This window comes from Pteropus medius, unplaced genomic scaffold (genome assembly GCF_902729225.1).
Source record: "Pteropus medius unplaced genomic scaffold, Ma_sr-lr_union100, whole genome shotgun sequence".
NCBI classification, from domain to species: Eukaryota; Metazoa; Chordata; class Mammalia; order Chiroptera; family Pteropodidae; genus Pteropus; species Pteropus medius.
In genome coordinates, this window is record NW_024349800.1 from 17,450,590 (window position 1) to 17,522,678 (window position 72,089).

Below are 72,089 nucleotides of genomic sequence, written 5' to 3' on the forward strand. Positions count from 1 at the left end.
AATTACGCTCTTCAGAACCAGAAAACTTTGAAAGGCAAACTACTGCTGAGTGGCAAGCCTTTGCATTTTCTTTAAGAGGGTATTTGTTTGCTTGAATTGACAGTTGAAGGTGTCTTAGAATAGTCTTATTCCTTCTCCCATGCACAGATTCATTCAGCAGATAGCAAAGCATTTCTTGTTTTGCAGTTTCCTACTACAGAAAATAGGAAACTCTGCAAAGCACGTATTTTCATAATGTTTTATTAACATAATATTGTCTTCTTTTCATTTGGTAAGTTTACTTAATACAAAACAAATGCTTAAGATTCTTATTACATACATTGGTCATCATTACATAACACAAATGTATTTGCCTGCAACATTTCATTTGGGACATATTTTTTTAAAAGCAGCCTTTGTAAATCTTTTCATCTGCTCATTCTTGGTTCTCCAATAATGAAATCCGGTCATACTTTTCTATAAAATAACGTGGTTTTTTTTTTTTTTACAAATGCATTTTATTAAAACTTTTATGACATTTCAAGTCAATAACGACAGAAAAAAATCAATTTTGATGGAAGAGATCTATTTTTAAAAATATCTCAATGCTTTTTTTTAAACATTAACAACTGTTTAAAATCACAGCTTTTTAAATGTACTATTCTTTTCTGAACATCAAGTGTTTTGTTTCACAGATTTGCCGGTGAAATTTAAAAGGTTTGGCTAAAGTAGGTTGACTTCAGAAGATATAATCCCAGCTATTAAGAAACTTTGTACATTTGGCATCTGATCTAGTCCCAGGTCACCAAAAAATAAAGAATCTCTGGTCTCTCTGGAGCAGTAGATGGCACACTAAATGTTCCAAATGAACAGAGGCATTTGACCTGGTGGCAGGACAGACTGGTGGATGGTTTTGATAATTATTAACCTCCAAAGAAAAGTCATTTAGATACAACATTACTAAAGAAACGTTTTTAGGCTAAAACAACACTTATAAATCTCCAAACGTCTCTGTCTGTCCCTGAACCTCTAGTTATCTATTTTTGGGGTGCCTGATTATTTTACTAGCTTCCACCACTCTGAAGTGAGGGCTGTGGCTTAAGAGTTTCTGCAGTTACAAAAAAAACTTTGATAAACACAGGCAACTAATATAGAATTCATGTTAGTCAGAGCACCACTTTTCACGAGTTGTCTGAAAGTGAATTGATTCAGAGAAAAAACAAACAACAACAACAAAAAACATCATTCTCATCCTTTCTCCTCTTATCCCCCTTTCTTCAACATCCTCCCCTATATTTTGGTTGAATTGAGTCTCATTGCTGATCCTCTCTACCAGGACTTGGCCCAGTATAGACACAAAAATTCACCCAAATCATAAAACTGCTCTTCTTTCAGTTATGTTTTATTTGTAAGTGTACTGGGACACATCTCCCTGTTGTATTTGGGCGCACAGAAATGGTTCTGATAGAAGTGGGGAAGGGAAAGAAAATAGAGCAAAGATATAACCAAGGAGAAAGCTCAGCAGACATACATGGACAGGTAGATCAACCCATAAGACATTTCAGATTAACACTGGCAGTTTATAACCACTGTGTGAGTGTGTGTATTAAAGAAAATATTTACAATAATCTTCCTTTTTTACTTTTCCTCTAAATACAAGAATATGATAAGAATGTTGTGTTTTCGGTGAAAACAGGCAGTAGACTGTGAATCACACTATCCACAAAACGGTCTATCAGAAAGCTAGCCCAGTTTAGTGCTCAGTTTCAAATGCATAGAATGTTTGCGCTGCAAACAATGATATACCACATAATTAAATAAATAATATCTAACCAGAGTGAAACCTAATTGTGTTTCTTTCTGTACTTTTCAGATCATGCATGATTTCAGTCTTGTTAAATGGCAGGTTTTCTTCTTTTCCCATTTCTTTTGTTTTCAATTTTTTAGTTCTTATTAAAGGATGGTACTAAACCATCTCCATGCACAAGATCAAAAGAGTGTCTTGTGCACCAAGCAAGCATTTTACCTAACCACCTTCAACTGTCTTTCTCATTTTTTAATCCATCAGCAGTTCATAAAGTACCTCGATTATTACTATGAATACTATACATGATTTTCTATTTGGGAGACTGGTAGTGCAAATTAAAGTTTTTGCTACCCAATGTTTATCCCCAGCAATAAATTACTTTTGAATAATAATCATAATTAATAATAATAATAATAATAATAATAATGAAACACAGTTGTTCTGCTTCCCCCCACCCCCACCCAACATGCAGACCCTTTTGAAGCAAATGAAGGACTTTAAACTGCCTTCTTCTCATTTGGGATTTAGTTGATTTTTTTTTTCTCATAGCCAAGTCCTACTGCAACTGAAAGCAGAAACTTCTCAACATTTCAATGCTTTCATCTTCTCCAAGAGAGGAAAGGGGACCTGGAAGATCTAGATGGGTCTTGTTCTGTGGAGAAAAAGGGACAGAGTATCTCCCCTAGTGTCTTCCACCCTGTCAGTCTATTTGAATCAATAGGAAATAAAATTCAGTAGGTAAGTTAAAATAAACCACACTCAGAAAAATAAATTAAATGGTAAGCATGTTCTGTGAATGGGGGGGCGGGGGGGCCGGGAAGGGCGGGGAGCTTTTGGAATAGTCTGTTTCTAGATCTTAGATATAAGAGCAAAAAGAAAATCTTATTAAATTGTTTTATTTTCCTAGAATAACATATCTATTTCGTAGCTCCTAAGTTCTGCTTTTTAGTCAGCTCAGACTCTTTCTCTCTCCCTAAACACCCCTACCCAACTGTGCCCAGGCTTCAGGAGTACAGGCCAGGTCACTGGAAAACTTGGACTCTACCTAAATGGGCAGTCAAGCCTCCCTCCTTCAGCTGTTACCCTACTCACTTTCTGACAATGGAAAGCAGCCATCGGAGTCTCACTGGAAAGCAGAAAATAAATCAAACAGGACAGAATGGGGTGGAGGTGAGACTTCGAAGGAAAAATTAAACACACAGAACTACTAGCTTCGCTACCCAGAACCTCGCCTTCCAAATCGTTTGGTTTTCGGTTTTTGACTCAGTTCGTGTGTGTAGAGTTGGGTCAGTGAAAATCATGGTAGTGCTCTTTTTTTCTCTTCTTTAGGGGGAAATGAAGCTGCAGAATACGACTCCCTGGAGTTAAATTTCTAAAGCATATTCATTTGCCTTTGTTCTGTTTTGTTTTAGTTTGTCTTTATTCGTTTAGTTTTTGGTGGTTGGTAGGTTTGTTTTTGTACATAGATACTTGGTCCCCAGGAGATTTTGATAAGTGTCTCTGGTCCAAAACAGTTCATTTCCCTACCCTTCCCGAGTCTCCCCCCACCCTAACCCCTAGAACCTTCCTGCTCCTCGAAACCTCTTCTCCAGTCTCCGCTTTCCTTACCCCACTCCCCGCTCATCCAAATGCTCCTTCTCCCCGCCATCCTTTCCAGTGTCCACACCCAATACCCCAGTCTAGGCTGGGGGGAAGGTAAGGGCAAGGAGAGCAGAAAGGGGGCGGAAGAGAGCGCCCGAGGAGCGACTCTCCAAATGCAAGCAGGATAACGAACACTCCAAATCCGGGGGGAAGCAGGCCAGGGAAAAGCCCCCACAATGCCCCTTCAGCTCCCCGGTCCGTCCCACCCGGCACCCCCACACCCCTCAGTAAGTGGCGGAGAATTTCATCCTCTTCTGCTTCTGTCTCTGGTTGCAAAACCACACCCGCACCACGTTCTTTTTGAGGTCCAGTTTCTCGGCGATGGCGGCTATCTTCTCGGACGAGGGCCGAGGTTGTACGGCGAAGTAGGCCTCGAGAGAGCGCTTCTCGGGCGCGGCGATGGAAGTCCGCTTGCGCTTCTTCTCGCCGCCGTTGAAGAGCTCAGGTTTGTTCATTTTCTCGCGCTGCGCGCCCTCGGCCTCCTCGAGCCACGCCTGCAGGATGGGCTTGAGCGCGATCATGTTGTTATGCGAGAGCGTGAGCGACTCGAACCTGCAGATGGTGCTCTGGCTGAGCGAGCCCACGCCCGGGATCTTGAGGTTGGCCAGCGCCGAGCCCACGTCGGCCTGCGTCACGCCCAGCTTGATACGCCGCTGCTTGAAGCGCTCCGCGAACGCCTCGAGCTCGCGCGGGTCCGTGTCCGAGTCGCAGATGGACGCCAGGCCCGCGGCGCCCACCACTGCCGCAGCCGCCGACGCCGCCGCCACCTGCCCGGCCGCCGCCGCCGCCGCCGCTGCCGCCGCGCCGTGGTGCGCCGCCGCCGCCACCAGCCCGGGGTGCGGCAGCCCCGACGGCATGTTCATGGCGGCCGCCGCCGCCGGGTGCGACAGGTGGCCCAGGCCATGCATGTGCGGATGCGGGTGCGCGGAGCCGCCCAGCAGCCCGCCGCCCGGGCCTCCGCCGCCGCCCCCCGGGCCGCCGCCGCCGCCGCCGCCCCCGGGGCCGCCACCGCCTGGGCCGCCGCCGCCCCCCGGGCCGCCGCCGCCCCCCGGACCGTCGTGGGCGCCACCACCGCCGCCCGCCGCGCCCGCGCCTCCCGCGCCAGCCATAAGCGCGAGCGAGGGCGACGAGATGTGGTCCAGCAGGTCGCCCGGCTCGAGCGCCTGATGATGATGGTGGTGGTGGTGGTGGTGCGCCAGCGGCACGGTGGACGTGGACGTGCATGGCACGCTGTTCATCGTGTGGTACGTGGCGTCCGGCTTGAACGGGTGGCTCTTGCCCTGGGACACGGCGATGTCCACGGCCGCCAGCGCCTCGGCCCGCGCCAGCAGCGTTTCGTCTAGGCTGGCGAAGAGGTTGCTCTGCAGCTGCAGGCGACACAAACCAAACCAAAAAAACCACAAAACCAAAAAAGCAAAACACAAAACAAAACATAACCACACACAAGCCAGAAAGCACAACAAGCAAAGGACAAACACAAAGCAACCAAAACAGCAGGGTGGGGATAGCGGAGAAGGGGAAAGACGGAATGGGGGACACATTGGGGATGAGAAAGGGGTACAAACAAGAAGGGTCGGGAGTGTGGGGAGGAAGACAGATGTGGAGAGAAGGGAACACAGGAACACATTCCGGGAATGGGTGAGGGAGACGAAAAAAGAGGGGGGAAAGAAGAATTGGAGATGTAACTCGCAGCTGGGAACCCGTGTCGCGCACCCGAACACGCAGAGATCGCCCTTCGAGGCACTGAATTAACAGAGAAAGTGGAGGAAAGTCGAGAGTCACGGCCCCAGCGCTCCCCACTCTGATCGCAGACGCCTGACACGGAGGCAGGGGCTACAGGAACACGACATTAGCGCCGCTGCACAAAACGTGCCAAGCAGCGGGATTCCTCTAAAAATTCCTGCCCTCGAATCCCCGCACCGGGACCTCTCTGCGCACACCAGCACCCAACATGCAGCGTCTCCGATACGGGGAGGGGGCGGGTGCGCGGGCCGGGACCGCGGGCGTGGGGCGCTTACCGGCGGCGTGGGCAGGCAGGCCCGCCGGATGGCCTCGGAGCTGGAGTGCAGCGACGGGTACTTGTGCTCAGGGAGGGTAGGATGCATGGCAAAGTGAGGCTGCTTGCTGTTCATGGACATCATCTTGATGGCTTGGCATATAAATCCACAAACAGTCCGAAAGTCCGCGGGAAAGTGCGCACGCCGGCTATCCTGGCCTCCCTTTGGAGGCTGAGCCGCGGCGGCTGGCGGCGCGGAGGCGGCGGCCGCGTAGGGGACTGCTGCTGCTCCTGCTGCCGCCGCTGCCGCCCCGCGCTCCCTTTGACCGCGCAGAGCGCGGCGCGCCGGCCTCGCGATCCCACTTCTCCAAGAGCTCTAGCCCCGCGCGCGGACGGGATGCACTCCTCTAACACCTGAGCCCCACTTCTCGCGGCCGGCCCGGGGAGCTCTCGCGAGAGCTCGCGGCCCCGCCGCGCTGACAGGCATCAGCTGTCTTCGTCTGTCTGACGCGCGCTCTCCCTCTCAGCGGCGCCGTGCGTCTGCGCGCGCGCGCGCGCGCTTACCAGGCAGGGACCGGCGCGTGGGAGCCGCTCTTATAGTGACCACCAGCAAGGACAGCGCAGGTGATGCACCTGTAGCTGCCCGGGCATGCGCACTGTACGCCTCACCTTTCCCACTGCGGGTCTGGAAAGATCAAAGAGCCAGCTATTGTCTGAGTGTAGGCATCTTTTAAGGAGAGGAAGACAAGCTGTTCGCTTGAAGCTCTGAGGTTTCCCCTCTTCCCAACCCCCGCCCCAGCGCAAGCCCTGAATATATGCGCATTACTTAGGCACACCGCCTCTCCAGGATGTCTAACAAGCTGTTATATAATGTATACAGCTGGGCATTTGTATGTTAAATTATGCCCGCGCATTCTTCTGTATACAGTATAAATAACAACATAGAAATGCAGAAGATGCTGTCTTTTGCTGCAAGAACCTGTTTCTTTCAAGGTTTATAAATAGATTCTTGAAGAATAATCGTGATGACAGACATTTGTTTGAAGCAGTCAGGCGCTATTGATTTCCATATAATTTAATTTCCTCCGCATACCTTGTTGTTGTTGTTGTTTTTGTGATTATAACTGTGTCAGGCACCGACAGTGACAGCCACTTAGGAGCCACAAGGAGCGTGTGCTTTCTACTCGGGAATGGCTGTTGAAATTGTTCATTTCTCTTATTGTTTGTCTCCTTTAACTGTGTACAAACCCACATTTCAAACGAGCTCCGCATGATCTGAGGCTTCTAGTAAACAAAAGGAAAAATAGTTAACAGGCTGTAGTTGGGATCCTTTCCTCTCCTCAATGTGCGCGCACGCACACACACACACACACACACACACACACACACACACACTTTATCTTGGAAACTCTAGGAGAAGGAAATAGCTTCAGAGAAAAGGGAATAAAATGTCCAAAAGAGAACTTCATTTTCCCTTCCATCGTTTTGTCTTCTTCCTCTTTTATCTCTACTTGTATATGTATTTTTCAGTAGGAGACAGATCAAGTAATTTTATAGAAAAAGATGATTAAAATATTAATTCAAACCAATTTAAAGAATGAGGCCCAAGCTCCGGTCCGCCTTGCACAGTATTTATTTTTATTATTGTAAAATCAAAACCTAAGAAGAATAAATCAATTACTCAACCTATTATATGGCCCTTTGGTGGCAAGCAGATTAAGGGCCTCCCCGGGGACCAAGTTCAGGTGCCTGAGTCCCCAGGGACGCAGCTCTTGCCCGGGGTGATAATAACAGCCCAGATGTCATCACATCTGCGGTGAGAGAGCTGGAGAGCGGCAAGGGGCTGCTTATGGGAAGCAGAGATTAGATAAATAATTTTTCTGGTCTCTCCCACAACCAAAGAGATCTATATTTCCACCAAAGAGCAGATCTCATTTCTATAAACCTAAATTTCCGTTCGCGTTGATTTTATCTTTTCTCTGGACAAACGCGCGTGTATTTAGCATACCCACTCACTCACTACTCAAATTCCAAGAGGAGCCCACAGGCGTCCCCATGCGTTTCTCTTTCTTTTCTCTCTACCCCTTTTTAACCCCCCACCCTCGCCCCGCCTTACAGCTCGAGAGCGGAGTAAGAAGGATGTTCATTTGCTGGTGCGAGAAGGAGCCGCGTTTCCATCCATTATGCGGTCCCCTGGGAGTGCTAAATGCAACTTTATCTTTACAAGGAATGGAGGACAGCGCTGGAGGGAGCGAGTGAGTCCTACGTAGTCGTCGCACCGGGTGTCCAGGCTTAACCTAATCCTTCCTGACACCCTTCTAAGCGGTTCCCTGAGCTCTCGTTTAGGGGAAGGAAGGGCTCCGCGGTGGGCGAGCGCCTGGGTACTGCCCGTCCCTCAGGGAAAACCTGGCCTTTAAGGACCCCGAAGGGTGTAAGGGGTGGAGCAGAAACACAAACAGCACTGGTTTGGACCCAGGTGGACCTCTGGAGACCGAGGCAAACCCGAGTCCCCGAAGCTCGTCTCTGTTTCCCCTCCGACGCTGGGAGGGCGCCTGTAAGCCCAGCGGGAGGGCATCCGGCCTGAAGTGAGGAGCTCAACGTCCTGCGGCGACTCCACTCTCGCTTAGACTCTTCTCTTTGCACACCGGGTCTCTTCTCACTTTGGGGTGGGGGCAGACTTTTGACTAGAATATTCCCCTTTTCCTCGAGGCTAGATATTATAAGGGCTGTGAGTACAATTCTCAACTCATCCCCCAACCAATGGAAGTCCATTTGGGGCACATCTGTGTCCACTGTGGCGCTTAGCAAGGTACTCGTCCCAGAATAAAAATGCCCCCATAAAACAATACGTGTGTGTTGGAAGGAAGAGTAGGCTTATGGGGAGGGCCAGGAGCAAAGCCAGAGGGAGTTCAACAAGCCAGAGCTAATGAGGCCAAGAAGGAAAATCACTGGGGCCTCCACTCTCTTTAAAAACGAGATGGAGACTGGACCAGAGGGGTGTGCTGTCCACACACAGAGCTGCAAATCTTGATTCCAGCCTCTTCTATTTCAGAAGTCAATTATTTCATTCCACTCTCATTAACTTTCTACATGGCCTTCCTTCCTCAAATGCTTGCTGAGCACGTCTGGGCCAGGGCAAGACACTAGAGACAAAATGAGGTCTAAAATATGGGTATCTGACCTCCAGGAGGTGGCAGTCTCTGGGAGTGAGGCAGCTACAAGTGAAGAAGTGTTTATGGTACAGGAGTGACAGGTGTGATGAGAGGGAGTTGTAGAGAAATATGGGGTGGGCTGAGGGATGCTCCTTGGAGAATTATCGAGCCACATCTCTGCTGGGCCTTAGCCCCAGGCTAGAGTGGGGCACAGTGGTGGATCTGCAAGCAGTTCCTTGGACTGCATGGAGCCTTCCCCTACTTACTCCAAGGCAGTGAAAGGAAAGGGTGGTGGGCGGAGGCTCAGCCCACCAATATGTCACTGCTTTGTTTTCCCAGTTTGGCAACTGCAGTAACTAGTTGGTCCCTGCCTGTGCTAATGATGCCCACATGGGGGTCTGAGCCTTGGCACAGATTTCTGTGCAGGTTTCTCCTCCACCCGCTTCCCTTCTTCTTGTTTAATGACCAACACAGATTCCCCCTTCCCCTCATCTCATAGCTTTGCATTTTATCAAGAGCAGGATAATGAATGCACAGCTATTGATTTTCAAGGAATTTCCGCCCCCAGGGATAGGGAGTCTATCATCTGGATCAGAAACACATTTCTTTCCCTCATTAATTAATTTTCTCCTCCTCCGTTGGCAGGCCTCACTTCACATTTCCTTTGGCAGCGCCTCTTGCCCAAGCTCAGAGAACAGACATTCGTTGGTTGAAGTGAGGATAGGTTACAGAAGCGCTGTACACGGGCCAGCACCTTTGGGGGATGAACTCTCCTCCCCTTTGACCACCTCCCCACGCCCACCCCCCTCCACACACACCAAGTTCGGGAGAGCGCACCTGACAGCTGCCACACGCTCTGGCTGCCTTTTTCCTTCCAGAGTGGCTCGGCAAAAGTTAGCGCTGGAGTCAGGAGCCGCTACCTGCATGTTCCGACCCCACTCTCACCCCCATTAAATCGAGTTATTTGTTCGTATTCACGCACAGGGTTTTGGCCCTGAGGAATGTCCCCTTTAAATGCGTGGAGGTTGTGTGGGCACAGGGGGAGGACACCCAGCCCCACGTTCTTGCCCGAAACAGGGCATCTTTCCCTACCTGCAGGCCGGGCCGCCTAGGGTTCAGACGGCCCAAGAGTGATTTCTCTTCCTCCCAGACTCGGGGTGCCAAGTTTCCCGCGGGCAGTTGCCCAGTTTGAAACTCGCCTTTGCAGGAGAAGCCCCCCAAAGTCCAGAGACAGTCGGCTTTAGAAGCAGCTGAGATTGTTTTAAGCAGGCAAAGAGGAGGGGCCCACAAGTGTGTGTGGGGTGTGTGTGCGGGGGGCTCGGTTCTCAGAGAGAGGGGCTGCACTAGGGCGGTCTCGGCGCGCTCCTGCTGGGACCCTGTCTGAGAGGTGAGCTACAGGGGGACTGGTGCGGTACTTTCGCTTCGCCTCGGGGCCGCCTTCCCGGGGCCACGTCTGGGCTGCGTTGATCCCCGGTCTCAGCGCTACTCCTCGCGCATTCTGGCCGCGTCCCTCACGTGGTGAAAAGAGTGAGCTCGTCTCCGGCCCTGCCAGGGGCCCTCTGACCTCCCCGCACAGCCTGCAAGGCCCGGGTGCCCACACCATCCCATCCTGGACGGTGCTTCTGCCTTCTGCCACCCCCAGGGCCCAGCTCAGCCCAAGGCGTGCATCCAGAGCCACGCTCTTGCTGGCAGAGGCTCGGAGACTTTCTGGGGCCCACGGTCCTTCTTTTCTACCCCGTCCTGCGGGTACCCGCGGGCACTCGTCTCCCTCGGTCTACAAGGAGGAGCTGGGAGAGTTGTTGGGGCTGGAGATGATCTCCTGTGAGACTCTCAGCCCGGCATTCAGACCAGGTCCCAGCTGGTTCTTGAGTAAGGCGGTGGAAAACCTAGTTTTCTTTCTTCTGGCCGTTTAATTCAAATGCAACTTCTTTGGGGAACACTTTCCTGGATGTGGACCACCCACCCTATCCCAAGATGTCGCTGATGCCCTTGCGCCCCTACAGATGCGCCCAGTGGAGTTCACCGTGGGTCACTATCACTCTTGGCGCTACATGTGTAGAAATCAGTGTATCCACCTCTACCCTAATCTCTCTGTGGACTTAAAACCCACCTACCTTGTGAAAGCCTTACGGGTGATACAAGACAACTCCATGCTAACGGACACGCCTCCCCGCCCGCTAGTTGCCAGAACCAGTTTTGCTGTCCAAGGGAACAACGTTGTACCACTAAATATGGCCTCGGGCCCCTGAGGCTTAGGTCTCAAGAGGAGCAAAGCCCGCCTACCCAGCCAGGCACCTTCAAAGAGCGTGATGGTCAGAGAAGGGGCCTCGAGGTCTCCGGGATAAAAACAGCAACGAACAAAACGACTCTACGACAGACATCCCCATCCATGACCCCAAGCGACGAGATGGAAGTTCTGTCGCCTTCCCACTCCCCAGATAAGTCTGCCCGCGGCTGCGGCAGGAACGCACGCACGTCTTGGTTGGAGGGAGTTCCGCTGGCGCAAATGGACAGCAGGGGACCCCCAGCCCCCCACGAGTGCAGTTCCTCGCACCGAGAGGCGGGCTCCGTCGCCCTCCGCAGGCTCAGCTCTGCCTGCAAGAGCAGGATTCCTCAAAGGCTCCAGAAGCCGCAGAAGAAAGCGCGAAGCTGCGAGTCCAAACGCCAGAGTGTGGAGCTGGGTCCTGTCGCCCGGCTGCAACGCTTGCCGGCGCCACCGCCAGCAGCCCCTCCTCTCCGCCACCCGCACAAATCAAAGCCCCTTGCGAGGGACTGGGAAATAGTTGCCTTGTCATGTAACACATTGCCCTGATTTATTATAAAATTTTAACGAAATCATGCATATTTTAACAGCCTTTAATCACTGCATGAAAATTTAATTCATGGACTGTAGCGCGTTTAAATAAATGAAGTGTTAATTCATTAGGATTAATTAATTTGTTAAAGGATTGTGTGCAAGGTTAAGGTGGAAAGAAAACTCTTTGTTGGTTTCGCGTCTTAATCGCCAGGTTTCGTGAGTGGTAATAAAATGAAACCGCAGAGCTAGCTGTTTCTTGGCGGGGCAGTGGCTCAAGGCGGGGTGGGGGAGGTGGGGGGCTTGGGCGGGACGAAGTGGGAGCGCCCTCAAGAACGCTGGAAACTCCGGCGGGAGAGACACCGGCGGGTCAGTCCTACCGGGAGAGTAAGAGCGCGGGGAGGAGGGACGCGGAAGGAGAGCAGCACTGGCTGCGGGAATCCGGGGAGGCTGGGTTCGCTGGATTCAGAGGGTGGAAAGACAGCACAGAACCGAGGCCAGCGGGCCAGACCTCACTCCTCCATCCTCAACACAAAAATGACCCTATGAGTGAAGCAAGGTCGCGCCTTCTGGCCTTCGGAGCGCCAAGCCTCGGCTTAATGGACAGATGATGGGCCAGCAGGGCCACCTTCTGAGACTTCCAGCGCCCAGGGAGTCACTGTCTCGCCATCAGGCCGCCGGCCCTAGCGGCGAGGGCGAGCGAGCTGGGAGTCTCTCTGGACGCTCAGAGAGAGAAGGCGGGGCAAAGCCAAACTTGCAAGCTAAGCCTGCAATCTGGAAACCTTTTTCAATCGGGAGCCCTGGCATTAGGGGAATGGTTCCTTCTACATCTCTTCTGCTATGATATCTGAATAGGCGCCCCCTCCAGGAACACGTAGAAGAGATGTCCTCTTCCACAATGAATTTAAAAACCCAAAGCAAATAGTGCCTCCGTGAAGCCGCCTGGGTTCCCCTGTTCCATTCTATTCCCAGCACAGGCACTTTTCTACTTATCAATGTTATATGAATTATAACGGACCAGAACTAGGTAAATGCCTGTCAAACGCTTGCCTTTGGGGACTGGATCTTTACACCCCCAAATTATAAGTGTCACGCAAGGCGCACTAGTCTACATATTTGGGTTAATCCAACATTTATTAGAGGGAGCCTGCTCCCTATTAGGACAGCAGACCTAGGAATCCATCTTCTTTTACGAAGTGGAGCTTCAAGAAATTCTAGGCTGCTTCTGTCATATAAAGCTGATCACCCTAGCCTGAGCTCCAGCCGACTTCTTAAAAGAAATCTGCATTTAGTAGATGCTTCCTCCCTCAGAGTGGGATTCCGAGAATTAGGCAATAAATGTTCACTATGCACTCTGAGATCATTGCTTAAAAGGGTTTCTCTCTGCCAAGTATTATTAGAAGGATCGGGTTACATGATAGGCAAAGACTGTGTTGTAGGGCACCCATGAAAGAAATTAAAGACTTTAGGAGGCTTTGGGAAACCCTTCTAATCTAATAGGCCACACTCCATAAAGTTAAACTGTTCCATCTCAGTTTGATGTTTTCTACAACCATCAGTCACAAGTATAAAAGTGAGGAGAAAACAATGCATGTGTTACTTTGAAAAATTGAAAACCATTCAAATATATAGAAACAAGTTCTTAAAACACCTTAGGGTTCAAGACCAAAGTTCTTCCCTTGTTGAGTGGGATCTTTAGTTGTTTCAAACCAATGTAAATAGATTGAGAGACTCTAGGGAAACAAAGCAGATTTGAAATTAAGGGGCTATAAATTTTAAAGTTTACCTTTTCGCTTTTGGTCTCAGTTGATCCATTCAAACAGGAAAAAGACTTGTCATTTTGCATGGTTTGAAGATTTTGAAAATTAAGGTCATGTCAAAAAAAAAATCTAGCATCATGTCACATTCCCTTAGCCATAGCATTTTAGAAAGATGAGCAGTCAACAGATGCTGTTTTGGTAAAGATGAACTGATAAGTGTCTGCTTCCTTTCTCACTACTGCATCTTTTTCTAACATAGTTTTAGTGCTATTCTAAAATTCACCTAAATGTCAGTTAATGTGAATCTTTATAAATACACACACACTCCCATCACTGAGCTTCCACTTAGTAGTAGAGTTAGATCTAGGAACACAGACAGGAATTAAATGCTACTTGGGAAAAAAAACATGCTATTACTTCTAAAATACTACTTTAAAAGGAATCCTTAGACATTTCAAATCCATTCATCCTTTGGCCTACAAATGTAAACTCCCATGCACGGGGGAGGAAGAGTATAAGCTCTGGAGTCAGAAGCCCAGCTCTAAGAGAGAGTTCTATTCCATTCCAGCTGTGTGTGACCACTAATCCTCAATTCACTTATATGTAAACTGGGGATAATAGTTGGCTCACAGAATCTGAAAAGCAGATTAGAGATAGAGCCTAGTGAAGTACTTGGTTTCAATATGTAGAGTTTTTTTAGTGTGTATATAATAGATATATTTAAAAAATATGTGAGACCGCCATATTTGTTAGAACATATCAGATTATGGTAAAGAGGACAAATGAGAATGTGTGATTAAAATCACATCCTGCACAGATTATTCCCTTCAACTGAGGAATGTCACAGGCCTAATTTATGAAATATTGTTTTGAAGAGGATGGAACAGTTTCTGAAGCAGCTGGGAAACACTCTGGTCCAACATAGACACTCTCACCCTGGGAAGGCTTTAGTTAAATCAGGATTTCCATGGCATAGTACCAGTATACATTTGGATTAAAAACTGACACATTCATGATAAAGAAGTTACAGACAGAATAAGAGTGAGGCTTATCCCCAAATTTACTCTATTAGTTCAGAAATTTTTAGATTTCTACATTTAATAAAATTTCATATAACTACATTGTCAAAGATATCTAAACTGCTAAAATCTCGGAAAGTATCCATTAGCTTTAACCATGTCATAAAGATAATGTACAAATACTTACTGGAAAATATATAAGCCAAAACAAAAACTGTTTTATATTAGCTTTTCAAAAATTTTATTTTGGCTCTTATACTTCTAAAGTGGAGGGCATGATTCTCTAAATTATAAAAGTGATTTGTTATACTTTCTTATAGTTTTGTTGAATCCTTAGAATCTGTTATAACAGGGGTCAGCAATTTTTTTCTGTGAAGGGACAACTCGTAAATATTTTAGGCTTTGTGGACAACATGGTCTCTGTCACAACTCTTTAACTCTGCCATTGCAGTGCAAAAGCAGCCAGAGATAATATGTAAACAATGAGTATAGCTGTGTTCTAATAAGACTATTTAGAAACATTTAATTTTGAATTTCATGTATTTTCCTGTGTTATGAACTAGATTTAGGGTTTTTAAAAACCATAAAAACCGTTTCTAGTTCACAGGCCTTTCATAAAAACAGGTGCAGGCCAGATTTGGTCCATGGGCCATAGTCTGTCAACCCCTATTATCATAAGATCGATTAAAAATGATGTTTGTCTGGTCTTTATAGGCTAATTCAATAGCTGAGACAACATCATGGGTTAAGAGTGCTTATGACAGCCTTTATTCAATTCACATAGAAAAGCATGCAGTATTAATGTAAAACAGTACAGTATTAATGTACAATTGTTCAGTGCACATTAGATAAACAAGTCATTGACATACAAACCATTTTTAAAAGCCTACATAGGCCTACCAAACATGTTTAGAATATACATTTTCATAGCCTAAATTAAAAATTGTGCTTAGCTGACCTGATCTCACCCACTTTTCATGAAAAAAAAATTTTGTCCTACATAAAAGGTATTCTATTAGCCAACTGAAACTTCTTTTTCTTAAGAAAAAATAGTGCAAGCAAGAACGCTACCATGCATAGAGTTTTCACAGAGAACAGAACATGCAAAGAGGAACATCATTGCTCCAAAAAGCTTCCCTGGGATGTAAGTGGATCAAGAACTTGTCGGTGAGTGCTTTTGCACCTCTAAGTCTGGAACAATGAAGCTACCATTTTAGGCTCCTCTAAACCCAACTGTTCCATGCCTTTTTTTTCCCCCCCCAAAACAAGCTCAATTTCTGATTTTCAACATGCACACAAAGATGAGCAAATGAAAGTTCTCTGACATAAAACAAATATTTTCAAATAGAAATGTATTCTTTCATACTAGCAAAAAATATTTTTTACAAAAATTGAACAAAACACAGTATTAAAAATGCAAACATACATGTAAAACCTAAAAAAAAAAAGTAAATGAATATTGGTATAGGGTTAGAGTGCTAATTTTCCATCATGGCCTAGGCCACCACTAAACATAAATTAAAGGGAGCAGGCAAAATAACACCCACCCTAGGGAAAGCTTTAAAGAAACTCAAGTGTCTTATGAGCAGTGTGTAGACAAAACTTAAAGTTTTACTTAAGGAATCCAAGTTCTATTAAAGGCTCATTAATAGGCCATTGTAGCTAACAGTTAAATCAAGATTCAAAATATAATATATCAAATCCAGACACATACACTATTCATTAAAAAGAAACCATCTCTTTACCTTTTCTGGTAAAAAAGATTCCCAAATAAAAAAAAAAAAAGAACAAACTGCTCAAAATGGACAAAAGTATTCTGATACAGGCTAATCCACCATTCTGACTTGACACTTGACTAAAAGATTACCAATTCAAAATCATATAGAACATTTATAAGGGGGAAAAAAGTACTTTAAAAACTTATATTCCTTTCAGGACAAAAACATAAATGACAGCTTTCTAATGAGTCAACTTTTAGTTGCTTTTGATGGGCTGGCATTGGAAAGGCTGCTCTGGATTTTTCTTTTTGTTGATTGATTCACATTTTTATTCCTCTTTTCAGGCACAAAAGAAGTAGACCAAGGAGACTGAAGGTGGTTATGAAGACCATGCATCTCTGAGGACATCTTAAACAAAGATGACTCAAATCTTTGATCTTCAAATAGCCGGTGTGAACTGCTTAACAAAACACTCTGGGAAAACTCAGTCTGAAACAAACAGCTTGGGGGTTTGATTTCAGCCGTTCCTGAGTCAGAACTGGGATGAAGTGAAAAATCTTCATTCATTTCCTGGTCAGATGGAGAGAGGAAAAAATAAGAAGTGGGTTTCCATTCATTTCCATTTTCTAACTGACCAGTAGTTAGAGAACCTTTGGAAAGGTCTGGCTTAGTTCTTTCTTCCAACTCATCTGGTTCCTCAAGAAATTCACTGCCTTGAGATGACTTTGATAACCCATCCAAATCCACTGACTTAAAACCGTTATTACAAGGGCTCTTGCTATTGTCTGATTCCGACATCATAGAATCTAGCTCAGAAATTTTGTCAAGATAAGCTGCGTCCATTGAGGCTTCACTGGATGTTCTTGTCCGATTCATTTCAAAAGAGCGAATAGAATTCAACCTTTTGGATAAACATGAGCCTGATTTCTCACTGAATTTTGAAGAAATTTCTCCAACAGAATTTGCTATCAGGTTCCCCTCTGAGTTTTCAAAATCTAAGCTTTGGGCATAGCTTGTGGAACAACAATCCCAAAACCCTGTCTTTGGGGAAGTAAAACATTCCGATTTCTTTTCATTTTCACTTCTGCCGTCTTCTGAAGAGTCTTTATTACAAACATTTGGAGAATCACAAAAATCATCAAACACCAATTTTCTGAGATGGTTTGAGTGATTTTTGGAGCATCCTGCTTTTCCCACAGAGTTCTCTCTATTTTCTGGAGTACTGAGCTGAAGGCAACTAAGGGACAAAGGAGTACAAGGAGCTGGAAGGTCATAAAGTTCTTCGGCTTTATAGGGTGCACAATCACTTGTCTTATTACCCCATTCTCTTTCTAAGTAAGTATCCATACTTGTATCTGTCACATCTAACATTATTTCCACTTGTTTTTGATATAGGTCTTTGTTCTTAGAACAATTTGGTTCTGTTTTGCTGGTGCTTTCCTGCCGGGCAGAACTGTTAGAAGGCTGTGCCAGGTGAGAACTCGAGGTGGCTGAGCAAAGCTGCTTTCTGGCCCCATCACCTTGATTCTTTGAAGGCATATCTTCCTTGCTGCCTTTGCTCCCCTTGTCATCTGTAGAAAGCGTGTTCTGGCAAATGGAATTCATTGCTTCCTTCTCTTCACTTGAATTTTTTAGCTGTGCAATTTGAGATTCTAGTTCCTCTATATACTTATCACTTCGTTCTAGGGCTTTCTTGAGGCGATTGGTTTCACGTTCATACTGTTCTACTTTGGACTGAAGAGCAGCTATTGTAAACCTTCCAAATCTGCAAGAAATGGAGGGACAGTTAACTACATAGTTCAAGCTTTTTTCTTTCCTTTTCCAAGTCTAAGAGTACCAACTATCTCAGTCTGTTCTAATTTCACATGATAGTGACATTTCAGACTACTCAATGCAGAGGACAAAAGCAATACCAGATGTAGTATCTTCAAAAAAAGGGTTCTCTCACTATGTAACAATACGCATATGATAATAATGCCAAAGATCTAACAGAATACTTTTGTGGTCAAATTGGTCTAGTGGTAGCAGAGAGGCAGAAACTCACTGACGAGTTCCCTTCCAAGAGCTAGCTCTATCAATTCAGCTCATATATGCATGAAGAGTTATCTCCTAAAACAATGGCAAAGATTTATGATAACATTTGAACAGTGGTCCACATCTTGAAATATTTACATTCAATCATTTTCCTATCATACAGCAGTGTTTTATAATACATTTCTTATACAGTGTCACCTTGTCAAACATAAAATGCCAATTTGAAATTCAGAAATCTTAGCGTCCCAGCAGGGGTGGTTTTAAATACTTATTTGGTACCTTCCAATTATAGCCACCCTTGATCTGAAGCTTTTACTTGGCTTTTCTGAACACTGGGCTTTAATTCATTTCAGTTCTACTTATTTTTGGCATTTTATAACTGTATGAAACATCAATCTCATTCACTCTAACTCTGAAATACAAAGTCAGCACTTGTGGTTCCAATATTTTGCACATAAAAAACATTTTCACATTTCTGAAAAGGAATATTTTAGAGAGTAACTGAAAAAGAACACATCAAAAATTTACCCCTTTTACTTGAGATTATTTTATTTTCATTATTCCCTGAAGAATGGGTATTGGTTCAGCCAAAAAAACAATTTGTGAGCACCTGGTATGGCCTGGTGGCATATCCAGAGCTGGGGATACAAAGATCCATAAGACTGTCCCAGCTTCAGGGGATATAAAACTACTTCAAATTCCATCTGACCACCAAGGAAAATTCCATTTTTCAGGAAACTGCTTTCAATGAGCCAATAAAAATAAGCCTTACATTCTAATCTCATGAAAAATAATTTCTCCCCACAAAAGTTCTCTTAAAAAGCCTTTTCTTATTCATTTTTTTAATGAAATATTGACCCATCTTGAAGAATTCACGGGTTGTCTCTTTGAAGGAAGGTACCTGAGAAGGCGACTTCTCAAAATTGTTTTATCTATAGGTTTATCTTTTTCTTCTCCTAATAATAAAAATAATAACAATTAATAAAATATGCCTAGTATTTAAAAAAAAACTATAAAGGAGAAGGAACCAATAATAACTGTGCTATATGTTTTATGACTTCCACTCGATACCCATCACCTCCTCCTAAATTGTAGCCCAATTCACTCTCCAGCTTACTCCTGACATGATCCCAGCTCTTGTCACTAAGGGAAAAAAGCAGGGGCAAAGGTAAATATAGATTCATAAAATCTCAGGGTTAGAAAGGGCCTTAAAAGACTCGTTGCCAAATATTGATCTACTCACTGCAATTAACTGAACTTTCAGAAAGAGCATTATCCCTTCAACCTCTAAAAAGCAAAACAAAAAACCAAAGGTATAACAAAAACAAAAGCAACTATAATAAAATTTGTTGATTAGAGCTATCATTTTGACTTCAACTCAGAACCATTTGTTAACTTACTTCTTACTCAGAGTTTTAGCCTGGAAATTCAAACATAATGTCATTTAAAGATGCTATATTTGCTCCACATGTTTTTTTTTTAATTATTTTTTAAAAGAAGTAAGTTAACAAATGGTTCTGAGTTGAAGTCAAAATGATAGCTCTAATCATTTTTTTTGTGTGTGTTATTTCCAAGAGAAAGCTGAAGTTCCCTGAGAACTAACAACAAAGGCCAGAAACAGAGCACATGTGAGAGGAACAAGCAAGCAGAAGTCACTGATAGAGTTGTCTATTTTCTAAAAGGTCACTGCCCTCAATTCCCCAAAGTTCCATTTCAATACTTCACAAGTCTATAATACTTTGAGTGATCAGACCAGGCTAGTAAGGCAGTGGGCTGAGAGGCGAACAAACAGAAATGTATAGTGAAAGCCATGGAACTGATCAATTAATTAATCAAGCCACGTAATTTATTTTCTGTCTCTTTCTTCCCCATTAGAGTATAAGCTCCAGGAAAGCAAGGAGTTTGACTATCTTTTATCTATTACTAGCTCTCTAGAACAATTCCTGGTATTCAGCAGTCTCTCAATAAATATTTCTTGAATAAATGATATTTTCTTACTTTAAGATACATCAATGCTTTACATCAAGACATAGCCAACACCAAAGGATAAGCCAAAGGTCCTTGGGCCTCTTTTACATGTGAGTATTATGATTTACTATATTACAGAACTAAATGTTTCATACATTTGACTGTTTCTTTTTTTTTTTTTTCTACTGACACCAAGGAAAGCAATAGAGAATGACAGATATACAGATAGTTTTTTTACTATAGGTTTGCCATTCTACACTGTTCCATCCAAAAAAACTTCCACTTTCACCTTTGCAAAAGAATGCAAACAGATGAGAGTTTTGACATAGGTATTAGGGATTTTTAAGCTTACCCTAGATACCTGTATTAAATTTGGCAAATGGAAATTTACTTGATCATATGGAAATAACAATTAGGGATGCATATCTAATGCTATACTTCCATGGAAGAAGATAAATAAGATAAGAGCTTATTCAGCTTTGGGTTTTAATACTCTTATTCACACTAATTCCAGAAATTTCTAGAGTACATATCATTAAATGAATCAATGCCAAGGCAAGCCGGAGGGACTTCTAACATCATTTACTATACTTCCTTTTCCTGAGCAAATTTCAAAATGGAGTATTTTCATAAACATTCCATTAGAGACCAAAGGCTTTGATTTTCAAAATAGCAGTGATGGCCAAAGGCTTCATTTTGTCAGAGAAAACAGCACAGAGCAGTATGGGAGCTGCAACTGATATGGGAAGTGTGTTCTGCTAGACTCTAAGAGAAGCTTAAAGGATTTTTGATCTTTCAATGTTAACTGATATGTACATTCTAGTTTAGGGCTCCCCTTGTCCAAAAAGCTACAGAAGTACAAGACTATTGCTATCCCTACTAGAAGAGAAATGAAAGTCCTATTGGTTTGACTTTTGAGGTACTGTAACTATTGTAAGGGCACCTCCAACAAAGGAAAGCTTCCAAGATCACATTTTCTCAAGGCCATCCCTTAAGAGGAACAGAATGTATGTTTGAAGGGGGTCAGAAGAAAGCAACTATGGTAAAGAATAAATACCAGAACCAAGTGTCAATGGAACTAACCTCCAGTGCTATGCCACCATTAACTAGTTGTGAAAACTCGAACAATTTATTTTGCTCTCTAGTTCTCAATGGCATCCCCAACAGAAAGGATAAATGCAGCACGCCCAGCAGGTTCCAAAACTTATCTTAAGTTTTTAAGATAAACTTAAAAAATATCATCTTGAGGAACAAGGGGGACACTGGTGATGTGAGCTCACCTGACTCCCATGTATCTTTGATTTTTTATCTTTTCTTTACTTGCTAGTTGAAGTAACAGTGAAACAAAATGAAAACAATCTTTGGATTTGGCCTACCTGACAGATTTTCAATTTGATGTCCTTGTTGTACACGGTTCTGATATGCTCGAATTTTAGTTACCACAGTTTAATTAAATAACACCAGTCAATTAACAACATGGTTCAGACTTATCACATTATATGAACTGTGAGTAACTGCATAAGGTAAAAACTTCACTGCTAGTTTTTCAGTTCACAAAACACTATATAAGTAACAGATGTGCAACACGATCAGTGGCCAATCAGGTCATTTCTTTCAAAGTCTGAAAGTGACCAGTTGTTGAGCATCTATTATTCAGTTCACACACAGACAGTAAGACATGAGGTTGTGCTGCCACGTGACATTTTACAAAAAGGCATAATCAAAAGACAATTACCCAACAAAGATAAAGATGCAACAAAGATAAAAAGTGATTGTTAGAAATAAAATTATAATCAAATGTAAATGTAGTTATAGAAGAACAGCTGACCATGGGGATGTTGAAATTGTCATCATTCAAGGGACCTCTGTTAGTCAGAGGCAAACTACTGACATAAATGAGAAAAGTGGTTGTGACAAAAAGGATAAAGATGTCTAGAGGAAGTGACAGACTGGCAAAAAACTTCACATTGCAACAATATGGAGATATTTCATGACATCGAAAGCACAAAAGATAAAATGCTGGAATGGGAATGATGCAAACTTAGGAGTATGACAGTTTGTTAAGGCGTCAGAAAATATGCTAGCTTCGTATCATAAATTATATGATAAAGTGGCAAGCACTATTTGGATTATTCTATACGAGTTTTTTACAAAAAATAAAACATTTTAATTCTAAATGTTTCTAATGTTTTAAACTGTACTATATAAATACTAGTGTACTAAATACTAGTTTCACTATTTTTTTCATTTTCATATACATTTATAACTGACAGTAAGAGATTTAATGTTTTGATAAAAATTGTTCAAGGTTACAGAACAATTCAATTGTTTCTATTGATTATTATGGATGCTTTGTATGGTTTTTGCTTGAATGATCATTTTTATGGTCCTATATAACCATGCAAGGTGAGGCTTACCAATTTTAGTATATGTCCTGCCAAAAGGGGGCAAAGGATGACCTATATACTAAAGTAATGGCTGGTAAGTGAGAAAACTAAGTAAACTTATGTGTCTCAAACAAAATTTTTTGAAGAATTACCACATTTACCCTAAGAAGGACTCTTTCATAGAGTGTATTTTATTGTAGAGTTATCTGTCTACTTAGCTGTAGTTGTATATCTTCTCATTCCCTTTCAGAGATAGTAGGAAAGTTATCTTCTCTATTTTAAAATAAAGAGAGGTACGAAGGAGAAGGCAGAATTTCAGATGGAAGAACTTTCCATTGATTCTTTCCCTTCCCTAAATATTGTCTCCTAAATCATGATCTACCAGTTAGATCTTCTCAATTCACAAACTCCTCTTTTTGACTGCACATAACTCGAGTAGCTTGTAATATTACCTCCTTGGGAACCTGAGTTTTGATAGAAATGGGAAGAAAAGGAAGCGGTCTCAATGCTATGCTCTGCCTTGGGTGCTGTGTACAGGGTGGGGAGGGGTCATATTTTAGGGAGAGAGGACAGTTGGGACCAGGACTGTAGGGAGCTTAAACCTCTTTAGCCGGGGAAGGGGTGGCAGGGACATGACGACTTTCTCTCTCACCTGCTTCCAATGAGTTGTTTGTACGTTACCCATATCTAGCTCATCCTGTGCTTGTGTCAAGACGCGAGGAAGCATCTGTCTTTAAATTACTAGGGAAGCTTTCAGAAGTGGCCTATACATTCTTATCTGTTGCTGACCCGTATGACTTGCAGTGTTTCTTTAAGAGAGTTTTTAAAAAATTAAACACTCAGTTATGAAAATGCTACGTTCTTAGAGAATTTGTTAATCATAATTGTATCATCTATCCTAATCACGCAGTTGGTTCCATAAAAATATATTAAATGTGAGGCTACTGAGAGAGAACAGGAAAAAATTCTTCCCTCCTGGAAACTCGAGATAAAGTTTTTGTTCCCTGGCCCATAATTTAAAAAAAAAAAAAGAGGAATGTGAACTTTTGGGATGAAACTTACCAAGAGTATATGTAACAAATAAACTTTTAGTAGTCTAAGTGACAACTATTGACAATGATGATGACAGTAACAACAGCGGCAACCACAAATTATTGAATGTTTACTTGTTTCAAGCTATATGCTTGATATACATTTTCTTAAATTGTCACGTCAACTTTATGAAGGGAGATCTGTTATTTTTTGCTCTAAAGATGAGAAACGCGAGGCTTAAAAAGGTTATACAGAAAGTAAATAGCAAGAAAAGGATTTGGATTCAAGTCTGAATCCAAACACAATGTTTGAACCCATATGAAGTATGTGAACATGAGATCCCTTCTTAAGTAATATTAGCATCTATTTATACTGTAAAATGGTATAAAATTCAAGCTAGGTTTACTGAGCACAAAGTCTGTATACACAGTCAAGGGACTAGTATTGTAATATTTATTAATACATACATTTGCTAATAGAAACATGGAGAGAAAAGAAAAGATGTGAGAAGACATACAGATATGTATGTACAAAGTTGAAAAATATTTATCAAACACCTACTCTGTTTTAGACACAAGGTCAAGAATATTTTGAAGTTTCCAAAGATCATTTTTTAAAGTAGCCTTGCAGGAAACTATAGCACAGACAGATTATGCTGGCAAATGCCAACCCAAAGAGGGTGGCTATTTTAACCAAAGATATGAAAACTAGTTCTAAACCAGAACTATGAACTGAAAGCTCCATCTTTAATGCACTAGGTATAGAAAGTATACATGATCATCCTGTCTATCTTATGCACAATCAGCAGGCATTTTCAACTATAAGGAAACAATGCTATTTATATGAAAAAGGCAAAAATTTAAATAAAAAATTTTAGAGCCTAAACATCACCTAGGTACTTGGTTTTGGGGTTTAATATTGAGAAATAAAGAAATACAAACTCTGTTATATGGCATCTTAGTTTAGTTACAAAACATAAAGTGCTTCATTATTTGCAAGAATAATTTAGAAAACACACAATTTTTTCCTTCATGACAAAGATCACAAGGGCAGTAGAACTAGACAAAGAATTGAGGCTCTTGCAGCCATTCCTCCTCCCTCTACCTCCCAAACGTATTTGAAAATTAATGTATAGTTTGCTTTACAAGCTTTCAAATGGAGAGCAGAGTTTAAAAATTATGGCTCATATCATTAATACAATTTTAAGGGAAGTTTTGTGTGTGTGTGTACATGTGTTTATTTTATTAAACTAACCAGGCATTTGTCAAAAATTGTGGTGTTGAAAGTTCTTGCTGAGATATCTGGAAATTCTTAATAGAAACAACCCAAGTTTTAGGCAGCATATGTAAATTGAAGAGGAATCAATTCCCTTTTGTGCTTAAGTATTTTAAACGGGCTGACCCATATATATATACTCACTGCCTGTGAAGGTGGACTACTCTTTTTACTATGAAATAAATTCAGTTCTACTTGATAAATATATTTCATTTCAATTCTATGCAGAAATGCCCTAATTTTCTGCCCGAAAAAGAAAAGATCAGCCTTCAAGTTTGTATGACGTCAGTGGGGATCATAATCTTTCATGGAAGGAGAGAACCTTAAGACATGCTATTTCATATCTTTTTACAGTTCCAAGAGGAATAAAGGACTTACACCTCTTCCCAAAATACAATAATCTTAATAACAACAAAATTTCAATAGTGTAAGAGTACAACTATTGTTGAGTGAAAAAAGCATACTTTAAAATCTCTGGACTAGTATCTATCTATACATTTTCCATTACAGTTAAATCAATCTCTCAGCACAAGGAACAATCTAAAAAGAAACAAAAGAAAAAAAAGACAAAAGAAAAAACTGTGATCCAGCCACTTGGTAATTATTACTCAGATGACAGTCATTGAGGACTAATGTTTGCTGAGGGGCTATGAAGAAGGGAAACAAAAGGAGTAAAAGACATTATCCTTGTCCTCAAGCAGTTCATAATCTTTCTGACAACCTTATTGCTTAGTCATTAGCATGCACTGCAAGCTCCTAAAATATCTTATCAATACAACTTGTCTTTACAAGTTGACAGGAAAATGCAGTAACTGTCCATCCCCAATTAGCTGAATATCCAGAGAAGGGTTCCTCAGGCAGCTGAGGGGCCTGAGCATACCAGGCTGTCACAGTCTGGCCCCAGGGTATCATCTGGCTCCCCTGACAGTCGATAAGTTCCCCTTCCGGGAAAACCGAAGGGCATAGCAGAATCACTCATGGATCAGGTTGGGGTCAAATACCAGGAATCATAGTGTTTGTCAGAGCAGGATCATAATAAACAAAAAAGGCCAGAACAGGTCAAAAAGGGACAACAGTCATGGCCAGCAAGACCAGAGGTGCTGCTGAGGAAGCAGAAAGCCAGTAGTCCCAGTGATACAGGCAAGTCTTAGAACACAGTTTAGGAAGAGCAGATCTATGAAAGGGGAAGGGACCACAGCTCAGAGTCAGCACGGAGACAGATAAGGGCAGGGAAACCCAGTTTCAGCAAGGAGACTCAGAGAAGAAATCTTGTCTGGAAGCCAGGCAGGCCTCCTCCTTTCCCAATTTCTAATACAGTTTAGGAAAACTTCAAGAAATCCGTCTGCTCTCCTCATCTGGAGAAAATGCCAGGAATCTGATTTCTTGCCCTCTTAAACCTTTTGTACTTTAAATTTCAAGAAAGCTCAAAATCTTAATTCCCTGGTCAGTTCCCTTCAAGTGGTAGTATAGAGTATTAGAATATAAGAACTCCTTCCTTCCACCAGACCCCAGAGAAGGTACATCGGTGTGCATACATCTATTTTCTATATACACATATGTGTGCGTTTTAAAATATATGTCTTAGCTCCAAGGAGCTGGTAGATTAACTGAGCACAACAGTCAGGAAGGTCAATATACAATGTGATCCTTAAAACAATATGATAGAATAACAAAAGGAAAGTGTTCCCTCTGTCTAGGGAAATCACAGAGAGCCTCACAGATAAAGTGACAACTGGCCTAGATCTCAAAGAATAGGTAGGAATTAACCAGGCAGAATAAAAAGGAATAGGGAAAAGCTAATGCAGAGAGCTAGGGAAGGCAAAGGAAAAGGCATGAGCAAAGGTACAAAGACATGTCCCAACATGGAGAATCTGTGCCAAGTGAGAAATTTAGCATGGCCAAAGCAGAGTACAAGAATGGGGAAGGTGGAGAGGAGATAAGAAGGCTAAAACTGAAGTCCTACTAGTAAGGAATTTAAGTTTTAATTTGCAGACAGTGGGGAATCACCAAAGGTCATTAAGCAAGGGAGTAAGATGATCAAATTTATATTCTAAAAGTAGGCGACAATAAAGCGGGTGCTAGAGGATTGAGTGTGGAAAAGAAAAGCAAGAAGTTGGAAGGTTGTTAAAACAGACTAAGCAAGAAATCATGTGGATCTAAACTAGTGGAAAAGAGAAGAAGATAGATTACAAAGGCATTTAAGAGTAGGATAGATACAATATACTGAACAATTAGGTGTGGGAATAGAAGGGGTGGAGAAATACAGGAAGACTGAGGTTTTTATCTTAGGCAACCAGAGGAGTAGTAAAGCCATTAGGAAGAACAGCAACTGAGCAATAGGATAAACAATGTTCTGTATGGGATGGATAATGGATACAATTATTTACACACCCGCCTCTACCAGTTCTTTGTGCTGCGTATTGTGCCAAAGACATAAAATTATTTCCTTTAATCATCTCAATATCCACAATATAGATAACATTTTGCATAAAGAAAACCTGATAGCTCTAAGAGGTTAAGTAACTTATCTAATGTTATTTATCTGTTCATTTAATTTTCAACAAGTATTAATCAGGTGCCTTTCAGGTGCCAGGGCTTTGCAAGTGAAGAAGATAGCAGCTAAGTCCCTACCCTTGTGGAGTTTCAAGTTTATTTATTTACTTATTAGTTTATTTTTGGAGCTTTAAGTTTAGAATGGAGGAGACAGACAAATAAAAGGTCAAGCAATTAAACGAACAAGATAATTTCAGATATTGGTAAGGACTAAGAAAACAACAATACTATAACATTAGTTGAGCATTAGCCATGGGCTCTAAGTGCATTTCAAGTTTTAATTCATTGAATCCTCACTACAATTAGGTAGGTACTACTACTGTCCCCACTCCACAGAAGACAAAAACCGAGATACAGAAAGGTTAAATATCTTCCCTCAAATCACAGAGCTAGTAAGTAAACAAAGCAGAGTTCAGTCCTAGGGAGCCTGGCTCAGGAGCTCATAATTATTCACTGTATAGCTTCACCACACCATTTTATTATTACGGTATCCCTAACAGACAGAGCAAAGAAGTAGAAGGTGCTTTTGATTGAATGATCAGGAAACACGTCTCTGAATCTGATGACAGAGACAGTCATATAAAGATCTGGAAGCAGAACATTCTAAGCAGTGGGAAAAGGTCCAGCATGTTTTAGAAACAGAAGAAGGCCAGTATGGCTGGAGCAGGATGAGCTGGGGGAACGAGAATGAGATGAATGAGATGACAGTTTGTAGGCAAGTATAGACTAGCTTGTGAAGGATCTGAATTTTATTTCAGGAAAACAGTGGATATTGTTAGGTATAAATTTAGCTATAATTTCACTTAAACTTTATAAAAAGACAATTTCAAGTGTGGTGAAAACGAACTGGGTAGGGGAAGACGGGGCAGAGCAAAAGCAGCGAAGTTTGAATTCAGGTAATCCGTCTCCAGATCTAAGCATTTACAGTGGTCCCTCCTTATCCACGGGGGACATGTTCCAAGACCCCCAGTGGGTGCCTGAAATCACGGATAGTACTGAATCCTATATATATATACGTTTTTTTCCCCATATATATATATACCATGAAAAGTTTAATTTATAAATTAGGCACAGTAAGAGATTAACACTAATAATAAACTAGAAAAATTATAACAAAATACTGTAATAAAACTTATGTGAATAGCTTTAGGGTAATTACCAAGTAAAATAAGGGTTACCTGAATGCAAGCACCACCACTATACTGCCACAGATGATCTGATAAGGGAGATGGCTACTTAGTGACTAAGGGGAGGAAAACACGTATAACATGGGTACATTGGACAAAGGGATGATTCACTTCTCGGGAAAGAAGGGGTGGGACAATGGGAGATTCCATCCTGCTACATAGAATGGTGCACAACTTAAAACTTATGAATTGTTTATTTCTGGAATTTTCCATTTAATATTTTTGGACTGCTGTTGGCCTTGGGTAACTAGAACCGTGGAAAGCAAAACTTCAGATAAGGGCGGGGAGAACTACTGTAAAGTCATTCACCACTTAATGATGGGGATATGTTTTGAGAAATGTGATGTTAGGCAGATTTCGGCCTTGTGTGAACATCAGTGTACTTACGCAAACCTAGATGATACAGCCCATCACTGTAATTGCATGTGCAATACTTTTATACAATTGGCAGTGGAGTAGGTTTGTTTACACCAGCATCACCACAAACATGTGAGACCAAAGTTTTAAATTTTCTTTTATAATCTCTGACATACAGGCAGATTATTATTAAAGCTATTGGGATAGATGAGATGGCTCAGGGAACACGAATACAGCAAAAAGAGAACAAAGCCATGTCATAATCTATGAGGTCTATTCTTTCTTCTACAGAGCGCTTCTTTTTCATATACTAATGAAAGGAAATACTGCTTACTGTCCAGAAGGTATCTGGAGCCTTTACCTTCCCTCAGAAGGAGCTGGGGCATGGGTGAAGACTGCTCTGAAGTGACAAGCCTTGGGGAAAAGAGCGCTGCATGCAAGGAGACATTATCAAAGCCATAGATCTTACTAAAGCCACAATAAGAACACAGAACATTCTTGAATACATACTTATAGAAAGGAAATCCATTAATCCAATTATAACCAAGTTGATATAAATGACCTATGAAGTTTGCTATTAAGGTGAGTTAGCAATTGAGTGAAAGAACAGCTGCTCTGCAAAGCCTCAAAATAGCTGGCAACATGGCGTGAACCCTGCTTCTCACGCCTAACGCAAAAACATGACACAACTAAACACAGAGAACTTGAAGAGAGGGCATGACACTTTCATATGCTCTGTGAGTCAATTTTTCATACCTCTTCAAGGGACAAATGTATCCACATTTTCTGGTACACTTTAGGAACAGTAATTGAAGCCAAGGGAATTTAAGAATGTGAAAATGCAACACGAAAGTCTACTCTTCAGCTTCTCATTCTTGTTGTTTCCTGGTTGTTACTAGTGAGAAGGGACTGGAGCTGAAGAGACCACACAGTACTCCTAATAGCATGAGCTGTTTCCTCTTGCTCAGAATGCCTTCCTCCTCAATGAAATCTCCATTCTTCAAAGGTGGGCTCAAGTCCTGCCTCTTTGACAAAGACTCTCATCACTACAACCCACCTACCATTTTCTAAACCCATACTGCTATCTCTGCTATTTGGCTTAGTATCTGTTTAATATTTAATTGTTTCCTATATTTTTGTCTCTTGCCTTCATTAGATTATGAGCTTCCTAGAGATTGGGACCATGTTTTGTTGGTTTTAATTTTTTTTTATTATAAAAATGTTCAAATATTCACAGAAGTAGAGAGAAATATATAACAAATCCCTATATACTCATCACCCACTTCCAAAAATTACCAAGATTTTGCCTCATTTCTCACATATACATATCCCTTTTTTCTTTTGTTAAAATATTCTATAGTCCATATTTTAATATGCATTTCTAAAAAAAGAAAGGACATTATCTTAAGTAACCTTCAAATTTACCTAATTACTTCAAAATGTCTTTTGACATGCTTCATTAGTAATCAATACCCACATAACATCCATACAGTTGACCCTTGAACAACATGGGGGTTAGGGGTGCTGACTCCCTGCACAGTCAAAAACCTGCAGATGTTCAATTCCCTTATATAAAATAACTTTTGACTCCCCCAAAACTTAACTACTGTCATCTCTTGGTATCCATGAAGGATTGGTTCTTTATATAAAATGGCGTGCAACAATCCATATAATCAGCTCTCCACATCCATGGACTCCCAACCGTGGATGGAAATTGCTGTTTTCCATATGTAGTTGGGTGAATTCCAGATGTGAAACCCTGGCTATACGGTGAGCCATCTGTACATTTATTGAAAAAAATCCACAATAAGTGAATCTGCGCAGTTCAAACCCATGGTGCACAACTGCACTGCATTTGGTTATGTCTTTTAGTTCTCTTTTGTTGTGGAGCAGGCCTCTCCCTCTCATTTTGCCAATGATTTCATGAAGAAACCTAGTTATTTTCTTATTGAGTGTACCACATTCTGGATTGTATGCTTGCTTCCTCATAGTTCTAGGGGCTATGTTTTTCATTCATTCACTCAACAAATATTTATTAGGAACAAATTATAAGCCAGAAAGCAGTGGCCATAACAGTGAATACAACTATAGTCCTCGATCGAACACAAGAAAGTCATAAAACAAGTAATTACGCAAAACATTATTAATAATTGTGATATGTGCTAAGAAGGTCAAGTACACAGCAGTAAGAGAAATTACAGCAAGGGAACCTAATCTATTTTAGGGATCAGGAAGAGTATTTACTTTGTAAAGTTCAAAGCACTTTACACAGTGTTAAGTAAATAAATATTCAGTATTTCTGGGTTGGCTAGGAGGGTGAGTTTTCATCAGATATCAGCCTTGTAAGCTAAAGGACATACCACTTGTTGAGTTCTGAACATCAAATCTGATTCTCTTAGTAGTCCATATTAGAAAAAATGATGGTTCCCCCAGGTGAAATATATTATTTGAGAAGAGAAAAGAAGAATTTGGGAAGTGTAGATAGACAAAGTCAAAGAAAAAGATCAAATTTCCTGACTACCAGTTTAGATATTAGGATAATAAACTTTTGATGAGGAATAGAATGAATACTATTGAAATCTAGAAGAATATGCTTAGTAGGATATGTGTCACATTGCTCGAAAGGACTTTAAGTTAAAACTGAGGAAGGAAAAGTATTCAGGTGCACTTTAAGATTGGATATAATAAAGAGTAACAGATATAACAGAAAAACAGTAACAGAAGAAATAAATGATAATCCAGATCTTCATTTAAAAAGATAATGCACTGTTTTTAAGTGGATTATGAAATATATTACTTTTGTACAATACCATCTACTTGAGACCAATGTAAATGTTTAAGCTCTCCTCTTTCCAAACATGCTAGTCTAGTTTAGGGTACTAGCATATTTGTTTGAGTGTCCTGAAAAGAAATAAATTCTAGTGTGGACTAAATTGTGTTCTACACACCTCCACCCCACTCCACCAAATTATATGTTGAAGCCCTAACCTCCAATGCAACCATAATTAGAGATAGGGTTTTTAGGATGTAATTAAGGTTAAATGAGATCATAAGGATGAGGCCCTAATCCAATAGGATTGGTATCCTTATAAGAAGAGGAAGAGAGACCAGAGACCTCTCCCTCTATCACATTCTCATTCTCTCTCTCTCTCTCTCACATGTGAAGACATAGTAAGAAGGTGGCTGGCTGTGTCAAGCCAAAAAAAGTCCTCGCCAGAAACCAAAACTGCTGAACCTTGGTATCAGTCTTCTAGCCTTCAGAACTGTGAGAAAATAAATATCCTGTGTTTAAGCCACTCAACTAGAGTATTTTGTTATGGCACTCCAAGCTGATAAATACACCTTCCTAGTTTAAACTCTCTAGTGTTTACAATTTAAAGCTTTTCTGAAAGATTTGTAGAATATATCTGCATAACTTGAAGGATATATCAGAAACTAAGGCCATGTCTATAAAAAGCATTCCTTGACATCTAACTAGGTAGATAATAGAAAAATAATTGGTCAAGGCACTTCCTAATCAAGGGAACAAATTAGAATGAATGGTTTTTATTTGCTTGCATGTACTTTTAAACTCCTGAATTTTCATGTTCTTTTCAGTATAAGTAGAAGCTCTCCTCAGGTGAACCAGATCTGGGCATTTTCAGCTGTGGTCAGCTTCTCTTTGAATCCCACTAGGGTTTGGTGATGCAGAGCAAACAAAGCTATAAATCAAATGCAATACATTTAATACTTCAATGCATTACAAAGTGATCTGAAATAGGGGTCAGTTCATATCATTTTTTTAAGTGAAAATGTCCCCTTCCCCTGAAAGGAAGAAACAAGTTAAAAATAGCAAATTCTAAATTTATAGTATGGCTGCTTATTAGAAAAGACAGAAGCCAGGCTTCTTCAGGTGAGATTCTTCAGTTACTTATCAGGCTGGAGCCGTGGATATTTAAAAACACATGTTGTGGCTGGCATTAAATCTGAAATCTTGTGGGCAATTTTTCAAGAAATAAAAGCTACAAACAAAATAGCTTTAGTTCCATTCAGCATGCTGTGGGAAATGGCTAATGGACAAGCATTATTATGACTGGCAAGGCGAGCTGCCAATAAATGAGGGAGCAGAGATTCAAAACTACCACATAACAGCAGCACTTCCTAAGCTTATTTCACTAATTTGTCAAAGTAGGACATTATCTGACGTGAAAGCAAAATGAGGTTGGAGACACACGGGAAGGAACTATTTAGAAGTAAAAGCTATGCTTCTCCTTCTGTTGGTTAGTTACCTCTGTTCTGAGTAATTATGGTTTACTTCTACCATTTCCTGATAACCCACTTGGTTTTACTGAAGGCAACATTTTGTCCTTTTCAAATGACAAGTAGAGAGCTACTTCTGGTAGGATAAATTTCCCTTGTTTGCCAATACTTGTCTTGTCTTTTTCCACTAGGAAGAGATGAAGTTTAGTGGTTGGACAGGAAGAAAGTATGGAGTTCGGATATGCCACCCCTCGGAGAGGCATGGGGGCCATATTCTCTTCCCACTTCTCATTTTTTTTCCTAGAAGAAGAAAAACCTCAAGTGCTGTATCTCATTTTTTCTCCATATTCAACTCTTAACTCTCAACTGTTTCTTATAATTTTAAACAGAATGTTAAGCGGGTCATACCTGCAATCTCTTATATTTTGGAATGGAATGAAAACTATTCCATCATAAAGAAAGAATAAAACACTTAATTGTATATAGTCCAAATCGGTCCAAAATTGAATGATTAAAGCCTTAAATTCTATTTCAGATATGCCTTGTAGTGTAATGGAATAGAGCATGGAATCTGGGGCTGGACTACCTGGGTTCAAATCCTATTTCCACTACTCACTAGCTGTGCAGATTTAGATAAATTAATCTCTCTCTATGCCTCCATTTCCTCATCTGTAAATGGAGAATAATAATAGTTCTCCATCACAGGTTGTTGTACTTGGCAAAGAGAAAACACTATATGAATGTTAACTATTATTAAGATTATTTCAGAAAACTTCTAAAGGGCATTGTTAATCTCCCTACTCTTTGTTAGTACTATTAAACAGTTATATGTAAAACCAAGTGAAAGTTTACCTGCTTTAGGTCACAAAACAATCCCCTTGCTAATCAGGGAAGGAAAAAGGATAACAATGAAATCCTCTCTTCAAAATTAGCCATAACTGCAACTAAGATTCTACCAATAACATAACTATACACTCAACTTTTAGAGGCAAGACATTTTACTTAAATCTACACACTTCAATGGAAAGAGTCAAATGAATAACACATCAATAATAGCAGCTTATTCTAAAACACTGACATAATTTGAAACATTGCTTTATGAACAAAATACATACTTCTGGGGTGATCTGTTATCAACTTCAGCCTTCAGTCGTAAATTCTCTCTCATGAGGCCACCATTTTCCAATTTTAATTTTTTATTTGCCTTAAAAAAAAGAGTTGAAAATAATTAAGCACAAGCTAAAACAAAAGTGCCTTGTAAAAATTATGACATGAGTCATCAGTATTTTTTTAGAGAGTATGAGAAAACTAAATGCTAGAGCATGACCTTCAGAAACTTAAAATCACCACTGGAATGACTTGTGAAGCTGTGAATACAACCAAGCATTTTAAATCTGTATTCCCCCACCACTCTGTAAATCTCCTGTCCAGGGAAATAAAAGGAACTATGTTAGTTAGCCTAGTATAGTCATTAAGGGACTGTACTAATGGTATTTTTTTTTCTTTTTTCACATAACTGAACGCTCTCAGCAGGGTAACATTATATCATATGCAATTATTCACAAAACTTATGCTGAGTTAATTCTTGACTTTGAGATTGATTTTTGGTTGCTACTTAAAAATAGCTTTTTAGTGATAACAAATCTAATATGATTAAACCACTTGCTTTCTTTCTCCAGAAGGCTTTCCCAAGTGCCTTGACTCATAACTTCTGAGACTCTCAAAATTGAGTTAATATCTTCTAAAAAATTCTATGGATTCTCTTTTGATTAAAAAAAAAAATTCCAAGTATGACTTTATTTTTTTAAGTGCATGGTACCTAAATATTGCCTAACAAAATATTAATTGCTAGAAAATCTACAGGCTCAATATTGATTACAGATAGCTTGAAAAGTAGTGTGCCTAATTTTTAGAGTTTTCTTAAAAGCTAACTCCTTTAAATCCCCTAGTCATTGCATTTTTGAATTCCAAAGAAATATGACTCCCTAGAGTAGAAACGAATTTCACTTACCTAGCAAAAGAAAATCTTTGTTGGACTAGAACATTAGCATTCAAAGTGAATGGGTCACAAGAACTATTGTCAACAGAAAGGTTTAAACCAAGACTTAAAAACGGATTTAAAAAATTTGACTAATGTTTTTGACTAATTTCCAGAACCTCTGACTATATTACTTGCCCACCCTCACGCAAATGCCCAAGAGAATAATAAGAGAAGCAAGGCAGAGAACATTCTTCTGGATACAAAGCCTAACTCTCTTATATTCATGCAGGTTCCTCTTGGGCTCTGAGCACCTGTTTATCTTCATAGTTGCACAACCAACCAGGATTGTAAAGGGTTAATTCTTTAAGTGACTGATAAACACCATTACTGCCCCTCTGAAGATATAAGAAAAGTCATTTACTTCCCCATACACACAGACAATGAATTAAGCTCTCAAGCATAGCACCATAAGAGAAGGCACTTAGTAAATGCTTTTTGATGATGATGATAAGCTTAAATTAGAAACTCATTTGAGATTGCTTTCCCCCATCTCATCTGTACTGTATTGTTATATTTCAAGGTCTCTCACCAGTCCTGGGGCTGTCTAATATTCTCTTTATGGGCTGGCTAGTTCCTCAAATATCAGGAGATATTTTCAAGTTCAGGAGGATTGTGGGGGTGAGGGGTAAAGATTACAAAGGACAGAGTTCTAGATTTCGCATCTAAGAGTAATGAAGTCTTCAGCTAACTATTTTGCATGCTCAACACTCATTCTGGCTTCGTAATTGTTTAAAACTAACTTAGTACTAAAAACATCAGAAAAAAAGTCTATTTCACTCATTCTAAGTAGTCCTTCACTCTGAATCTTTTGTAGTCCTGTATTTGATTTATAGTATGTTATTATTTTGTTCTTCACCTTCAAGTTTTGCCTCTGTAGTCCATGATTTTTAATTCATTTTTTTGCTCCAGTTTATTGTCTCTTACTATCTAATACCATCACTAGGCACCCAAAATGGGTTTTTAAATATCTCAAATAATTCTGAGGTCTCAGGGTAGCTTTGGGTATTGAATTTAACATGTGACCTTTAAAAGAGCAGAGAAAAACTGTTTTATGTGCTTTTCCTTGACATATATCCCCAACACCATTCTTATGAGACCAGAGTAGTTTTTATGTCAAGCCTCATGCTTGTATTGCCAAAAACTTAAATGAAGTCTAACAACTATAAAGGAGACCATGTAGAACTTTCTGATGGATCAAGAAGAGAAAGGGAAGTTAACAAGACATGGCAGATTGATAAATACTGCAACTTCTCAGCTCTTTCCTTTTTGTGTCCTGTTCTCTTCTTAGACAAATCAACATGCTAATGTTGGCCATCAATACCCAAAGAAACTACACATGTCCCCTAAACTTGTGACAAACGTAGCGCAATTATATCTGTAGTTTTTTTTTCTCTCTCTGAAAGCACTAAGCTCCCTTCTTTCTCTTATCTTGGCCTTTTCTGAGCCCAAACAGCATTTATTTTATATGTGGGTATGTGAAAATGTCTTAGTATTTATACTAAGTTGCAGATTCTTCTCTGCTACTTAACCCTACTGAAGATCTGAGGGCCAGTATGTGGTGGTACTTCTTTAAAATATCATACAGAGCTCATCAATGATTTTAGGAGGCAGGATTTAGCAATTCAGTATGGTTACAGTACTTTAAGTGAATGCGCATAGGTTGAATTGGTGGTTGTGGACCTGGATACCAGAAAACCATCCCCATTCAGCACAAAAGGACTCCACTGTGAATAAACTTGAAGTCAAGCTTGGTCAACAAAGCCATACGGCACTTGATTTTAATCTCTAGTGCTGATCGCATGGATCTCATGGATCTCATCTCCTTTCCTAGATTGGAAAATACTAGGTTTGGCTTTTTTACCTATACTTTCTCTATCCTGTTGGATGGACGGAAGAATTGAAGAAAATGAACCCACTTCATAAGCTACAATATTCTTTTGTATGATATAGTCTAAAGAGGCTACTCATAGCTCGTTTCGAATTAAAAATCAGAGAATGGTACTGCTATAAAAGATATGGTCCAAGACTTTCATTTTACAGTTAGGGAAATGGACACATTTGTTTTTATGTATACAGAGCAGTCACTGACATAAGCTTAAAAAAATTAAAGTAAACCACAAAGAGGGGGAAAAAAATACATTCTTTAAATTGATGTCACTCCCCTACAAGATACAAACACATATAGAAGTACTAGAATCTCTAATTATAGTCACAAATGGAACCACCTGATATTTCCTGGCAGCTACTGACATTTAAGGAGAAAAAGATTTCCTATTGCTTAGAAATGTTCATCCAGGGATTCTGTCCTTTCCTCACAAATCATCTAATGATGAGTCAAGATAATATGGCTATTTGTACTTTTGAAGGTACTTAACAATATTACAGAATTTTAAAAATAACTTAATAGAAATTTTAAAACTATAATAGAATTTTAAAAACAACCACAACTTACTTCCTTTAACTTATCCACATCATCTTTTACTTTTTCATATATTTCATTAGCTGTTCTAAGTTTTTTCTTCCACTCTGCTACAGTTTCTGGGTCAATTTTACTTGGATTATCTACAACTGGATGTTTGTCTTCACTTTGGTTGCCCTGTGTGAAGATTAAAGGATCCAGAATAGTCTTGATCTGTGACTCCAAGCTGAGATTTTTACTTTTGAGTTCTTCCATCTCTTTCTGCAGACAATCTATTTCATCCTGAAAAGGCATTGCAAAGCCATTAGGTGGACACAGACACTAAGTACATACATATGCTTACCTGAAGCCAATGATTTAAATTTTATACTAAAAATGCTGTAGATACAGATTCTTTATGCAACAGAATAGTTTTGTAGGCAGAAAGTCACACACAGTTGACATTCTCGAAATGTATTTTGACTTTGATAATAACTGCCATTTCCACTGCTTTCATTTAAATTCAATGACAGTTTGTGGTTTAAATAAATAAAAATGTTAAACCTTTGATTCAAGATATCAGGGAAACAAAAGTCATGAATTCAACAAGGAAATAGATTCCTCAACAGAAAATTCTAAAGTATGTGTAATTTTTTTACTGAGGGAAATTAAAAATACAGTGTTGTTAAAGATGATCTATTATAGTTTTGTTTGACGTTTATATTTTTGCTTCTACATTTGAAGTAGGAGTTCAAACCCTATACCATTTCCTTCCTCTTTCCACTTCAGAATAATATCTGTAGTTAATTTTTAACTTTTCTACATTCTGATTCTTCAAATACAATCGTGACCATTCCAAGTACTAGATTTCCCCATCTGGAACTGCTTATTATCTTAAATCCAATTATTAAACATTCGGGTAAAATCCTTTTCTGTGATACCATTTTTTCATCTAAAATGGATTATTTCTTCTTAAATTAAGACTGAAAAATTCTGTGGTTAGAAAATAAACTCCACGTGGCTCAATATGCCAGTGATCTTCTAAAAGATTAATTTGATTAGTACCTAAGTATGATAAATATTCATTAAGTATGTAAGAATACATTTTAGAATTAACACAGAAAGTACTTATTATTTTAAATTACATTACACTTCAAGTTAAATAGCATTATAAAATGAGAAAAATCACTATTTGTTTGAATTAATATATTAATAAACAAATATAAGCAGAAAAACACATATATGAATGAGCATTTATTCAGTCATTTATTTATGTCCCACTTTATTAAAAAAAATTTTGAGCCAGCTGAAGTAACTTTCACTTATATAGTTTAACTTAAAGATATTTTGTACCAAAAGAAGAGAATAACAATATCCCCACCCCCCACTTTAGTAAACATAAAATGACAATCTGGCTTAATGTTTACTATTCAAAAGTATATCTATTCCATTAGCATGAAGCTAATTTGGAAAAATTTCATCACCATATCAAATCACCTTCACAGAAAGAAAACTACTGCATGATCTCACTTATACATGGAAGCTTAAAAAGTCAAATACATAGAAGCAGAGAGTTAAACAGTGGTTACTAGGGGCAGGGAGGTGGTCGGGAAGTGAGGAAGTAGGAGAAGTGGAGAGATGGGTCAAAGGTTAAAATATTGTTATTATGTAGGATAAATAAATTTAGGGATCTAATATACAACATGATAACTACAGTTGGTAATACTGTGTCGTATACTGGAAATTTGCTGAGATTTAAGATGCTCTCACCATACACACATAAAAAAGTAACTATGTGAGGAGGTGGACATGACACGTTAATTAGCTTGACCGAAGGAATCATTTCATTATGTACGTGTACATAGAAACATCGAGTTGTACACCTTAAATATATACAATTTTTTCAATTTAAAAAGTTTTACATGCAAAAAAACAATTAGGAAATACCATATTTCACTCGAAAAATCTCTTTGCTGGTAGTTGACAGAGGCATATTCACTTTTAGAACCAATGAAGCTTATAATTATTGGTGAATTTACAGGCAGAAACAAAAGCAGACTGAGGACTGTAGTCACTATTTACCAGAGCATTCATAATACCTTGCGGGGGTTGGAAGACTGATTTTCACAAGATGGTTTCTTTTATCTCCCAATTTCCTGAGGGAGTAAACACTTACAAAATGATGTGTCTGTTGAGGACAAATTTTAAATTAAAAGAAAGAAAAAAAGAAAATGCTTCCATCTGTTCCTTTCCTCTATTTGAAATAGGAAAGGGAAAAAGAAAAAAGTACTTACCAAATAGGTATTTTTAAATTGTCATTAAATTAAGATTTCATTGGATGTGTGCTCTAAGAAGTCCATGAACTGAGATAGCTCAGTTTCACCTTGAATTCAGTGCTGTCATCATTTTAAATTTTAATTATTATTTACCTCATATTCTTTGTGGAGTAACTCAAGTCTAGTTTTCCGAAGGTGCTTACGAACTGTATGGCTTAGCATAGGTTCGCTTTCACTGGTCCCTCCTACAGGAAAAAAAACACAAAACCTAACTTTTCATTCTGATTTGGGCAGAATGAAAATAAAAATGAATCCTTTTCTTATTGTTTTATATAGTTCTCCAGCTAAATTTCTACTTATATATATACTTGGGGCTGCCATCTTGGCCTTTTCTCTATCTCAACCCTGAGAAAAGATAAATATCAAGTAACAAAGAAATATCTTCTGTAAAATATCATGTTGAGTTTACTTACCTATGTATCTTACTATAGTAAACTCAAGGCAAATGCTATATTTTATTAATTATCATATTTGGATTCAAATTTTGAATGCCAAAGAATTGTTAAATAATGATAAAAACTTATTAACTAATGTTACCCCAATAAATTTAATTTAAAAAGTACCATCATATATTATACAGAAGCACTATAATAAAATATATAAGACTATAATATCTCTATATCTTTCAACTTTTGTATGTTATAGACAAAAAAAAAACAGAAGAAATAACTTTAGGAGAACAAAAATAAGACAAAACCCATTATTATATATATTAACCAATAAATTATATAAATATGGTTAACATTATCTATATTTCATATATTTGATAATCACCAAATATATATTATCTATAAATCATAATACATAATATATACATTCTGATATATATTATTACAGCCAATGTATTTATTCAAACATACCTAGTTCCTGGTAACACTAAACAGATTAATGTGTCTTTTCACTGATTCTAACAACTCAGTTATAGTGGATTATAAATCACAGAATTATTATCTGCTAGTAATGACTCATCAAATATACTAAAAACAATTTTTCCTGAAAGCTCTTCACTTATGCTGTGGTTACTTTCTTTATACTTCTTAGCATCATGATAATAGCAAAGGCATTTTACAGATGTTCTTTTTCAGGATGTACTATGCAAATGCAAGGATAGATGAACTATTTTACTTGAAAGAATTTATGAAGTATCACTTAGATATAAATGAATGAAAGAAGGAGTAGGGATGTGACTAGAAGCTGGGGGAAAACATTCCAATTATTTTAATGATCTAATCTCATGTTTTGCAAAAGACTTGACTCAGTGAAATACAGTACGGGCAAAAATCTAAAGGCAGAGAGATTAACACTGCAGTATGCAGCAAGCAGAGAAGTCCTCTAACAGACTTCATCCAGTACTCAAGAAAGAAACTAAGAGTCATCTCTGATTCCTCCTTCAGATCTCTTAGTTCCAAAGTTCTTTTTATTCTAGCATTTATTTTCCTTTCCATTTCCAGTGTGAAAATCTTACTTAAGTCCATTTTCCCTAATTTGGAACCATTACAATGACTCCTTAAGTTTTCTGAAAGGTGTTTTCTATACATAGCTAAGGACAGATTTACTTTCAATTTTTCCTAAAGCAAAAACAACAACAAAATCATTTCAATTTTTACAGTCTAAGAAAAATAACTTATATGAGCACAGAACAAAAACCTAACACCCAAAAAGATCTTTAAATGTTTTATTTTTCAAGGATCTTTTAAAGTCTTAACCCCCTCTTACCTGTACTGGTATGGCACTGAATGTTCTTTTTTACCCTTCATCTAGACTCATATTCTCTCTCACCAAGGCAAGAGCCTCCTACCTGACCTACTCACATTCTGTCTTTCCCCTACAGCCTAACCAAATATCATCGCCTGAGTAATATTCCTCAAGCATATTCTGGATCTTGCCATTTCTTTGCTCAAAACCATCATGCCTACCTCACCATTCTTTTCATCCACAGAGCAAGTCCCAGATTTTATTTGTCACTGAAGACTCTCTGTACTAAAGTCTCAATTAACTTTTCAGTCTCATTTCAGTAGTCAGACCCATACTAGACTACTGATCATTTCCAAAAACAAGCTTTGTGTTTTCCTACCTCTAAACTTTAGTTCATGGTATTCCCGCTGCATAAAATACCTTCCTTAATCATTACCGAAATTTTACCCATCCTTAAATCTCCATCTTAAAGGTCACCTATTCATAAAGCCTTTCTTGACATTTCTAGCTCAACTTTCTTGCTTGAATTTTGTGGGCCTTTTCTTGGCCTTTAGCGTCTGCTGCTTTAAACTATTAATATTTTGGTCCACATGCACCTCTACCAAAATGTAAGCTGCTTTAAACTATTAATATTTTGATCTACATGCACCTCTACCAAACTGTAAGATTTCTCATAGTGCCTTGTGCTCCTCAGTTGTTCTACTTATAGATTATACAAATGACCAATCCATCCAGTATGAAATTGGCAAAACAACATCATTGAAAGTCATCTATTTTGGTTTTCCTCCAAATATGCACTACTTAGAGATTATTTCAAATCTATTTCTATGTGTTTATAAAATAGGCCCTTACCGATAATCTCTTTGCAAGGATTTTCAGGAGTGATGGGGACTCTGCAAGCTGGACACTGGCTATTATTCTTCAACCATAAATCGATACAAACTGAACAAAATACATGGTTGTTGATGCATATGACAGGCTGGCGCACCTTTGAAAAAAGAAACATTACTTTTAGTACAGGGCAACAGTCATAACTAGAATCCCAATAGGTTTAGTTAAGAGCAAGCAAACAAATTGCTTTTCTAGAACAGAGTAAGTGTAGACATAGGGTAGATGTTTTTGCCACCACAGTTTCTTAACTATTTTTAACAGAGATACTAGCTGAGATATCTGGTCATAGAGACTGAAACTTTTGACATATCATGGTTTTATTTTGTTCCAAACCACATTCATGGCCCAAAAGAAAGCGCATTTTGTTCCACTAAGGCTGAGACAATTTTCCTTCAACTATTCTATTTCAGAATTATGAAATGAGAATTAGAAGGCTCTTTAAAGATCATTTAGTCCAAACACCTATCTCATGCTTGAATCCTTCCCTCAATTCATTCTACTATATTACAGAGCAACAGTAACCAACAGTTAAAGCATACGCATCTTACTAGAGAGTCCCCTAAACCAGAGGCCTGAAAGCTAAAACAACTCTAAGAGTCCCACTCTCAAGTGGTATATAATTAAAGAGCAAACAACACTGAAATAAATATTAACATACACCAAATACACTCCATTTAAACAAGTACAAACAATAATACTTTACACTTATAGAGTCATATTTTACAAAGGACCTTTACATGCATTTTATCTTCTTTGTGTGTTTTTTTGTGTGTCTATTTTTAAATAACACTGCGAGGTAAACAGAGTGAATATACTTTACAAATAAGGAAACCAAGGTGAGAAAAACTTAGATGGCTTCCTCAGGGTTAATTAGGTGTTTTGACTGTTTAGTTGTTTTATCAGATGGAAAATAAAAAAGAATTTGCTTTAGTTTTATAACTGATATGATACTTTGGTTGTTTACATATTTATTATCTATCTCCCCAGAAGGAAAATAGGAGAGAAGTTGCTTTAGTTTTCTACCTGGTATTATATGTTTGTTTACATATTAATTGTCTATCTCCCCCATTAAAATGGAAGGTCCAAGAATGAAAGAAGCTCCTCAGTTTCATTCATCCCTAAATCCTTGGTGCCTAGAAGACAGCTTAGTGTACAACAGGTACCTATTCAGTAAAGGTTTGCTGAATGAAGTAATTGCTATTAAGACAGTATTTAATATTCAATTAGTTGGGGGAACTCTACAGAGGGAATAATTACTTAATATTCTTCAAACAGCGCAAATTTAACAGTAAAAATAAAACCAAGAAAGAAATGCTTAGGCTTTCACTTGATTTACATGGTAATTTTACTGTGGGACTCAAAACATTTGGTGGCCATTTTCAATGTTTTTCTCCCTTAATAATAACCACAATGCTACTGTAGAATGCTTCTGACCTAGGGACCAGAAGATCAAGGGAAAGCAGAGAAAGCAAAAGGAGAAAGAAGAGACAAACCACTACACACCACTTTGCTCAGAGAAAACACGTGTGCAGCCCTATGTCCACCTCAGTATGTGAAAACTCAGAATATGAGTAGTCAGTCACCAATTTTAAAGGGGTCCATACCCTCAAAGAAATCACAGACCTATGGCGATCCATATCAGGCAGGTAATCAGTTGAAGACTCACTACGAAGTACTCTCCAGTCTTAGTCTGGCTTTCCAAACACATAGATGCTCCCTTGATTAAGAAGACTAGCATAAGAAAGCTAAACAGAGAAGATAATTCAGCACAGATTTAAACTTCCTCTTGTAGAAAGCAATTTTAATTCATTCAGTTCAACTGATTTGATAGGACTAATTAAAATAAACAAATAAACAAAAGTAAGACCATAAAGCACAGCTTCTCAAACTCTTCTTCTTCCAAAGGACTCCTACCAACAGCCAGGAGTGAATGCTTATCTGGGAGTACAATATTGTGATTTATAAGAAATATATGTATTTGATAATTCAGATGACCTAAATATATTCTCCAGATATATTTGATCCACAGCTCCTGGCTCACAGCTCTCAAACTCCATGGAATTTTCTAAGTGATGGGAGCAACAATGGTGTCTCTTATGTTAATGAGGGGACTTTGGGATCTCACCCAAGGTGGGGGCTGGGTGCCAGGAGGAGCTAACTTTGTGGTTAGAGGATTGGAACTTTCAGTCCTACCCCCTGATTTCCAGGGCAGGGAGAGGGCTTGAGGTTGAATCAACTGCCAATGGCCAGTGAGTTAGTCAATCATGACTAGTAATGAAACCTCTTTTTCAGAGAACTTCCACATTGGAGAATGAGAATGCTTCAAAGGGCCACTGTGCCAGGTCTCAAGCTCCAAGAAGACAGACGCTCTTTTGTTTGAGTCCTTCCCTATGTATCTCTTCATCTGGCTGTTGATTCATGTCCTTTACTATCCCCTGTAATAAATTGGTAAACTAGTGGGTAAATGGGTTTTCTTCAGTTCTGTAAGCTGTTCTAGCAAACCAATTGACCCCTGAGGAGGGAATTGTGGGAACCTCTGATTTACAGTCAATCAGAAGGACTGTTAATAATAACAAAAGAATTGCTAATATCATTAAAGGAGAAAAACATTATTATTAAAGGAGGAACAACCTGGGCTTGGGACTGGCTTCTGAAAAAGTGGAAGGCGGTTGTGGGCCTAAGCTCTTTACCTGTGGAATCTGATTCTATCTCTCGGTAGATAGTGCCAGAATTCAGTTGATTTTTGGACACCCTACTGGCTTCTGAGAATTGCTTGCTGGTGGGGGCAGCCTCCATACACTAGATGCAACTAGCTCCAGGAACTCTTTCAGGGAGGCATTCCTCATCAGTCTCAAGAGGCAGACAAGCTTGGATTTTCTTTGCAGGTTCTGTTTTTTCCTAAAAATTCATTTGATTTGGAAGTCTAGACCATAATCTATTCACGTATGTTTTAATTTAATCTTTAAGTCATGAAATGTTTTAAGAACAAAAAAGTCTCAAACTAAGTATCAGGAAGATACTTGAACAACTTAGTGGTTGGTGCTAATATTAACTAAGGTGAGAAAGACAAGAGTAAGAGAAGGTCTAGCACATGGTAGAAATCAAGAATTCCGTTTGGGCCATGTTAAATTTTTAATGCCAAACTGACTTTTAAGTGGACAAGGGAAGGTCTGAGAATCACTGGCATAAAAAAAAAAAATGATGCCACTTAAATCCACAGGACCTGAAGAAAGCCTCTGCATGGGCAGAACAGCTGGAGACAAGGCATTCCAGCAAGCAGAGGAAGAGGAGGAGCGATCAGCTAAAGGCGCTGAGAAGGAGGGGCCCATGTTGGAAGACAGGAGTACGGTCTCATAGACGTCAAGAGAACAAAATTTTTCAAGAGGGAGACAGTGGCCAAATATGTCACATATTAGGGAGAGACTGTGTTTGATCTGGCCAGAGAAGTAACTATGGGATTTAACTGCATGGAAGTCAGTGTGATCTGTTACTGACAAGCATTGTTTCAGTAAATGGTGGGGATGGAAAGTTGATTGGAGGCTGAAAGACAAGAAGGTTGAAGAAGTGAAAAGAGATAATACAGACAATTCTTTCATGTTTTGCTGTATAGGAAAGAACATAAAAATGAGGCCATGGTAAGGAACGGCAATGGCAAAAAGAGGCTATTTATGGTGGAGGAAGAAAGGAGAGGGATTAGAGCCACAGCGAGCAAAGCTCCTAAGAAGTCAAGAGAGGAATGAGCTATAAAGCACAAGGGAGAAATTCTGGCTTATGTAGGAGTTAGGCTCTATCTTCTATTATAACAGGACGGAAGGCTGAGGGTATGAGAACTAACACAAAGGAGATGGAAGATCTGTTGATGGAAAGATTAGAGAACTCATGTTGCAACTGTTCCAACAGCCTATGTTTTGTCATTAAATATGATGAGGTTACCAGCTGAAAGTGAGAAGCCGAGACAGACATCAACTTGAAAAAATAGGAAAATAAAGTACTTATTTTGAAAAGTGAGAAAGTAAATGTACTAGGCACATGTAGCAGGGTTGCCTAACACTGCTGAGTTCCTAGTCGAGGTCTGTGGTTTTGACAATAAAGTAAGACCAATTAACACAGGTGTGTAATTTTCCTACCAACTTTTAGCTGCTCAGGTTCAGACAGGAAGTAAATTAGTTGGGTTTACTCATAGAGTTTTGCCAAAGAGGAAGAGTGAGACAAAGGAATGATGATAATAAATGACCGTGGCTAATAAGAGAAATGAGTACTTGAAAGGTAATGACAGCGAAAAAAATGAGTCATAGAGTGGGTCTGGGTAAGGCTGACATATTTCTGGAGAGCAGGTATGATGGGAAGAGGATCACAGACTGATATGCTTAGTCAAAATACTGGAGGTGGTACAGCTGCTCTCTCTAATGTTTTGTCCTTGGCCATCTTATGTGACATAGTTCTATTTCTCTCTTAACCTCTCATGTATCACATGGTGTTAACATCTTTTCTATGGTGACAGCTCCTGAAAATCCTCTGTAACTATAAGTGTGAAAGCTTAGGCATCAAGAGATAAACCAGGGGCCAGCTCCAGCTCCGCCACTTATTGAGCTGTTTGACTGAGTTGAGCCCTTTAGTTATAAGGGGCATCACTTTCCACCTCTGAGAATTGCAGTTTAACCTAGTATACTTTTCATTCAGGTGTTAGGATTTAATAGTGTAAAGATGTAAGCAAAGACTTTCACATAACAACTCTTCAATCAACAAAAGAAAGAAAAGGTAACAATATTACTATATTCAGCTCAGGAACCAATTTCCTGTAAAGATCTCGCAGCTGCCTCAACCATAACATGTCCAAAACCAAACTTGGCCTCCTCCACATATTCGCTCCTCCTCCTACACTCCCTCTTGGCTAAGTTACTGGCACCACCACCTCTTCAGCACTTGGGCTCTATAGAATAGTCAGAGCTGTCTGAGACTCACCCTTAAAACTTTTCCTCACCATCTAACCTGTCACCAAATCTCGCTATCATTTATTGAGACTAAGCCAGAGATTTTAAGATATACCAATATTTTCTGTACCATTAAGTAAAATGAATGAAAAATGCTGCAATTACAACTATAAGATGCCATCACTTATAAGATGCAACCAGATTTCAGAGATGTTATAACATGGAAAAAAAGTACATCCCCGAATAGTTGATATATGGCAAAGCTACCTCTAAATGTTCTTTTACCTATCAGCTATCCCTTCTTTTTCATCGTCACTTCAATAATGAGTTCAGGTTCTCATTCTTTTACTCCTAATCTACTGTAATCACCCCCCACCCCCAAACTTCCTTGCTTCCAAATGTTCACTTGTGGCCACCTTTCGTATTGATGACAGAGCTACCTTCCTAAAAAATAGATTAGCAGCTTTTACTGCTCTTCTGCAAAACAGCAATGGTTTTCCTTGCTCATTGTTTTAAGTGCAGCAATCAAAGAGCAACATAATCTTGTTCTTAAACAGCCTTTTCCCTTAATCTGCTATTTCAATACTTGACATAACCTACAGTAACCACGCATATTCATTCTAGTGAATACTTGATGTTCACCAAAAAGAATATGAATAGGTAAGGCTCCCTGTTTATTTTGCTCTTGTTTCTTAGCTTGATTTGTCCTGTTGGCCTCCAGTTTCCCTAATCGAAATAAAATCCCTTATACATTTCAAGATGAAAACCAAATACTATCTCCTCATAAGGCCTTCATTAATCCTTTTTTAAAGTGACTGGGTCTTTGATCCTATGGGTACTCCTTAGGCATTAATTTAATGTTCACTATTTTCTGTGTGTGCTGTACTTAGAAAATAGTTTATACACTGCCTTCCCTATTAGATTCCAGGCTCCTTGGGGGCAGCAGCTATATCCTACTCATCTTTGTATGCACCTACAGCACCTGATACAATGCCTTGCACACTCTGAGATTAATAAAAGTGAATTCTGATGTATTAAAATGAAAGGCTGAGATAATGCTTCTAAAGGTGTTTCAAGAAGCAAAAGGTCAATGGCCAGTGCAAAAGAGTGAAAAAGCAAAACTTTAACCTTTCCATTTAATCTGTCAAAACGATAAAGAACAACCACATGCAGACTACTCGAATCTAAGAGCCATTAGCAATGCCGCATACAGCAAAATGATTTTCACTGTTCAATATCCAATATTGTCACTGTCATTGTGTTGGATTTTTGAAATGGTTGACCAATTCATTTCTTTGGACCAAGTAGTTATCAAATGATGATTTCTAGGTTTAAATTTAGGAGAATAGAAACCTATAAAAGAGAAAGAACTATTATACCAATTTATAGTACTCGTTATTTATTTGACTGTAAGCTACAGGGGCAAAATATAAAGAATCTAGCCTTCCCTCAATTGCTGTCCACCCATACTCTTCTACTCAGATCTTGCTATATACAACATCAAAACACACACAATTTTCTTTAATAAGATCTTCCCAAGATATTGAAATAGTTGTAATTTGCCTATGTTATGAGACTTTATAGCTAATTTAACTTCAAATGAGATCTGTGGCAATAAAACAGTACTCGTATAAAATAAAAATGCAAGATGACGATGGCAAGGGTAAGTGACAAGTACAATTCCAAACTCATCTGGAGAAAGCATGTTAAAGTGATATCCTAGGGTAATGCCCCCTGAAGCTAGTAAGGAGGAGAAGAGAAAGCAAGTGTAAAAGTGGCCTCTCCTCACTGGAATGAGCCTGAGGGGAGCAGTCCTAGGTGCAGAAAGATTAATCCTATAACCTGTAATTCTTTGTCCTTTCATAAAACTGTGGGCCACATTTGGCTGTCACTCGTGGCAAAACACAAATACAGTTAATAAAAGTATTACATGCAACAACAATTTGGTTTCACAGCTTGAATCCTAACTGAAGAGATAAATACCTGGAATTATCTAGAGATAACCTGGTCTGTAGCATTCTGGTGGCAGTACCAAAATGCCACTTAACAGATATCCTGGGCTAGATCATTCCTTTATTTCTGCTGGCCCACTAGTCCAAGGCATGGGGTAAAAATTAAGGAGAAACAGACGAGAAAATGTTATACATAAATCATCCCACAAGACCTGTACCTAACTTCCTCAGGCCACACCAGAGCTCTTTCTTACAACATTGGCAAGGTTGCTAAACATTAATGGGCAGAAAATTCACCTTTAAGACTTAAGTAGAATAGAGGTAGTAAATGCCAAATGCCTAATTTCCAATTTTAAGTACAACATTTGTATTCAAAAGACAAAGCACTGACTCTGTGCATACTTACACTATCACCACTTCTTTCCTCTCTATTCTTCCCCACCCCTATCAGTATCTATATCCTCTTCAGGTTCAATGTCTCCTCCACAGCCTCTCTTTTAATGCAACACATATCCCCACCCCCCGCCCCCGCCGCCCCATGGTGACCCTCCAGAAATAAAGGCCCCTAACTCTGTTGAACAGTCAAAAGAGAAGATTGCTGATGGTGAGATTTTGGGGACAAATGGTGATGGCAGCACAAGAATCATTATCACAAGAATCATAGAGGGCTAGGCAAAGAGGGCCTTAAGGCAGATGTCAGAGGTGGCTGAAGATGCTGTATGTCAGGGAAGTGGAAGTGACATCGGGTGCTGTTCCAGGCCATGCTATCTCCAGTAACCCACAAATAGAAGTGTATGTTGGAGGGTGAGTATCACAAGCAGATCAGATTTGCTTCAACTATACAAAAAACAACAGTCATATGGAACCAATTAAAACCCCTAGATGTACTGTGGCATTTTGACAGATTAAATGGAAAGGTTAAAGTTTTGCTTTTTCACTCTTTTGCACTGGCCATTGACCTTTTGCTTCTTGAAACACCTTCCAGAACAAACAGGTCCCCCTCTGCTGGTAATGCAAATCTTCATCTAGTCAGGGTACCAGCCTCACAAAGCAACTGGGAAGAACAATTACTAGAAAAGGCTGATTTCCTCAGTTTGAGGGCCTGCCTCGATGCCATAGTAAAGTTAGTATTTATTGAATATTATTATGTGCCAGACTTCACGTTAAGCACTGCATATGAATTAATTCATTTATTCCTCCCCAAAACACAAGGATGGATATTGATACTATTACCATTCCCATTTTACAGATAAGGAAAATTTTCTGAGAGAGATTAAGTAATATGTCCTGTGTAAGGTCATATAACTAGTAAGTAGAAGAGCCTAGATTAGAATTCATGCAGTCTGAACATAGAACTCAGGCCCTCAACCACCATACCTTTCTGCTTCTGTAAAAATGCCTGTTTACAAATTATTATCTTTTATTATCCGATTTAATTTTAGAAAACAGCTAATACCGGGAGGCGGAAGGACACCAAAAGTTTCTGCTGTCACAGATGAACTCAAGTTGAGTTTTCAGGAAGTAATCTACTAAAGACAAAAGGTTGCAATTGAGGTTCCAATGCTAGTGACTCTAAGCCTTAATCATCTTACTTTAAAAAATGAGGAAATCAGTCCTCACTATCTCATAGCACTAGTGAGAGGAGTAAATGAAATAATTAAATGCATATGAAAGCATTCTGTAATCCTCAAATCTCTATATTCTATTAGGTATCATTTTTGTTAATCATAAAAAGGATAGAGGTATGGAAAATCAACCAAGATGAACACATTTTCAACACAATTGAAAAAGATGGCCTATTAACTAATGGGAACTAGATATAAACATGTACAACTAAGACCAAGTGAAAATTATTTCCCAAGGACATTTTTATCAGCCTTTAAGGCTACTGTTGGAGGAAATTCACTCAGAACTTAACACATACTTGTGCGAACTTCATGTCAAGGGCCAAATATAGATTGTAGCAAATAGATACATCAGCTCCTCCCTCCAGCCATGTACACAGGCAATGGTAGCAAATGCCAGCTCAAATACCATCCTCCACCAGACCACCCTTGATCTCTCCAGTCAGAACTGATCAAGCCATTCCCTGTACGCTCTCACAGCACATTTTCTTGGCATTTCATTCTGACTGGTATCAAGAATTATTAGTTGCTTCCAAACCTGACTTCCTACTACTTCTTGAACTCAGTAAATTCACACGGAACCCCAAACACCTAAGGCAGTTGATTGTATTGGCTGGCACTCAAAATATTTCTCTATGAAGTTTGTATTTCTCAATTCTAAGCCGACAGCTGTAAGCTAAGTCTGCACTTGGGGTAAACACACAGACACACCACCAACGGAAAAAAAAAATCAGGATGGAGAAAAAATCAGGTCGTTCACAGTATCTTCTCCCTTCTTGATGTACATAGTTAAGAAATGCTCTTTTATAAACTGAATGGGAGGCACAAGCAGAAAGGAATCGGAGAAGACTGTATCAAAACATTCAAAACTCCGTTTCCAATTCAGAACTACATTCTCTACCTAGTATCACAAAATACTTTAGGCACCTCTTGCATCACAATGAAAGGGTATTCTATCTCGTGACTGATCTGTTCTCGGAATTTAAGACCATACCTCTCATTCTAAACTCCATTCAGAGACACGTGTTATATACTTTTCAAATTCTGAATCCAGAGCAAAGGCCACTCAAGGCCAGGTTAAGCAAGGAGAAGGATCTTGGACGTGAAAGACTCCCCACCTAGCACTGCAGGCCCAAGAACATGAACATCTGATTGTGTAGGGTATGAAAGAACCTTAGGTGAGGTCTCCAGGAAATGTGCTTTAATGGGCTTCACTACACGCCATACGGGTTTGCACAGAAGAGTAAAATCTTGTTGCGATTCGTTTCTAACGAGGCCTCCTTCGATGTCGGCGTTGGCCGGGTGAGGCCGCCGGCGGTAGCAAAGCCGTATCGCCGCCCTTCCTTCAAACCCCAGGCCATTGTCATCCCCTTCGGAAAGGCGCACAGATGAACCCTTTTATCATCGCGCCCTCCCTCGGTCCCCAGGACACGGGCTCCCATCGCCTGCGAATACGGCTTAGCATCTTCACCCATCTCGGCGCCTTACGCCCGGTCCCCGCTACACACGGAGACCGCCCTCGGCTCCGGCGAGTGACTTCATACCCGATCCCGTTTCGTAGCTGTGCCTGGAATCACCCATTACCTTCCCCAAGCAAATGTGGCACGTGATGGGCAGAGTGAGCGACAATGTAACGTTCTGCACAGTCTGAGCCATGGCAGCGTTCAGAATCCCGCCAACACGGAAGTCCCGCCGACCGCGGATCCTTGCTGCGACTGGGACAGCGCGAGGCCGGCTACGGCAGCCCAGCAGGGCCATAGCCCGCCAGGAGAGGAAACGAAAACGCGCTCTTGAAACGCGCGGTCGCCACGGTTTTCCTCTTTCTTCTTTCCTTAAATTTGGAAAAAACTTTCCCCTGGTCAGAAGCTGCAAGATTCCTGGGAATGAGAGGGAAGACGATTTAGTACAGGTATTGAGGATCTTGAAAGTTTAAATGAAAGCGTAGTAGTGGTGAGAGGAGAGAAAATAAAGACGATTTTAAATCCCCAAGTCTTTCCCGGAGAGTGGGTGGGTGGGGGGAATTTTCTGTCCAAAGATTAAACCCCACACAACCTGCAAACAGACCGTGCAGTCAAAACAAGAAGAGAAAAAACGATCTTTACATTTTTATTTTTCAAAACAACTTTCTGCCACTCTCAGCTCTCTTTATTCTTAAATGATGTAATGTCACTTAAAAAGAACAAACTATGATTGTGTCTTTATCTGTTTCTGGGATGTTTTGAGTATATTTAATCGCAGCTTTCCCTGAAGACACATTTTCACTGTTGGCGCTTCTGTGATTTCTATCTAAAGTGAGATTTAAGGGTCAGAGCCACAGATTGATTTACACACCCACAGGTGAGAAAGCTGTATTAATAGTGTAAACCATTCCCACTCCCAGAATGCACTTGAGTTTAAAGCGTGTATGGATGGATATGACCTGTACCACTGTGCTGTCGAATTCCGAACGAGAACGTGTGAGGTTATAAATTCCCATTTCCTACCAATGAAAAAGGAGAACTGAAAGTTCCTAAATGAATCTTGAACATAACAGATTAGGGATTTAACTGCAACTTTAAGTGAAGAGCCAATGTGATCGATTTATGCAAACAAATGCAATCTATGAGTTGGGAGATTTAGAAACAAAACCAAGGGAACTACTTTCACTAATCTTTTGGGAAAAGAGGCTATATCATCTCAAGAAACAGCCTCTTGGTTGAAGGAAAGAGGTGCGGATCCTGGATTGTGGGAGTAGAAGTCCCTGTCGGAACAATTTCCTGGCTCTACCAGCCTCAGAAAATTTAACCTCTCTGCTTCTTAGCTTCCTTGTTGTTAAAAGTGTGTGTGTGTGTGTGTGTGTGTGTGTGTGTGTGTTCAATGAGGTCAATGTATTATACTACCGCCATGTCTATAAAAGGAACAGGCAATAATGAAACTGGAGCAGCTAGTAGTTCACTTGAAGAAGCCTAAATCTAGTTCTAAATCGGCTCACAGGTGACAGTTAAGAATTCTTCCAGACAGCTCAGTAACTTCATTTCCTAGGAGCTGGAGACGATCATATGCTTGGAATTAGAGAACTGGGCAAAAGTCATATTGATTGTTAAATGGCCACTTTTTTCAGAATGCCTGGCATAAAAGTCATCTGGTTTGGCTATTTCCTGGCTGTTTGAAGTCATATTATATGAGAACTAGAATTCACATGTTTGCTAATGCATCTTTCACATTCCTGGCTTTAGCTCTCAGGCTTCAGAATGAGAAAGTTCCAGGTCATTACCTAGTGTCATTCAGGTTTCCGCATCTTACTATGTTCTTCCCTATTCTCATCTTGCCCATTCCCTGTTCTTATCTTGCTTATACCTAAGGTGGTATTTTAGGGCCTGTCATCCCCACCCTCTGAGTGGGATGTAGGACTGAGAATATTCCATCTCTCACATTGATCCCTGGAAACAGCGCAGGGTAAAAGCATGTCTAATATACATATATTTGAGACTTTTCCTTTGCTGCTGGAGCAAGTTCATTTCCTGCTAACCATTTTGGAGATTGGTGTTAATACTCAGTCACAAAGATAAATTTTAAAAATCATAACCTATATTTTAAGTAGAATGTTAAAACCTAAACTATTTCCAACACCTCTTTTCACAGTTACTATCATTGTCATAGCTTCTCAGTGCTGTTTTAGTGCTCTGTCCATATATCTACTTCTGTGATCACATGGTTATATAGTTGGTTGTTTATGTGTTTGTCCCTACAACAGACTGTTTCTTGAGGTCAGGAATTGTATCTGATTTATCTAGTATCTAGTATTAAGTGACTGTTCTACAAACCATAGTATTTTCTTCAGCTATGAACTACCTTTATTATTACCCCAGGCTGTTTTAAACATTGTCTTTACTTGTTTTCCACTTCAGAATGGAAGACTATTGCTTTTTTGCTAATTATAAAAATAATAAGGCTCATCTTAAGAAAATTAAGCCATTTATACATATATAGAGTAATAAGCAGAAGTTCCTCTGCGTTTATGCCTCACCTCTCTGTCCTGTGTGGTAATCACTATAGACATTCTAGAGCATATCTTTACAAATATTTTAATTCATATATTACTGTGCATAAGCACAAATAGGATCATACAATAGCATACCTGCTTTATACACTAATGCTTTGTAGATAAATACACACACACACACACACACACACACATATCTAAATAATATTGTTAGCAAGACCAGCTGATTAGGACTCTCTCTAGGTCCAAATTGATTCCAGGCCAACTCCCAGGGTTTGCTTTTAATAATGCAGAGAATTTAAGGCCATGAACACTATGTCTTCCCTCTGCTTTATGACGGGCATTTCCTTCTTCAACAAATCATGTTCATTTAGTCATTATTTGGCCAAAACTGTTAAATAATGTTATCATTACTTTAATAGGAAAACGAAGATTACATGGCTCATTAACTTTCTGCTCCATTTCTTTCTCAACTTCTTAGTAGCCTTAGGAGTTCTATCAGAACTCCTTAGTAACCTGAGGTGTTCTATCAGAGGTAGCACCTGGGATGAGCTAAACCTCCTAAATCCTTAGAATTATAAACTTTTAGAACTAGAAAGGATTTTAGGGGGTTTTACATAGGTCTTTTCTTTTATAGATGATGGAATTGAGGCATAGATAAGGTAAACCATCAGATAATTGTAAAGTTGAAGCTAAATCCTAGATTTTTCTTGGACCCTGAAATCGTTGGCCCGATGCCTTCGTGTAAGTGCAAGATGTATTATTATTAATAAAATAATTCAGTAATAAAATCAGTCATAATTGAATTTCTTTCCTAAGAAAACCATCAAATAGCTATGGAACACCTTTTACCCCTTGTTTAAATCAGATTCATTTTTATGATAAATTATTTAAAAGCAAGTTTAAAAAAATATAAAATCTTAAGTGCTATTAAAAATTGATTAGGAATGCATTATTCTTTCATTGACCCAGTTCAGATTGTTTTTTAATTTTTTTCGTCAAAGCTAATAAATTTGAGTAGATGTTTCAGACAGACGTTTTGTAATCATTTGGTCATCAGTCAATTAATCACAACTTCATAAATATTGATTTCAGATTACATTTATTTTTCATTCCTGAAAGACAATCTTTTTGTTTGTTTGTTTTAAATTTATATACCCCCACTTAGATTGTGGTTAACACTGAGAAAACTCATAAAAGTTAGATTAAAAATTAATCAGAGGTGCTGGCCCAGTTGCACGGACGTCAGGCATGGTACCACCTACTCACAGGCTGGAAATTCTGAGCTAAAATGTCTGAAGATCATGACATGAAAGATGCTTATTACTATAGCAAAGGAACTTGGCTTTTTCTTGTGGGTTTTTTTTTTTAGAATAGACTGCTGAAAGTTAGCACTCTTCATTTAATGCATTTTTATTAAAAACGTTAAGAAGCAACTAACTTAGACAAAGTTCTGTCTTATGGAGCTTACATTCTAGTGGAAAAGTTATGCTGCACTAGTTTAGAACCAAATCCCAGCCTCTTGAGTAGCACTTGAAGTTTTAATATTGAATCTGCATATCAAGTTTATATGTAATACAATGTAAATGATTGCAGAAGAAATAAATACAGGTAATTAGTTATTTGTTATTCCACCAAAATATAAATACCTTGTAGCAGGCACTCATCTAAGGATTAGGTATACAGCTGTGAATAAGATAAGGTCCCTGCCTACATTTATTCATTCAACAAATATTTTATTGACTACCAATGATGTGCCAGCCACTGTACTATTAATGAGCCATTTTATAAATGACCTTACTATTCTATTCCACAAAAAAATGCCTATTTCTGCAGTAATTTTTTTCTTCTGGATGCTCTTTTGTTGGTTAGCCCTTGGGATTATGACACAAATTAGAATGTTAAATATTTTAAAATGTTGCAAGTCGGGTAACTGGTTTAAATTAGGTAGTTTTTAAAAGAATGTTTTAGTTCTGTCTAAGGCTTAGAGGTACTTCACAAGTGTTTGTTGATTGCTAGAGAATAAATGAAGGAAATATTATCTCCAGGAATATCGTAATAGTAACCATTAAGACGGAGAGGCTATGGGATTTGCCGAAGTAGCAGAATAATGGACCCAGCTCTGAGATCCTGGCTGTTTTTGTCTTTAATTTGCCAACAGAACACACTTTTTTTTATCTCCCCTGCCCCTCAGCTTAAGTGTGAGCAGACTTCCAAGGTGAGGTCCTCCTATGGGAACTCAAAGCCAAGCCCCTGTTTTCATCCTATTTACTGAAAGCCTATAAATAATTGCCTTCTATCTGAGGGCTCCTCTCCCACAAAAGCATCGTGCACTTGGCCGTGTCTTCGGCAACTGGCTGGAGAATTGCCAAGTTGCTTTACTGCTTTTAGGTAAGGCATCAACACCTTTACATACTCAACACTCTCAGTCATTGTTTTAGCAGACAAATCATTTATTGCAAGTGTTATTTAAGACATGGCTCCATTTCCCCACATCACCATCCTCAACTCTTTGATCAATGACTTTTCTTTCTTTTCTCATACCATTCATTATGATAAAGTCTCAAGTTTCATCTCTTTTGTGATACTTTTCCTATCTGCTCCAGCCTCCTCACAATCACCTTGCCTTTCAAATTCTTTAACATTTATCCTCTCTATCAACCAATTTTTTACCTCATGAATTTATTCTGCAAACCCTTATTTAACATCTACCGTAGGTCAAGTACTGCGACAAATGCTAAAGCTAAAAAGTTGAAGGACAGATTTAGCCCTGTCCTGGTGAAGTTTATAGTCTAAATGCAGGAAGGCAAATATATTAGGAAGTCATCAATTATATAGTGAGTTAATTCCTGCAGGAGTAGACAAGGAGAGGGCCTACCTCAGCCATACAGAGAGGCATATTAGGCTCTATGTTTTTAAAAAATCTCTCCCTAACCAGACTGAAGGTCCATTATTCATGTGTGGCACCATTATTCAAGGTGTCAGCAAATAATAGCTGATTGGCAATCTGTTCCTTTAGCTCAATGTCTCTATTTCTACATCACCATTTTATAATGTATATTAATTCATTTGAACAGTTTTTAAGATTAGAAAGAACAAGTGTGTGTGTGTGTGTGTGTATGTGTGTGTATGTGTATTCTTAAGAATGATGTTTTCAAACCATCATACAAATTTATGTTTCTCTGTAAGAAATAGGAGAATCTATCCAGAATAGTAAGGCCATGGGCAAGAACCTTGGGGGGTAAGCTAGGGGAAGGGTCTTTTCTACTATACAGCATTTGAATTCAACTTAGAGGAAGAAGTGCATCCAAATCACAGAACAGGTAGGTAATAAGATATTTTCTCAGAAACAACTGGGGGCCTTATAGCGTAAAAGCACCTTTCCTTCACCCTTACTACACCAACTGCTTCCACTGACTTCATTTCTCTCCCTTAGAGAGTGTTGGCCTCTTATTCCCAGAAACTTGGAGTGGCCCCTGCAAGGCCAGTGGACTCCTTTTAAGTAGCTGGGTCTGATTGCCATTCAAAGAAGGCATGTAATTATGTGATCACCTTAGAACTATCACCTATAGAAAATGATTTTGAGGTTGTGGTAATTAAATGGTCAGATCATAGTTATCTGGGAGCACTTATCCAGAGTCCTCTCATTCTTAAGCTTGGCTTAATGGTGAAGGCATGGCTATTTAATCAGAGTTCAACTTTTGTGACTAGATAAGATAATATCCAGTGGGGGCAAAGGTATGAGCAAATAAGCACTGTAATTCACCATAAATTAACAGTGTAACTGAAAAAAAATTTTTTGCAGTGAATCAGTGTTACTGTTCACTGAGACTGAATTCAATGAGAGCTGTATTTGTTTGCAAGGGCTGCTATAACAAATCATTGAAAACTGGGTGACTTAAATAATTGAAATGTATTGTCTTACATTTCGGGGAGCTTTAAGTCTGAGATCAAGGTGTCAGCAGGGTTGGTTCCTTCTGATGGCTTTGAGGAAGAATCTAATCTGTTCCATGCTTCTCTCTTAGCTGCTGGTGGTTTGCTGGCAATCTTTAGCATTTCTTGGCTAAGAAGCATCACTGATCTCTGCCTTCATCTTCACTACATGGTATGCATGTCTGTTTTCAAATTTCCCTTTTTTATAAAGAGGACAGTCATATTGGATTAGGGGTCTGCCCTACTTCAGTATGACCTCATCTTAATTAATTATATATATGATTACCTTATTTCTGAAAAAAGTCACATTCTGAGGTTAGGACTTTTGGGGGGAAACAATTTGACCTATAACAGTAACCATGAATACTGTTTATGGTGATGTACAGTTCCCTGCCTAGCCTTTTATCTGTGGTGGGGCTCTGGTTCTAGTTTGACAAATAAGATACAAGTAGAAATAATGTGGTTACTTCCTGGCTGAAGCTTTTCATTACCTGTTGGAAGTTGTTGAGAGCTCTCTTTCCCTCTGTCTTGGTGACAGCAACATTTAAGACAATTCCTGCCTCAAAATAGACTCATTAATGCAGAAAACAAGCTAATGGTTGCCAGATGAGAAGGGGGATTGTGGAATGGGGTGAAAAAGGTTAAGGGATTAAGAAAGACAAAAGTCATGGGGATGTAAAGTAAAGCATAGAGAATATAGTCAATAATATGGTAATAACTATAGTGCCAGGTGGGTACTAGACTAATGGGAGGGAAGGGATCACTTCGTAAATTATATGAATGTCTAACCACTATGCTGTACATCTTAAGCTAATAAAAAATAATATTGAATGTCGACTATAATTGAAAAAATCAAAACAAGGGCAGGGAGGTAAAGAGGAATAAGAGGTTAAAATTTCCAGGTATAAAACAAGTCATGAGCATGTGGTGTACAGCACAGGGAATGTAGTCAATAATATTATGATAGCATTGTATGGTGTCACATGGTTCCTGGACTTATCACAGTGGTTACTTCTTTAAGTATGTAAATGTTGAATAGCTATGGTGTACACCTGAAACTAATACAATATTGTATGTTAGCTATATTTTAATAAAAACCTTTCAGAAAAAGACAATTCCCACGTCATCAGTTTTAGATTCCAGAGTGAGGCAACATGGAGCAAAGCCCCTGAGTGGCTTTTCACAGGCGAATAGCCTAAAAGAGATTTAAACCTTTGTTATCGTAAGTAACTAAGATGTGTTACCATAGCACAACTTTCATATTATATCAGTCTCTCCTGATATAATAACTTTGGGCGATATGATTTATTTTTATTTTGTTTACACTTTTTGCTATGGACTGAATTGTGTCTCCTCGAAATTTACATGTTGGAGCCTGAACCCTCAATGCAACTGTATCTGGAGATGGGGTCTTTAGGAGGCAATTAAGGTTAAATGAGGTCATAAAGGTGAGACCCTAATTTGGTAGGACTGTGGCCCTGTAGGAAGAAGATTATATCCTTCTCTCCCTCCCCCTCTTTCTCTTTCTCTCAACATACACACACACACACCCATGTGGGGACACAGCAAGACAGAGGCTATCTGTAAGCCAGGAAGAGAACTCTCATGGGAGTCCGACTAGATCTGGTTCCCTGATCTAGGTAGAACTTCTGGTCTCAGAACAGTGATTAAATAAATTTCTGTTTTTTAAGCCATCTGATCAATGGTATTTTGTCATAGCAACATGCATTAAAATATTTTTTTTCTCTTATTTATATTTACTTATATATGTTTTCTTATTTAGGTTCTTTTCTTATTCATGAATTATTTATTTTTCTTAAACTGTGAAAAAATTTTTATAACCATAAAAGTTTTAGTATTAGAAAAACATCCTTCAAAGCATGCATCATTATGCCATATATTTTAGTGGATGTGCTGCCTAGGTTATCTTTCATAATGAATTAAATTCAAAGAAAAACCACATGAAAATCTCCATTCAATTCAATTTCATAGAAATGTATCAAGGGCCTGCTGTGTCCAGCCACAGTTTCCATGCCACTGTCCTAAGGGTCTCACACAAATCTACTACCTCCCTTTCTGCAATTACAGACTTTTAATGATAACATACATCATTTCTGTACTTCATGAACTTACATGTAATTAACTGTGGTAAATCGTATTACTGTTCACAAAAATCTGTGTTGCCTCCACGTCCTGAGAAAGGATTATGTTTTTGAGTTGTACTGAAGTTAGACTTGATTAGGTGACTTTCTCTGGCCAATGAAATATGAGGAGAAGTAACAGATCTTTTCCATGCTGAAGCTGTAAGAGCCTACCTGTCCTTGCTTCCTCACACCCCTTTTTCTTTTGCCATGGCTACTGGAAATCTTTCAGAGGCAGCTGCTCTTTAAGCCTGAGTCCTGCAGTGGAGACAACATAGAGCAGAGCCTCAGGCCATGTGCAGTAGATTTGAAATGTGAGCTAGAAATAAGTCTGTTGTTATAAGCTACTGAGATTTTGGAGTGTTTTTTTTTTATAGCCGCACATCCTAGCCCTTCCTCATGGATACAATAATCCTGCCCTCTAAGTGCTCATTTTATGTAAGATTCTGCAATTTCTGTACATAGAGCACAGGCTAACCCTTTCTTGGGACTACAAGTGTGATAGACACAGAGATAACCCACTCTACTCTTCCTTTCAGAGGGACCTTGATGTCCTAGTTGTTGAGAGTATTGTCAGCAGACATTTTTCAGCTCTCAGCCCCTTCAGGGTTTACATCAGCCACAGAGAGGCAACTGTTGCAACCAAAGTCATATCCTTCCTAGGCTGGCCCACATTTGGTTACTGATGGAGGTAGAGATATAAAGGCCTGGCTAATGAAGAACAACCCTGATGGGCCATTCAGCTCTAGAGTTCCCTATGGAATCTGCTCAAGTGTTGCTGGGTCTGGATCCTAGCTTGACTTATTACTTTGCCCAATCCTACTTCTTCCCTTCCCTTCTATAGGTGTTGCTCACAAGGGCACTTCCTGACAGACCTCCTGTATGTTCCACTCTGTTTCAGAATCTTCTTCCCAGAGAATCCAACCTGCAGCAACATGTCTGTCTATAAAGAAAATATCATGTGCGTTTGTGTGTGTGTGTGTGCACATGCACGTGCACACATGTACTGCTTATAGATCTCTCTGACTTGGTGTCTCCCTACTTTTCTTGTTCTATTCTATAAATATGCCATTATTTATTGTTAATTAGCTGTAGCTAGCCTTTGCTTCTGTGGGCCTCAGAGACCTACCTTTTTTCAGTGGATATGTCAAATGTGCAAGTTTAACTTTCAGAAGGCAACCTAGTTTCTTTGTTTAAAGTCATTGGGTATAAGAAGGACCTTTCAGAGGTCAAGAGGCTGGGCCACTTAGTTTTTGTTTGTTTTTATTTATTTTTAACATTTTTCACTATAGTATATTAAAAATGGCAAAAAGCCAATATAGTATCACAAATATTGTGGTATATTTTTAAAATTTACATTTAACATTAATTCTTTTAACCCAAAATACAATATACTTACTTTCACATTGCCCAAAATGATTATAGGAGTCATCATAGAACATTAATTTCTGGCACATATATTATAGGCAGTGTTGTCTTATACAATTTTTGGTCTTTGTTATTGGTTTCAATCCATGGGTCACATCATGAAACCAATTAGTGGGTGATGAGCAGAGCAACCAAGTTGTGAAAAACTCCTTCACCTTTTCTCCCTCCAGCCAAGGTGAATTGATAGAAAATCTTTACGCCCCCTTCCAGCCCACAGGATCTTGGTAATTTGTACTGACTTTCTCCTCGATTCCCATCTCCTCACCGTCACCTCCATCTGTCCTGGTTTCAACCAACACTTTAAGAAACTTAATTAAACACATATATACAATGCATTGCATGTGGTAATATAAATATTATTTTTTGCTGGGTTGTGATGTAAAATATATTTTTTACTGAGTTTTATATTAAAAAGTTTGGGAACCAGTATCCTAATATACATGTTTAGGCTGAATGATGAATATCTCTTTTTAATATCATCAGTGTATCTATGATGAAGTATTTACATTCTTTTCGAGATAATGTTAAAGGTCAAAATTTGAGTCATATGATAAAGGTAAGACTTGGGCCAAATGAATCTTCTAGTCCTCCCCCACTCACCTGCCCTAAGCCAAAAGGTATTTTACCAACCCAAAGGGGCTTCGATGAAGGCTTTTCTTCTCTGCCCTCATGCCGTTCTCTTCTTACCCCTTCACCAAAGCATACAGTTAAGCTTTCTATGTTTTCAATACATAATCTCAACCTTATTGCTCTGACTTTGCAAAAACTGAAGGGAAGTTTGAAAATTGAGTTTCAGAGAGGTAGCAAAACTACATAACTATTAAGTGCCATAAATGGATTTTCTAACTTGTGTTCTGTGGCTTTTCATTCAACAATCATTTGTCAAGAATATACTGTGTTCCAGAAAACATGTATTATACCTGCAGGATACTAAACTAGCAAGATGTGGTGTCTGTCCTTAAGGAGCTTGAATCACTCTGGGGCTAGAGAGACATTTAAATCTTGATCAAATATGACAAGATAATATAGTCAGGACAGCCACCACTTATAGAGCACTTTTTCTGGGCTGAGTACGAGGTCCGCACAGTGCTGTGGGGATCCTAAGGAGAAAGCCTTTCAGGGTAGGGATCAGCTATTACATCAGTAGGAAAGGATAGACAATCCAGCAATTGAAGGGAACAGCAAGGGCCCCCAGAACAGCAGGACTTATGTGTGCAGAGGAACTGGCTGGGTGAGAGACTTCTATTATCAAGATGGGTGCAAGAGTTTGGCTATGGGATGGTGGAAGGGGAGTCAGGAATAGTCCAGGATTTGTAGCTTTGGTAGCAAGTGGGTGGTGGTGGTGGTGGTGGAGGTGGTATAAACAGGCAATTATTGAATTTTATAAGCTCACTCAAGATGCAGTATTGTGGTCTTAACGTAGATACTTTCTTCCTGGAAGACCGAACACTTTCTAAACTATCAAGTTTATATTTGTCATGAATAAGTTGTGGAAAAAGCTGGCTGAACTAAAATCAGGTATTTTTGTTGTAGGAATTTATTTTGAAAAAAAGAGAATATATCTCAGTATACTTCAATATGCAAGCCTTTCCATAAGGGATTCTTGTCTCTTAATTTAAAATCTATACCTAAAAGATTAATCAAATAGGAGAATTCAGGTTTAGAATGTTTATACAGATAGGAGAAACCAATGCAGTGAGTGGATAATGGGCAGGTAATCACCAGAAGATGCAGTCTTGTTGAATGATAACAGGATACTGTCAAAAATGAATATTGAATTCATTAATGTTTGAATGGCTCTGTCATTATTTTGTCATTTTAACCATTATTTGGATGGATCTGCAAAGGATAAAACATCATTGTTTTAAAATAAACTTTTAAAAATATGAAAGCACAAGTTTTTATGAGTCAAACCATGTGCTAAATGGAAAAATTTTTAAGTACAACCTAAAGCCCTTTTATAAACTGGTAAAAATGTTTTATTTAGAATCTGCTATGGTTTTTTTTAATGGAAAAATGGAGGCAATGTTCTAGAAAAGGAAAGCAAGGCATTAAGGAAATTTATACATTCTGTATTCAAACTGTATTTATGCTATATGTATATACATACACCCCAACCACATACCTACTTTTATGTACCTATGTAACAAATGTCTATTATACAGAATTCAAATAACTAGAAAGAGCAGATAACCAGTATCAATAGTACACAATTATAACTGAAGTTCTTAATGATGATTCTATGACTCTGAAGAATCTTGAGATGCCTCTGGGATCCTCAAGGGCATATTAAATTATGTCAAGGTCTATATTATTGTTAATTAGATTTTATTATATTATTTGGATATTGGTTATCCCTCTGTGTGATACATTGTTGCTATCATTTGATCTAGTTACTTGACTATGTTTTAATCTTCTATGTATGAACATTTGTGAAAAAAGTGAGTTAACATGTACATTTGATTTCATAAGTGGCCTTCAGCTGTGAGTATAAATGTGGCATTTAATAAGATATCTCCTTAATATAAAAATAATATAACCTACATGTCCTACTTTTGCCTTATTTATATGTTTGCTTACAATTTAATTTTTGAGGTATTTGGTAGAAGAGAGGTGTTTCTTTGGTTTTTGGAAAAAATCGACATATAATGTTAGTATATGGCATCAGTGAGCCCTTTTTATTCTCTAGTTTTGTGTTTTGTTCTCTAGTTTTTGTTCTGTATCTCTTTTCATCTCTAGTTGTTCCAGTTTCTCATCTTCAGTGATAATGCTTAGTTTGGTAGACGCATCTCTGGACAATTAACATATGCCACAATATGCTTTTTAATTCTGTCTAGACTTGCAGTTCCTAGTAACCAGGATCAGAGAAAACCCATTCTTTTGGAGACCTCTCCTTTCCCCATCCCCAACTGGAAGAAACAATGAGAGATTTGTTTTCAGGAGAGTAACAATAGCCAGTTTACTAGATTCCACTTACTGGTTTCCAGTCACTGTTAAGAGCGTTACGTGCTTCCGTTCATTTAATTGACAGTAGTACAGCTCTATGAGGTTGTTACTATTTTCCTTTTAAGAAAATGGAAATTCATTCATTCATTCATTCATTCATTCAACAAATACAAATCAAACACACATTATATGCCAGGCACTGATCTAGGTTTGGGTACACAGCAGTGACCGAAATAGACACAAATTCCTCACCCTCTTAGAGTTTACATTCTGGCAGGGGCTCAGAGAGGTTTTGAGACCTTGCTCAAAATAAGACAGTTATTGTGTGGTAGGACATAGAGCACGTGCTCTTAGCTACTGGTTCAATATTATTTTCTCAGTCATGTAAGTCCCTAAGGGAACCTCAATCTATAGTGCCCTTTGAACTATAAGTCAAAATGTCACAGAATCTAATTGGTTTAGCAAGTATTTCTGAGTGTTCTACTATACATGGCTTAATGGAAATAGCATAAGACTGAGAGGTAGGCACCATTATAGTTGTGTCCCTGACACTATTAAAGAGAAAGTTCCTAAGCTTCTCTGGCCTTACAAGTACTAGATGAAATGTCACTGAGTTAACTCTAATTTTATAATGATCCTATGTGCCTAAAAGTTTAAGATGCAGTTTATAAAAGTGTATGCACTTCACAAGCATATTTCAGATGTTGACTTTTGGGAATGTAAGCCTGTGTAGCATTTTGCAGTTTTTTGACTCTCTATCAACATATTATCTGATTAGCTCATCACCATAAACCAGTGAGCAGACAGGAAAGATGCTATTATTTCAGTGTTACATTTGAAGAAATGGAGACTAAGTGGCTGCCCCAGGACACAGCACTACAAACATTGGGACAAATATTCAAATTCTCATAAATTTTGGCCCAGCTGTCTCTATTTGGAGGAAAAGATTGAGCAAAGGAAGAATTGTTTATTAATCTCCTGTTCTAATCAAGACACTATGCACAAAGATAAATGGAATATAGCACTTGTAGTTCAGCAGGGAGGCTGAGACTACTTAAACATAAATAAATCCTATAAAGAAATAAAAAGGCAAGCATCTTAAGAGAGATTCATATATGTGGCAATGGGAATTGGTTGGTGGAAAAGATTATTTTCAGTGAGCATACAAGAGAAGTCTTCATAGAAAAACACCATTTGAGCTTTTTCATCTACATGGAGTAGGGGGAAAGATATTCTAGGTGGAAGTGTTATCATAAGCTAAATTATGAAAATTGGAAAGCATTAAGGAACATCCTACAGTTCAAGTTTAGCTGGATAAGAGCAGCAGTAGGCCAGCTGCATAAGCTGAGGCCATTGGTGGAGTTTCCCGGGATGTTGGACTTTGTTTTGTGAGCTCTTGAGAGCTGATGGAAATATCTTACCATGCTGGGGTATGGGGGCTGGGAGGCCTATGATTGGAGTTATGCTTCAGAAAATCTGACCTATCAACGATGTATAAAATGGATTGAATTGTGGAATAAAAAGGAAAAATATTATGTGTGCTACGTGCAACCAGGAATAAGAGAGATGAATCTCTATAGGCTAGAATATTGAAAGATTTTGTAGACCAGGAATGAATTGGTCTGGGCTTCGAAGAATGGTCAGATTTGCTAAAGGGTGGTTTTGATGAGGATGAGGATGAGTGACATTTTAGGGCTCTGGTCATTTTAAAAATAAAAAGGCATATAACTCTTTGAACAGGAAAGTGACTAAACAGGAGTGCCCCCAGAGTGAATCCAGTGGTTCAGAAAGCTCTGAAATCAACCCAGAATGCATAGTTAGGGGCCAGGTGTGCCTCTTGGGCTGCATGACCTAATCTTAGGGCAAGTTTAGACTAAGAGAAATGCCTAGCACCCCTCTGGGGAACACAACATTGTAATTCAGCTCCTAATGAGAGTATCGGACTTTATGATATTCCCCGAATCATCGAAACTTAAACAATCATCATTTGATGTACAGAAGTTGGTGGAAGAAATCAGGCCAGGTGGCTGGACAACACACAGAAGTTCAGCCTGAAGCAATGTAGCTGTGCTGTAAACAGCTGGGAAACAGCTGCAGCTGACAGCCCCCGCTGGCATGCTGCTGCTAGTGACAGGCATGCTCAGTACCAGGAGAAGTGACATGAAATCTGCAAGGCTAAGCACGGGGGTATCGAGCCTTGCAGGCCAATCCCGAGACACACATTAGAAGGCAGGCATCTCTGCTGTTGACTTATTGTATTTCACACTTGCCCAGGAAAAAAAAAAATGCCACCAGAGTATCCTCCCTGCTTCAAAAGGAGACTACGAGGCTCCATTTTCAATTTCTTACGTCTTACATGCCATTGCTAACTACACAGCAACTCCTGCAATTGACATACTTCAGGTTGTTAGTGTTTGTGTTTAAGAAATTACCAAAATATTGTCCATGGTGGTTCATCATTTTACATTCCCACCAGCAGTGTATGGGAATTCCAGTTGCCCCACATCCTCTTTAGGAGTTGGTATGGTTAGGCTTTCATATGTTTAGTCATTCTAAGAGGTATGTGGGAATATCTACTATGGTATTACTTTTCACCTCCCTTAAGGATCTTTCCATGTGTTTATTTGCCATCATATTTCTTCTTTGGTGAAATGTCTGCTCATGTCTCTTACCCATATTTAAAAGTGGTTGCTTGTCTTCTTTTCTAGTTGTAAGAGTTCTTTATATATTCTACATACAAGTCTGTGGTCAGACATATGCTTTGAAAATATTTTTCTCCCCAGTTTGTAGTTTCTCTTTTTTATTTTTAACAATTTTTTTAAGGACAAAAGTTTTTAGTTTTGATGAAGTTTTTGCTTTCTCCATCCCTTATCTCTTCGGTGCTTTCATGTCCAGGAGTAAGTCAGATTCTTTTGTCCCACCTTGGCTGATGTTCAAGTGTGGCCATGCCAAATTGTTCCCAAGTTTAGTTCCACATTTTCTTTTCTATGTGTTTGTAACTCCATGATTTCTGTGGCAAAGAATAGAGGAACAGAATGAAGGACAATCAGGTAAGTTTTGTGGGAACTATCATCAGATCTTAAGTTTACCTAAGGCTGGCACTCAACACACTCCAAAAGATTGTGAAGATTTTTTGTTCAATGAAAGCAGATTTCTTAACAAGTGTCTTTTTGGAGACCCTTGTATCTCTTTAAAAATGTGACTAATGTAGGAATGGAAGATTCGATTCTGGGCCTTGAGACTTATAGCAGATTTCCTTGAAGGAAACCTCAAGTGACTTTAAAGTGTTGACTGACTACTCCTGAGACACTTCAAAAGGAACAAGGTTGCTTTTTGTCTAATACATTTATTTATTCATCTATTTGGAGAGGATAAAAATTCAAAGCTAAGAACAACTGGCCTTAATTTCCACAAAAATATCTGAAATATCCTTCGAAAAGCTATACTTCTTACTCTTCTAAAAACTGTTTCTAAAAATTTGTTCCTGTATCAGAACCATCTAAGCAAAAGCAGAGATACTAACCTCATGCTTACTGAATCATAATTTCTGGGTGGTGGGTCTCCATGTGATTCTTATGTGCACTCAAATTTGAGAACCATGGGCAGAAATTTTTTTTGTATATTCAGTCACTTATAAAATAAGAGTGCTGGCCTCTGTGCTGGGGCCAAAGGGTCAAAGGAAGGCAGAACTTATATCCAATCTCTTGCCTTTTACAGTCAAAATTATGTGCTTACAAAGAATGATAAGGAAAATAAGATGAGATCCCCACACCTGCCTCTGGGAGAGACGGAGTTAACTTGCAGGATGCTAACTAGCAGGGCTGGATTATTACCTGCTCTAGGCAGGAATGCACCTAAATCTATTGGCTGCAGGCAACAAAGTCCCTAAGGGGTGTGGGGCAGAGGCACTGTGGTTGGGAGGCATCATTTACTGCCTAGTCTGTGGGCCTGAGAAAAGTGGATGTCATTTTATTGAAGTCAGAATTAGTGTAGAATGGCAGAAGTCATTTCCTAGAGGTTTGACATTTGGTTGCTGAGGTATAGTACACTTTGAGGCATGATTTTTACATTTTTTCCTAACAAAATATAAACCTTCTAGTAATTGTTTGTGGTAATTAGTATGTTAGCATGATGCTAAAAAAGAAATGGTGTTTACCATGAAATACAGAAAACTGTGGGTAAGTAATCCCTTTCATCCTCCACATGGGACCATCCAAAGCCAATGGAACTTTGCAGCCATTAGATATACACTATAATTTCCCACCCCCTTGCCACTGTCTATGTTTCCCCCCTAACTCTTATCAATGTTCTATCCATCTCTCAACGGTAGACATAAATATCAAGCACTGTCTAACCTCATCCCTCTCCTCCGCCCCCATTCTCCAGCTTGAAGATTCTCCACATCTTGCTGCTGTCTACTTTCTATTCTTTCTTCCTGCGGGAATGCATCGTTATGCCCAGGTATGTCTCCTTACTGTCCTCACAATGCCAAGCACAAGCCAACATCTGTTTTATTATACTTGCCATTTTCCCCATTGTCTGAAATGTTTTTACTCTTTCTACTATTTCTACTATTTTAATACAGTCCATTTTTAAGATCAGAATAGATCAGAGTAAATTCCATGTCTTTCCCAAGGTCTTGTCTGATCATGGGAATCTACCATTATTTCCACCTCTTCTGCAACTCTAGGAATCTGTACCTCTTCTTTGGCATTTTTCATAATTTCCATGATTTGTTGTTTTCAGTTTCTTCAGATTCCCCTGTAAGGCTGCTGTGGAAATCTGGCAATTCTAATGTCTCTTAGTGAAATTCAATATATGAAGAGAACATTCTAGAGCCTAGGGTAACAGTTATATTTCAGTCTGTAGTTTAGAACATATCTGAGTCATACCTGTACTTCTCATATCTTACCAGATGGTGAGCATCTAGATAGCAAGGAGTCTCATACATATCTTTGAATTTCTAGTTGACAGTAAATTAATGTTTGTTGAATTACTGATTAGGAAGTACTTTCTTGTAACATCAAAAAACATATACGCCACTCCCACCTCTCAACAGTCTTTCCTTTTTTTTTTTTTCCTCGTGTGCCTTTAAAACTAGTATCAGTGGATAGAAGTGTTTAGAACTGGATGTAGTACCTCACGTATACCCTGCTGTTTCACACCTCTGTGTTTTCCCTCTTGCAGCCACTGGGAAGCTCTTTCTTTACTTGGACAGTGTTAGCTCATTCTTCAAGCCCAGCTCAGTTTCCTCTAGGAAATCTCACCAGAACCAGCAGGAGTTAAGCTGCCCTCCTCTGTATTTCCCGAGCACCCTGTACACATTTCTCCTTTAGCCTGTACCATATATTGTTGAAATGTTCTGCTTATGTGCTTGTCTCCCTTGTTAAACTTCACTCTCCTCCAGGTCACAATTGTGTCATGTTTTGACACAGGTTATTTCTCAATCTAACTCTTACCCATTCTCCACCCCTCATCTCACAGAGTCTGGTATAATTTCACAGGCATTCAATAAATGTTTGTTGAACTATTGGCCAGTGATTCTCAACCAGGGGGTAATTTTGTTCTCCAGGGCTTATTTAACAGCGCTTGAAAATATTTTTGATTGTCATAACTTGGGGGAAAGGGGTTGCTACTGGCATCTAGTGGGTAGAGGTGGAGGATGTTGATAGACACCTTGTAATGTACAGAACAGTCCTCCTCGTTATCATTCTAACCACCTCCTCTCCCCTGAACAAATAATTGTCCAGTTTATAAAGCTAATAGTGTTGAAGTTGAGAAATATTGGCTTAAATTATAGTATGGAGAAGTATTGTTTGCTAAAAGCAGTGCTTTGGAAAATTCCAAGGCTTTGCTCTCATCTCTGTGATTTATTTTTGGGGGGAAGACTTAGATATGCATTAACAGTTGGGAATCAACTTATAATAACAGCAATTTCTGATATGCTAGCAAAATGGCTCAGTTTCTAAGTGTGATCAATGTTGGAAATTAGAAGTTAAAAGCTTTTGTTCATGCAGGGTTCTGTAGGTTTGCTAAAAACCTCTCTATGCAACTATGTGAATTAGTTTCAGGTAAAATTTAAAAGATCGAAGCTTTGTGTGTGAAAAATCAATCCCACAGGGATTCAGAATAGCTTCTCCTGGTCATTTATGAATTGAACTGGGGAACTTTTTGAATTTTATGTACTAAATGTAGCCATACTCCCACATAAAACTGCAGGGGGAACTGTACTTACACAGGAGAGACTCTGGTATGTAACTGCACGCAAACACAGCTTTCAAATGACTTCAACTCACCTACTTAGACCAAAGAGGCTGTCAGTTAATTTAACAAACTATCTCTGTTTCCTGATCTTTGGGCCATAAAAATTGTTCATCTGCTCAGTCACAGGCCATTTAATTTTGGATGCATCGTTGCCAGTTGGTTACAGTAATTAGCATTCCCTATATTGTGGCAGCTTCCCTGAAGCTATGCTAAGTAGGGTTGCACTTTTGAATGGAAACATAAGCAGGATTGTGCAAATGAGTCTGGCCACCCATCTTAGAGACAGAAACCCTAACTATCATCTTCTTGGCTCGGGTGCCTTCCAGGCCCACCTGCAGATCTTATTTACTGATTATTAATGACAGGAACTGTAGGCAGCTGTGAAAGGCACAGCATGGCAACTCAAAGCTGCAACTCAAAACTATCCTCCGTGGGACTGTAATTTTCTTGAATGACACCTGACTTCATTTTAATTTCTTTCTTTGCTCCAAATGCACTAGTGCTAGAAAAAATGCAATAGAAATTCAATGAGCTCCACATTTAATAGGCAGACTTGCAACATTTGTTGGTGCATCTGTTAGTTTCCTGGCAGAAGTGGGGCATTTGGAGAGGAAATATACATTTGCGT

At 39.3% G+C, this 72,089-nt stretch overlaps 2 protein-coding genes across 3 annotated transcripts; both read right to left on the minus strand.

The window, feature by feature from the left end:
- Positions 1–3,182: 3,182 nt before the first annotated feature.
- Positions 3,183–5,929, minus strand: POU4F1 (POU class 4 homeobox 1). Its single transcript, XM_039886939.1, has 2 exons — positions 5,446–5,929; positions 3,183–4,794 (listed from the first exon to the last, which is right to left on the minus strand). Exons 1-2 carry the CDS (start codon positions 5,566–5,568, stop codon positions 3,652–3,654), a joined length of 1,266 nt encoding a protein of 421 aa, XP_039742873.1. The 5' UTR covers positions 5,569–5,929; the 3' UTR covers positions 3,183–3,651.
- Positions 5,930–14,888: 8,959 nt separating this feature from the next.
- Positions 14,889–52,506, minus strand: OBI1 (ORC ubiquitin ligase 1). 2 transcript variants are annotated; one of them, XM_039886940.1, is made up of 6 exons: positions 52,352–52,506; positions 42,221–42,356; positions 39,767–39,858; positions 37,392–37,640; positions 34,014–34,102; positions 14,889–17,631 (listed from the first exon to the last, which is right to left on the minus strand). In XM_039886940.1, the coding sequence occupies exons 1-6, from the start codon at positions 52,421–52,423 to the stop codon at positions 16,116–16,118; spliced, it is 2,154 nt and encodes a 717-aa protein (XP_039742874.1). In that variant the 5' UTR covers positions 52,424–52,506; the 3' UTR covers positions 14,889–16,115. The 2 variants fall into 2 exon arrangements, with proteins under 2 accessions (XP_039742874.1, XP_039742875.1); XM_039886941.1 differs by having other exon boundaries at positions 52,312–52,443.
- Positions 52,507–72,089: the final 19,583 nt, after the last annotated feature.

Coding starts and splice junctions, on each gene's coding strand:
- POU4F1 (XM_039886939.1), bottom strand. CDS start 5,568: ATGATGTCCATGAACAGCAAGCAGCCTCACTTTGCCATGCATCCTACC. Junction 4,795..5,445: donor CCTGCCTGCCCACGCCGCCG/GTAAGCGCCCCA, acceptor TGTCGCCTGCAG/CTGCAGAGCAACCTCTTCGC.
- OBI1 (XM_039886940.1), bottom strand. CDS start 52,423: ATGGCTCAGACTGTGCAGAACGTTACATTGTCGCTCACTCTGCCCATC. Junction 34,103..37,391: donor ATGTGGATAAGTTAAAGGAA/GTAAGTTGTGGT, acceptor CTTTTTTTTAAG/GCAAATAAAAAATTAAAATT. Junction 17,632..34,013: donor GATAACAGATCACCCCAGAA/GTATGTATTTTG, acceptor CATTTCTTGCAG/ATTTGGAAGGTTTACAATAG.